This window comes from Neolamprologus brichardi, unplaced genomic scaffold, assembly GCF_056152115.1.
Source record: "Neolamprologus brichardi isolate AB-2024 unplaced genomic scaffold, ASM5615211v1 NODE_ptg000032l+_length_1147064_cov_1, whole genome shotgun sequence".
Lineage (NCBI taxonomy): Eukaryota > Metazoa > Chordata > Actinopteri > Cichliformes > Cichlidae > Neolamprologus > Neolamprologus brichardi.
Genome location: NW_028270039.1, coordinates 136,830 through 208,918, shown reverse-complemented (window position 1 = coordinate 208,918; position 72,089 = coordinate 136,830). Strand labels below are relative to the sequence as shown.

General features: G+C 42.9%; 3 protein-coding genes across 6 annotated transcripts in view; 1 reads left to right on the top strand and 2 right to left on the bottom strand.

Moving 5' to 3' along the window:
- The window catches only part of edaradd (EDAR-associated death domain), a 19,648-nt gene extending 1,359 nt beyond the window's left edge, over positions 1-18,289 (top strand). Inside the window, exons 2-6 of one of the 2 annotated variants that reach the window (XM_035914965.2) lie at positions 9,714-9,772; positions 10,129-10,171; positions 11,283-11,356; positions 14,696-14,744; positions 16,551-18,289. In XM_035914965.2, coding sequence (XP_035770858.1) covers positions 9,714-9,772; positions 10,129-10,171; positions 11,283-11,356; positions 14,696-14,744; positions 16,551-16,939 — 614 coding nt within the window. In that variant the 3' untranslated portion in view covers positions 16,940-18,289. Of the gene's footprint in view, positions 1-9,713; positions 9,773-10,128; positions 10,172-11,279; positions 11,357-14,695; positions 14,745-16,550 lie in introns of both variants that reach the window. The other variant, XM_006807070.3, reaches the window with a different exon arrangement.
- A 3,033-nt stretch (positions 18,290-21,322) lies between these two features.
- Positions 21,323-29,947, bottom strand: si:ch211-125o16.4 (uncharacterized). 3 transcript variants are annotated; one of them, XM_087836985.1, is made up of 6 exons: positions 29,874-29,947; positions 28,204-28,284; positions 27,989-28,097; positions 27,732-27,907; positions 24,622-27,148; positions 21,323-24,372 (listed from the first exon to the last, which is right to left on the bottom strand). In XM_087836985.1, the coding sequence occupies exons 2-6, from the start codon at positions 28,204-28,206 to the stop codon at positions 21,707-21,709; spliced, it is 5,481 nt and encodes a 1,826-aa protein (XP_087693111.1). In that variant the 5' UTR covers positions 28,207-28,284; positions 29,874-29,947; the 3' UTR covers positions 21,323-21,706. The 3 variants fall into 3 exon arrangements, with proteins under 3 accessions (XP_087693111.1, XP_087693110.1, XP_087693109.1); XM_087836984.1 differs by having other exon boundaries at positions 21,323-25,455; positions 25,618-27,148; XM_087836983.1 differs by having other exon boundaries at positions 21,323-27,148.
- Positions 29,948-52,670: 22,723 nt separating this feature from the next.
- On the bottom strand, positions 52,671-71,685 carry exo1 (exonuclease 1). Its single transcript, XM_087836987.1, has 14 exons — positions 71,302-71,685; positions 70,211-70,400; positions 69,902-70,021; positions 67,401-67,524; positions 65,911-66,048; positions 65,525-65,737; positions 63,987-64,174; positions 63,764-63,866; positions 63,480-63,684; positions 62,736-62,922; positions 60,157-60,652; positions 59,910-59,999; positions 53,707-53,897; positions 52,671-52,870 (listed from the first exon to the last, which is right to left on the bottom strand). The coding sequence occupies exons 2-14, from the start codon at positions 70,369-70,371 to the stop codon at positions 52,795-52,797; spliced, it is 2,292 nt and encodes a 763-aa protein (XP_087693113.1). The 5' UTR covers positions 70,372-70,400; positions 71,302-71,685; the 3' UTR covers positions 52,671-52,794.
- Between the last annotated feature and the right edge of the window lie 404 nt (positions 71,686-72,089).

Genomic DNA, 72,089 nt, shown 5'->3' with positions numbered 1-72,089 from the left:
CTGCTCTAAATTACTTCTGCTTCAATAAAAACAAAGCAGTGTGTGTACGTCTGAAGGAAGCTGCATCACGCTGGAGGAGACTAAGCTGGGCATGAGTCACACATCATTTGCTTTTGAATGGCTTGTTTGCAATATCAAGTTATGCACACTACCATAAAATATTACAATAAGACTGAGCCTTGAGAATATCCCAGATACAGGTGTAAGACTGCAGGGTGTTCAGTTCCACTAACCAGTTAGTCGTCAGTGCTTCCCAGCAGAGTTATGGAATTCATCTGGTCTCTGGAGCCTCTAATCCTGGGGTCTGATGCACTTCAATATTACTGTTGACTGAGGTCTGTTAGATGCATCTCCAAGCAGAGGGCAGGGATAGCTCAGTAGGTAGTGTTTGTCCCGTGACTCGGGGGTTCGAATCCACTGAGCGAGGTACCGTTCCTTCTCACATCATATGAGAGTTTAAGTTCAGAGGAGGTTTCACTGACTCTGGCAGAAAAGACGTCCTCCTTCACTGACTCGTGGACGCCCAGCATATTAACAGCTGAGGTACATGGTAGGCTGACAGTCTCCAGTCACTACAGCTAAATGACGTCTAAAATCTAAAATACTGGTATGCAACTGATTACGTAACAAGCTAATGAAACACCATAAACATCAGAGGAGGAGCTCCGTGGATGCTAAAGCCCTGGTGACAATAAAGACGTCATCAGCTGTTTGAGTAAAGCGATCACAAAGAGAATCCTGCTACATGGCACCAAAATGAAGATTTATCTCCAAATGACTTTGGCTTTCTCCTGTGAACAAACCACACTGCAGACCAGACGAAGCCGATCTTCTTGCGGATACTTTGATCCTCTTTGTTGTCACCCACCGTCACAGACATTTGCCCCTCTGCTGTCTCACCTCACACACCAACAGCAGCTCGTGGCGTATGCCTGCAGACGCTGCGTTCAGGCTCTGCTGTGGGATGTCCTTTAAGTGAAAACCACTTTGTTTTTCCTGCCAAACCACTTTCACACACATCCTGTGTTTGACACGGGATGATGAACACGTGGTTAATTGGGCTGTGGGTTAATGGCTGTTTGTCTACAATCCTATATGATCCAGGTATACACTGTAGGTCCCTTCACCATTACTAAACTGTAATTTAGAGCAGAGCTTGACTAACTCTGTAAGCTAAGCCAGGATGTGGAGCTTCAGTTCACGCAAAAGTGGTCATGATGTTGGAATAGGACACGAGTCAGGTTCACCTGCTTTTTAAAAACGCTATAGATTTGTATTTACACGGGGGAAAAATCCATGGACACAGCCCACTAAACATGTGAGTCATTTTAGTGCACAAGTTATGTTCTTCCCCTTTAATACCAATGCAGAGAAAAACCACAGCTGAAAACAATGTCTGATAATACGCAGTGACGCACTCACACTGTTGATGCCTGTGGGTTTGCAGATGTGTCAGCGGGGATATAACGTCTGTTGATTTTAGATTGTGACAGATTCTGTATTTAGAATTATCAAACATCAGATCTTAGACATGTTGCTAGCTCTCTTGGTTAGAAGAAGAAACGACTGCGTTTCTCGCTCTGAGTTCCTGTGTAAACCTCCACCGTTGGCCTTTGTTTTGGTAAAACTGGTCATCTGGTATTTTTGAAATTCTACATAATTAATCTCGTATTCCTATTTTCTATTCACATTACATTTACTCACATCGATTCACTCAACTGGAGTGAGTGAACATGGCGCTAATTGCTAGCTTGTTATTTTATGACGTAACTACCCATTCAGCTACCGTCGCTAGCACAGGATTGCAAATTGTCCACGTGTCTCATGGAAAGGAAAATAAAGATTACGTCAGTAAGGCAAAGACTCAAAACCTTTTCAAATTTGATGATTCTTAAAATTAGTACTTCATTGGAAGGAATAAAAGCAAATTTACTCTTGTGGGGTTTGACAAAGTGCTGGTCATCTACAATACTGCGTCTGTTTTTCATTTCTTTTTTAAATGAGAGAAGCTATATAAACCTATAAATTTAACCAACTATAAGAGAACAGACATCTGCTGAATAACTGACGATAAAAATGTTGTTGTCTTTTTTAATGGATCCAGTTTAAAGATGTGTAGCTCTAATGTGCAGCCATCGCATTAGAAATAAGCAGTGGCCCTGAGGGTGCACTAATAAAATTAACTTGAATTGAAATGTTTATTTTACCCAAGTCAACATATTAACAGTTTTCTGCAGCAGTGTTGCCTTTTACTTGTATACATTTTTGTTTTTCATACAATTTTAATCACTTTTTTAATCATGGGATAATGTAGGTGACACTAGGGGTGGGCGATAGAAACGATATAAATTTGGCCAACGATAGAGATACTGGGCCTTTCTCAATATGCGTACTTGTGCGTACTTGCGTTCTCGTGTACTCGTGATACGTCATCAGTCGGAGACCAAGTACTGTTCCAATTCGAAGTACGCGTCAAGCCGAGAACGCGAAAAAGTCCCGGATGTGTTCTCGCTCCGCCCGTTTTATCGAGCATGCATCGGTGGTGACTTGTGTGGACTTGGTACAGCTAAATATCCCAGAATGCATTTCGTCCAAAACTCAAACGCTGCAATGGCGGGCGAGCGGGGCTAAAAACTTTTAAATATTACTCTTTCTGGGTCACAAAATAAACTTTTAAGTTCTTTTCAAGCGAGAATGTAGCTGTGTAAACTTCAAATATCTGCTCGATTTACCAAGATATCATATATTTCCAAACGAGCTCCGACGTTTTCGGAGACGTCTGTGACCCGCCAGCTCCATAGCAGACAGCGAGGTCGAGGATTATTACAGCCGGCGAGAACAGCGGACTCCCGGCAGATCGTTTTCAATCCCCCCGCGGTCTTTTCGCTACTCAGGTTAAACAAACCCCAGTAGCTGTCTATTGTATTGAGTGTCCACTAAAATAAAAATAAAAGCGTTCTAACATCTCACCTGCTTGTTTTTATTAAGGTATGTACACGTATGTACATGTACACTATTTTTATTAATAGAGATTTCACTACTGAGGTTAAACATGATATAAAAGTCACTTAGATCACTTCTAAATGTTAATGTTTGGTTTATTTCAGTGTTTTATTTGTTCCTGAGTAAACCGGTTTGGCTGTGATTAAAGTTAAGCTTCATAACATATTACTCAGTTAAATTAAGAGGGGAGTAAAAGCTCCGGACCTGTGACATCATCAAGTACGCTGGTGTTCCAATTGTACAAATCGCGAGTACGTACTCGCGTACTTGAGAATTGAGAAAGGGCGCTTGACTATATCGTTCTATCGCGATAGCGCATGTTGATGATGTCATCAAGCTGCGCCTGTTTTGGTCGAAAGCATCTCAGCGGCTACAACCATTATCATCTGCAAATTATGGCGGACGACAGTCATAGCAAAGAGATGAAGCACTTTTGAAATATGAGGAAAGCCAAAAACTGCGCTTCCTCCACTTCCGTAACATTGATTCATTAATGTTGAATTCTCTGCAGCTGTTCTGTTCCCATGTTGTTGCAGTATATTAATAACTAACCTCGCATTGTGGATGAATGATCTCAGTTGTTCTGACTGAAGTTTGGCCCGTGTATAGCATCCTGCTATGATTGCATTTGTCCCTGACTACCAGAATCCCTCACGTTAACTTTTATCGAGTGGAAGAAAAGTTAGCGTTCATCCTCCAGCTTCACTGTGCTAATGTTATGCTAACATAGCTGTGTCGCTAGCAATCACGTAGCACAACATTATATAGCAGCTAGTCCAACTTCAGTAACCCTGCAAACGTCACTGCTGTTTAGTTTTCTGTCTTCATTTATGTTGGAAGTGACAGCAGAGCTGTACGTTTGAATTAGTTTCAGAAATCTCTGTCAGAACATGGTATGAAATGTTTAGGTGGAAACTAGCGAGCTAACTTCCTGTTAACTTCTAACTCAGTTAAATTTAATAAATTCTGTTTTCATGGATGTTAAACTTAATTGTTACACCCGATAAAGCAGTAACGCTGATGATTTAATTAAAGATGAAAGAATTTAGACCGTTTTTAACTGTGTTCGTTAGACTTTGGGACCTGAAGAGACGGAGTTTAGGACCCAGATTACTCCGTGAAGCTGCTCACTACAGCAGCTGTAATGCAGGAACCAGAATTCATACATAAGGCACACTTGATTTTTGAGAAAATTAAAGGATTGTAAGTCCTTATAGTGTGGAAAATACGTTATACAGAAGAAAAGAATATATTGTGATATATATCGTTACCGCACGTGCTTCAAATTATATCGCGATATGGATTTTAGGCCATATCGCCCAGCCCTAGGTGACACTCACAGGGGTCATTTTCTGTGTAATTCATATGATCCACGAAACATCCCTTTTTAGATTGGTCAGATACCTACTACACTCTTTCATGTGAACACACAGGGTTCCTGGGTTACCTGTGCACGTTATACCAGCTATGTGTGACCAAGTATCCCAGTAGTCAAGATTAGGGTAAGTGAATCCAGATAACAGAAAGACACCCTAGGTATACTAATGTCACTGTAGCACAGGTCCCTGAAAGTCTGTGTGCTGCAAACAGTGAGCAAAAAAAAAAAAGTACACACAAAGTAAAGCATGCAAATTTTACACAGCGCCAGTCTTTGCTGTTCACGTCCTGACGCCTACTCTGTATTAGAAGCACATCTCGCTTTCAGAAAAGGAAGTGAAAAGACTGTAAAGTTCAGCCCTTTTCTAAATGTTTTACGTCCTTTTTAATATATGCTTTGAAGGAGGGGTATAAACACTACGCCACCAGCTGAATCCTCTACAGTTCAGGAATATGCACACTGAATAATGAAAGAGACACACGTACCACCCAGGGCCAGGTATGTTAGGCCGAGTTTTTACAAGGTGTGTGTATTTAGCTGCCTTCAGTCTAGACATCTCTGTGGCTTGGGTCAGGTATTGGCATGCCATTCACTTCCATTCATGTGTAGAAAGCAGCACATGACAGAGCACAGGCCTTCTGCACAGGCTGCTGAGAAACTGCTTTATCCTTTCACAGCACACATGGGTGGTCAAAAGGGAAAAAAGCTAGGTTCACCTGTGTGGAATTATGACCCTTAGCGATGTATTATGATGTGGTTTATATTTCATCTCTTGAACTTTATCCCGAGCATGCAGATACATGCTCTGCATTCCCAGAGAGGGAGAAACAATGCTCCACTGATCTGGGGTTCAACTTACACTTGATAACTGGGTGACTGGTCCTATACTTAACGCTCTATGTGACTCAAAGCAACGTTATGTGCTGATAGTTTTGTCTTTTTTAACCATTAGTCACCTAATTTAATCCAATTTTAGCCAAACTACACTGTCTCCCTGTCAAATGTCGCATAGATTTAAAAATTCTGAATAATTTAGCGCCCAGCTGTCTCTCTGAACTCCTCCACTTATACAATCCCAACAGAGCACTTAGATCGTCCAATCACAGGCTCCTAGCACAACCCTGGTCTCAAATGAAGTCGAGAGGTGACCGGGCCTTTGCATCTGTGGCGCCCAGACTCTGGAATAACCTCCCTGTTCATGTTCGTACTGCCGAGTCGATCCAGTCATTTAAATCACGTCTTAAAACTTATCTTTTTACTTTGGCTTTGATTCTGACTCGTTGCTGTTCCAGCTTGTTGTGTTGTTGCCTGTTGTTTGTTGTCCTGTTTTATTGTTTGTTTTAATTGTCTCATGTTTTACTGACTGTGAAGCACTATGGTCATCACTGTTGTTTTAATACGTGCTCTATAAATACATTTTGACTTAATAATTTACAGACTGTGTGCTTCCAGGCAGCATGACTGTATATTCATATTCGTGTGCTTCTGTTTATGGAAGTAAAACTTTGGTATCCAACAAAAATAATAATAATAATAATAATGGATTGCATTTATATAGTGCTTTTCAGGACCCCTCAAAGCGCTTTACAATTCCACTATTCATTCACTCTCACATTCACACACTGGTGGAGGCAGCTACAGTTGTAGCCACAGCTGCCCTGGGACAGACTGACAGAAGCGAGGCTGCCATATCGCACCATCGGCCCCTCTGGCCAACACCAGTAGGCGGTAGGTGAAGTGTCTTGCCCAAGGACACAACGACCGAGACTATCCGAGCCGGGGCTCGAACCGGCAACCTTCCGATTACAACTCTTGAGCCACGATCGCCCTGAAAAACTCAAATAAGATAATCGAGGAGGTTTTTATTATTGTTCCACGTTATTTTTGTCTCGTGTGGTAAATCTGGCACGTTGCTTTGGACCTTTCCAAAAATCCGATCTCACGTAGTAACTTCTCTGAAGGACATTATGATTGGAGGGTCAAAAAGATTTGTGTGGACCAATGAGAAGTGTTTCCCTTAGCAACACGTGTTCTCTCCAAACTTGTCACACTCTGTCATTTGATCAGGAACCCTTTGATCACATCTGAAGCCTGTGCTGCATTAGCATCACTGCTGTCACACTGGGACACCCTTTCTTGTAACTGCTACATATACAGCAGATCCATCAAATTTATGACGAGTGCTACTGCATCATTCAGCAACCACAACACTGCTGATTATAGAAGCCAGGAACAGCTTCTCTCTTCCTCTCCACTGGCCCCTCGTTTGATCAGCTGGATAGTGCAGTGGGAATACTACACACCTTTGGAGCAGGAGTCACAAGTTCGATTCCCAACCGGTATCCAGTAAGGGTCCTGGCCAGACCCCCATGCTAAAACCAAGACCTGGAACGGCGCGGCGATGTCTGCACCCTGTCTGCAGCCTGTCTGCAGCTCAGACACAAGAACTTCACTACATGTTGTACTCTGTATAACTGTGTGACAAATAAAGGTTGTTTGTTTTTGCTCCTCTGCAGGTCATCTTCTGATTTCAGGCCATTTGTGTTGTTTTGCACCAGCAGCATTGAACGATAGTGCTAATGAGCAAAGCCTTTCTAGAAGCAGCACATCCACAGGAAGCGATTAGGAAACAGAGTGAAACGTGAGCTGTAGGGGCCATTTTTGGGTTGGTACCTCATATATGCCGCTAGAGGTCACATTGGGGTGGCTGTAGCGGATCAGCCACTAACCAGAAGGTCGGTGGTTCGATCCCAGGCTGCTCCAGTCTGCATGCCAAATATCCTCGGGCAAGATACTGACCCCATGTTGCTCCCCGATGCATCCATCGGAGTGTGAATGTGTATGAATGTTAGATACTTAGCACTTAAGCTTAGAAGTGAATGGGTGTGATTGGGTGAATGAATTAGCTGTATAAAGTGCTTTGAGTGCTCAGACAGAGTAGAAAAAGCGCTATATGAGAACCAGTCCATTTACCATTTTGAGTTTTTCGGTGTGTTTACGTGAAGGTATTTACGGTAGACGCGTGTAATTAACGCCAGGTGTTGTTGTTCAGGAGGAAGCAAACCGTTTGTGAGCGCTGCGCTGTTATGATGAATGGCGACGGCTCGAGTTATTGGATAAGTTCATTCATCCCAGTGACATCACGTCGCCCTCGCCAACGAACACCTGAGTGGGTTCAAGCGCAGGCTCAGCCTCTACATGGGTTCAGTTTAAGGAATGATTTACAAACACTGAATGTGATGTTTAAGGCGAGAGCCAGCGAGTCACTGATCGAACAACCACTGCAGTTCAGTTCTGATTGACACTAAACCACCTTCTTCACTCTTTGTCGAGTTCGTTCTGAGCTGAATGTTGAACATAGAAAGCTGCTGTATACACGTGCTGAGCGTTTTAACAGTTACGCCTCAGGTGGGTCACATGTCTGCATTTAATAAAAAAATGGCAACATTGATTGTTTTACATCAAAACTCTTTATCTTTTCAAGTTTGCTTCCTAATCTGTGACCATGAAAGGGTGAAACGTGACCCAGACTAGGATCGGTCCAACAAGTAGCTGCAGTCGCTAAACCTTAAAGAAATCTGCAAAAACAATGAAAAGACTCAAATGATAAAACCAGCGAAGCAACGGCCGTGGATGTGACATGAACTCAAGTTAGCAGGAGGAAGCTGCAGTATTAGGAGTGTTTTTCTGCAGCTATATTCATAGTTCAGGGAGTCATCGGCAAGTCCCATGACTGAAGCGCTTTCATTTAGCTATGGAGATGCATGTTAGCACATCCAGCTTCGGTGCTAGGAGTCACATCAACAGACAAACTTTACAGTAATCAGGTGACATCAGAGTTTCTGACATTAAGCAAACATTGCCCTGTTTGATTTTTCACAGCCACAATTTGTCCAACAAGAAATCACTGCAAGACCTGAGGTGTATACGTATAAGTATATATAACCATGTGACATTAAAGAGAGTGACATCCAGGAAGTGCAGCATCACACACTGAGAAATACCACTTGGAGTTGAGCCTATGCTGTGAGCTGAGCTCTCAACTTTAATAAGATAATAATGAGTATTAGGTCAAGTGTTTGAAACACTGCAGATGATTTACTGACTGACCAACTGATGGTGGAGCAAATCATCAGAAACAAGTTCTTTTTGATGAAGACAGATGATTAAATTCAAGAGAGGACTTTTCAGCAAGCGTAAAGCAAAGGTGTTGGTCTCTGTGTAGAACTGTAACACACCCATGTGATGCTTTGTTTCCCTTTATAAACCTTCATCAAAGAGCTTCATCACTGTGGGAAACGTTCATTTACACGCCTGCATCTTATCACAATCAAAGAATTCAATAAATATTTGTTAGACTTTGTTTTACTGATTTGACAACTTATTTGGTCAGTAAACAGTTCCAGTCATTTTTCATTTATTTAGTCCAAGCTTTGTAACCGTCTGCCCTGATGTCAGCCGCGATGCTTCAGTGTCTAATCAGAGCTGAGCAGGAAGAGGAAAGGACAGAGTGGGACGTCGTGAGTTTGAGTCATTTTGTGCATCTTTTCCTCTTGACATCGTTGTTTTATTTGTTTTGGTCAACCGAGCTTTTATTTTGGAAATGTTTCTCGACCACGACCTGACATCGAGAAAAAACCACCATCAGAGCATTTGCTGGAAAAATGTTTAAAGTTGTTCTAAAACATGATGATGATGATGATGATGATTATCGTTATTACCAAATACAGTTCTTTAAAAACGGTTTAAACTGCCAAGATGACTCCTGATATTTAAACAAGTCTCCCTCCTGATCCGCTGGTGTTTGACGGGAAATGTGTAACGTACATATTTCATTACGTGACTCTTGTTGTCCTGAGAGCTCCACGGATGTCTGATGAACCGAAACACACTGTAGCTCTGCATGTTTAGTTTCTGCTGTAACCCAAGAAAGACCAGCGCAGGCTTGGTTTGGCCTGAGTGCAGCGCGGTGCTGAAAGCCGTCTTTGTGCTGCTCTGAGCTGTTGTTCAGCGTCCTCCAACAATCTCCAGATTGTTTCAGACGAGTTTTGCACTGTTATCAGGTGACTTCACCTTTTGTCTTGTATGCTTAGGAAACCTACCTGTAAACTCAGACTTTTTTTACTTATAATGTAGTTACAGACTGTTCAGGACACGTTTTCTGACTCTTTCAAATGACCTTTGACCCAGTACAGCCCGGCGCGGCCCAGCAGTCTACGTCACTGTTTCTAATCTCTGTGACTGTGGCCGTCTCTGTGGTGCAGGAAGTAGATCAAATGAGTAACGTGACCACATTCACTCTGTTAAAGCCTCTTCCTTTCTTCGGACACAGACAGAAGCAGCTCTGAGCCCGTGGAGGACACGGACACCACCAGCTTTGTGGCAGAATTTGTGAGCAACCTCATTATTCTCTTCTCCAGCCGTGTGTTTAACTCATTGTCTTGACTTGTCTCATGTAGTTTGTTTTGTGCTGATTCCTCATTGTTCTTCCTCAGAGTCTTACAGTAATCTGCTAAGAAATGAACCATAACTGAACACAGTGTGCTGTGATTGCGAGCGCCCGAGGGCTCATCAGAGAACAAGTCGCAGCAGGCTGTCTCTGCACACAGAGTCATTTTCTTCCTCAGTTACAGTCTTTATCTCGTGAAGAAAGAGAATAGGAAGCTTCCAAAGCAGACGACCTTTTTCTGCTCAGGTTTCTCTCTTCAGTTCTGTTTGCTTTCATATTGTCTGTGTTTGTCCCACAGTCCTTGGAGGCCAATTATCCCGTGCAAGTAACAGATCCCCACGGTGAGTGAGGCTTTATGGATATTTATTCATCAAAATACTTACAAACTGGATTGGGTTTGATGTAAAAGTCAGTTTTAAGAAATGGAAAATTTAACTAATTTATCTTAAATTGCATTTTAATTTTTCAGGAAAATGTGAAGATTTCAGTCTTTTTGTTTGAGATGTTTTGGTTTTTCAAGAACTTGGATCTAATGTTTTACATAATAAAATACGTGATAAAGGAGAAACTTGGGTATTAGTCAGGCTTTGGCCATCTAATACATCAATTAATGCTGTTGGGTTTGTAAGAAATACTTTCACCTACTCCAGTAAAGCTCTGAACCCTGTCTGTCCACCTGCTTCAAGCATCACCGTCTGCTTGTTAACAAAGTCAACGTTTGGGTTAAATGCAGACAGAAACTCATACCTCGCTTCAAAACGAGGGAGCTCCATTGATTTATGATGTTAGATTTTTACCAACAATTCTGACATCAGTCTGGTTGGACGTCTCAGACATTCAGTTTATACATGCTACAAAGATAAACTTACAGTCAAATGATGGGAAGCACCACAGGCACATGAAGCGCCTTGAGGCGACATTTGTTGTGATTTGGCGCTATATAAATAAAATTGAATTGAATTGAATTGAGTATCAGTCGACGTGCTGGTGCCAGTGGAACCAGTTTAGTGGTGATGTGAGTGCTGAGAGGAGTTGCAGGATGAGCTCTGATGTGTACCAGTGGAAAGTGACCTAACTGCAAAAGCAGCTTAAGAAACAGGATATTGTTCAGTGTCAAAGTCAGTCGACTGATGTCAACCTGCTGTTTGGTTACACTCGAGTCAGAAGACAAACAAGCTGAAGGCAGCTGCAGCAAAAGTCTGCTAGAGCTAACATTTCAAAGCACCACTGACCTGAGATGATGCACTGACGGCATTTTGGATGCAGCTGTGATGCTGAGTAAATGAAGACGTGCTGGCCTTTCTCTCTGGCCACAGTCGGAGCTTTTGCACCTTTTTTCCTGTTACTGTGAAACTTTGATCGTGTTGTTCACTGCAAACTGCATTTGTATTGTACACATGTATGTATTCAGTTTGACTGTAACGCACTCATGTAGCGATGTGTTTCCAGCAGACGCTGTGACGCTGCACCTCAGTTCGATGCCCTCGAGATACCTGAGTCCCTCCTCAGAAGACAGAATAAGACAGGTCAGCATTACTAGCTCTGATGCACGTGACACATTTTTAATCCCAGGGTTCAGCAGATGTGGTGCGGAGGCTAACGACGACGGTAACAATTCATTATGGTCCACATGCATCTAACACATTTCACGTGGCACGACAACACTGAACACAAAACGATTCAGCGTGTCTGTTTCACCTGATAACAGGGTGACCCATGGTGTTATCAACCCACCAGGGCTGTGAGTTTACATTAGGATACTATACTACATCAGGGGTGTCAAACATAAGGCTCGGGGGCCAGAACTGTTCCGGCAAAGACTCCAATCTGGCCCACTGGATGTTTAAACTGTATATAATAAAAACCTCCCAACAGCCACTCGCAGTGCACGAATGTCTTTAAATTCTAGATTTAAGTTTAATATTTATTGTATTTACTGCAGCAGCATTTCTTCATCATGTTGAGAAACTGATGTACTGTTGAAACTAGGGATGCAACGATACCAATTTTTTCAAACCGATACAATACCGATACTTGGATCTGAGTACTTGCCGATACAGAGTACAAAAAACGATACTTCTACCACACACACACACACACACACACACACACACACACACACACACACACACACACACACACACACACAAATGCAATTAATTGGAAGACAGGTTTTATTTTATTCTCTGCCGATAAAAATTAAAATCGTAATAAAAATGACCACAAAAAAATTTCAAGTGAAAAATAAGCACTTCTGTTAAATTATTGCAGAGTCTCCACATTGTAATTTTACAAAATATCACTGAACTATTGGCACTGTCTCGAGCTTTCAGAATAATAAATAAACACTTCTGTTTGCAATAAAATAAATACAAATTAGGTTTGCGAATAAATTAAACTTTTAAATTATTGCAGAGTGTCTATATTGTAAACAAACAAACAAAATAATTATTATAAAATATATAATAAATAAAATAATAATTGCCCCCCCTAGTGGCCAATCTAAAAACTACAACAGAAATGACAAGCCACCCTCTGATTTATGAAATAAGTTGGTATCGGTTAACTTTTACGAGTATGAGTACACACACATTTTACAGTATCGGCCCCGATACCAGTATCGGTATCGGTGCATCCCTAGTTGAAACGGTGCTTCTTTGTCTTATATAAAGATGTCTGTGAGCTGTTGTGTTTCACTGGCCCACACTCAATCAAATCAAGCTGTAATATAAAACGAGTTTGCCTCGTCTACATTGTGATATTTTGTGAGCAGTAATTGAATTGCTCATGTTTCTAGTGCAGCGCTTGCTATGAAAACCACAGCTGTTTTATTCCTACATGCCTTTCACAGGTAACAAGTCCATAGTAAAGCATGACGTGCACTGTTAGACACTCTTTATTAAAAACTGATGCTTTGCTTCTTCATCCCTTACAGCATAGGTGTCAAACTCTGGCCCGCGGGCCAAATTTGGCCCGCAGCCTAATTACATTTGGCCCGCGAAGCCATACCAAATTGTTATTGTTGCTAATTGTTGTTAGCCCGCGACTTTGTTCCAGTTTTGAATTTTGGCCCACTGTGTATTTGAGTTTGACACCCCTGCCTTACAGGAAGTGATTTGTTATACTGCTTTTGCACGACTGTGTGGCCCGTGCAGTTAATAACAAACATTTCCTATGGCCACATGTTATAATAGTGAGGACGCCGTCAGCACGGCCCGCGGCTGTGGCGTCCTTCCAGCCTACAAACATGGATCTCTCCCTTTGTTCCCTGCTGTGCTTGAAGAGAACACAGAGGCAGCGTGGCAATGCGCTGGTTAGCACCAATGGGTGGGCATCCTGTGAAAATACGACCACCAACAACCAAACATTATTCACCAGATCTAAAGATGTGACACAGAGCGTAGTCTGTGGGAAGCTTTTATTTTAAGCTGTGATTATACAGGATGTGGTTTGGTCTGAAGGTGCAGCTGTGAACGCTGCTAATAACAGAGACGAGCGCTCACACGACTCCATCTCAGGGCGCTCTCTGAAACACAGCGAGCTTAAAGGACAGAAGATTTGACCCACTCCAGTCTCTCCACTGGTGAAATATCCACATCCCTCCAGCACAGCGTCTCAACTCTCTGCTCGACCTTGATGTTCTGTGCAACGTGGCTTATGTTGAGACATGTTTTATTAGCACCAGCCAGGAAAAAGCATCACACCTCTGATCTACATTTGCTGCTGAGTGAAACCTAAACCTCTAACCGAGCTGCAGCGACTGACGGCAGGAAATTTACCACAGTATCAAAACAAACGGCTCATTAGTTTTTTCGCAGTGAACAAGCGTCGTGAAGCGTTACAACCATAACGACTGTAGGGATGTAAACGTTTCACATTTTTAACTATTTAAAGCCTCAGTCCCAGGAATGGGCATGATCCTTTCTCTTATGACACCGGGACAGGGATCACAGTGAGGATTAATGGTCCATATTGTCTTCATCCACAGCATGCTGGTATCCACAGTCCAGTTGAGGAATATACCTGCTGAATATGTACATAGAGTTAGAGTTACTAGCTTTAGTGCTGCAATACAATCTACAACGTCGCTCCACACTTTACCAAAGATATGAGTGCACATCACGGCCATCAGAACCTGTTTGGTACATGCACTGCAGTATTTTTAACACCAAGAAGATCAAATGAAATCTATTAAGCTGTAATTCTGTCTTTCTTACTCACTCCACTAATGCAGTAATTAGAGTTTGCAAGTACGGGCATGTACTGCTTTCTCATGTTCACGGCTTTGACAGCACATGTATTTCAGGAACTACTGTTCAGGATGCAGCAGCAGTAAGGCCAACACAAACTCTGGATACTGACACTCACTCATGCCCGTGTGAAGCAAATGTTTTCTTTTACTGCAGTGGCTCTGCAGCAAAGTACAGCAGCTTGAATAAGCTTTATAGTTTTTAAGTATAAAGCGTTGCTTTAATAACTGTCCTCCATCAAATATATCCTCACTACTTGGCTGCGAATGTTTTCCACGACTCGTGAAAAGGTCATTGATGGTATTTGGTTGCGACCGACCGCTCCAAACAACACTCAAAAACAACGTCTCCACCTTGAGTTAATGGTAGTATTTGCTAAAAAGGTGCATATTCCTTTAGCAAATATTACACACCAGCACCTGCAAAATGACACAGAATGGGAGAACTGGGAGTACTGGGTGTACGGGCTGAGACACCCAGCAAATCCCATCATGCACAGACACACATTTGGATTTAGCAGAGTAGTGAATGTCATTTTCACACACCCTCAGCAATGTTTGTAGTTCTGTCCACAGTAGCATGAGCCCACCATTCATTCTTTGTTTCTGTGTGCAGCCAGTGGAAGATGTGGAAGAATGCACTTGCCCCACTTCTTCTTCACCAGGTAGGTCAGTTACTCGTGCTGAACCCTTTAAATGAAAATATCAGAAGGAGCTGAAATACCGCTCATCAGACTAACAGCAACTTTACTCTTTGATTTAAATGTGACAGTAATAATCATGTGATGGTCAAAGGAGCTTCAAAAGAAAAGCGTCTGGACTTCTTTAAGTTGCTTGAAGACGTTTCACCTTCATCCGAGAAGCTTCTTCAGTTCTAAGGTCAAATGGTGGAGAGTCCCAGATATAAACCTGGTGGGAGTTTCCCCCCACAGAGGGACAAAAGGACCCCCTGATGATCCTCTAATCGCCTGAGCCAAGGTGTGAAACTGGGTGTGGGTCACAATCAGCCAGAGTTTCGGATGAGTTCATTGTGAAACCTGGCTCCACCTTATCATGTGATTTCCTGAGGTCAGATGGTCCAGGGTGTGAGTGGGCGTTAAGGCGTCTGGGGAGGGAACTCAAAACTGGATTATAGATGGCAGAGAGTTGGTGTCGTAAACCACCGCCTCTGTTCAAAGATGGTCGCTCACAGTGGACATAGATGCTTCTTTCACTCCTCTTTCAAACCATCTGTCCTCTCTGTCCAAAATGTGAACATTGGCATCCTCGAAAGAGTGACCTTTGACCTTTAGATGCAGATGGACAGCTGAGTCTTGTCCTGTGGAGGTGGCTCTTCTGTGTTGTGCCATGCGCTTGCCATGTGCTGTGTGACCAACACCCAGTTTCACACCTTGGCTCATGTGATTAGAGGATCATCAGGGGGTCCTTTTGTCCCTCTGTGGGGGGAAACTCCCACTAGGGTTATATCTGGGACTCCCCACCATTTGACCTTAGAACTGAAGAAGCTTCTCGGATGAAGGTGAAACGTCTTCAAGCAACTTAAAGAAGTCCAGACGCTTTTCTTTGCAAGCTCCTTTGACTACGATGACCTGGATGACTGAGAACCTTCACAGACTAATCATGTGATGGTTACACTTTGGGAGTTTGAACACACCACACTCTTCACGATGTGTTGTACTCAACACAACTAGAAGAATACGTGACTAAGTTATTAAAGAGGACCTATTCTGCTGCTTTCAGCTTCATGCTCATTTCTTTCACTCTGCTCGAGCTTTGCATCACTGAGTTCAGAGAGCTTGGGATGACACAGTGGTGCAGGGTTTAGCCCCGTCCACTCACAGCAGGAAGGTTCTGGATTTGAGTGCTTTCATTGTGGACTCGCGTACACCAGTGGGCGCTCTCTGGTTACTCCAGCTTCCTCCCACAGTCCAAAGACATTTAACTGTGAATGGTTGTCTCTAGGCAGGTTGCACTCCTGCCTTTCACCAATGAAAACTGGGATAGTCCAGAGCCCCTTTGCAACACCCTTCGCTCTCCTTTTGTGACACTTTTATTCTGATTGGCTGTAAACAACAAAGGCATGTCGGTGGGGCTGTTGACTAAACTGTTTCAACATAGGTTTGGTTTTTTTACTCTACATAACATGCTTCATTCACCCATTCATACAAGCACTTTGTTCCATGGTTAGTATCTTGGATATCTGGCATGCAGACTGGAGCAGACCCACCTTCCAATGAGAAGGTGACCTGCTCTACCTCCTGAGCTGCAGCCACCCAGACTAAAGCAGTTTGATAAGCTTTTTGCCTTAAAGGGATTTCTTGGATGTTTTGAAACCTTTTCCATGTTACATGTGTTTGTTTTTCATCGTAACAGAAAATACTGACCAGCTAAATTGTTGTTAGCAGATAGCAAATGTTATTTGGTAATGTGCTTGAGCTAACTCAGTCTTCCTTGTCCATCTCTGAGTTCAGACTATCCCAAAGAACTACAGTTTTTAACGAACCCCTGCGAGAAGTGCTTCTGCCCGGCGCCCCCTCCCAAAATCAGCGACCTCATGAACGACAAAGATCTGCTGGACTTGCTGCGGCTCAAATTGGATCCGAACCACTGCACCATCAAAAACTGGAAAAACTTTGCGAGTCGTTGGGGGATGAGCTATGACGAACTGACCCTGCTGGAGCATCGGACCCAGGGCTCCTTGTCCCACAGCCCCACCCAGGAGTTCCTGTCACGCTACAACCAGAAGACGGTCACTGAGCTCACTGAACTGTGCCGCATCTATCAGCGCATTGATGTGCTGCGACTGCTGCAGAGCTGGATAGAGAAGGATTGGCCGTCGCGCTGGCAACACACACATTAATCAATTTGACTCTTAATCTTTCAGGGTTGTACTTGATGTCCTAATTTTCATAAGCTTTGATACATGCTACCAGTTTTATCTTTAGTAAGTGAGCTTGTGAATGGATAAAACAATGCTGTCGAACCATCTGTAGAGAATATTGCACAGTACTGACCTCACGCTGTTCTGGATATAGTGAATACAAAGTCGCAGATCTGATTGGTGCGTGCAGATCACCAGTTTATTTCTTCCTTGTGACCTGACGTTGGCACACCTGCCGCAGACTCTGAGTCTTCGTGTTAAAGATCGACATGAACTAAATCAGATGGAGTTGGATTATTCAAATTTAAGCAATGATGTTGATGTCAATGCTGCAAAATCTCATTTTCTTACTTTCTGTTTTTCAAAGGCTGTTTAGATATTTTCATAATACCTGGGCAGAGGCAGAAACATGTCACTGTGCAACTCAACAACAAGCTCAGACGTTAAAGGACGAAACACTGGAGTTGGACACTGAAATAGCTTCACCGTAATGGGACAGTTTACATAGTGATTCCACTGACTTGTTCATTAACACAGCGGTCCCCAACCTCGGACGGTTTAGTGTCAGACAATGTTTTTACGGTGTGGCAGATAAATACAACAAACTAGAATGATCCGACCGAGACACAAACGCTGGTGTTTTGTAAATATAATAAACGCGAATTCACTGTAACTGTGTAACTTTATTAGCAGCGTCCTCCTGAAATACACCAACAACATTGACAGTAACATCCTCTCTTAATCCCCTCTGGTTGCTATGGACACGCGTAAATATTTATTTCAAAAGAAGACGCAGAACTACAACACGGGAAAGACCCGGGGAAACAGAGTTCACGATAACCCTGAAAAACACAAATGTCACACCGAGCCTCAACTCTCACGGCCTGGTACCACATGAGTCAGACCGGTACCGGACCGGGGATTGGGGACCGCTGCGGTAACAGAGGTTAATTTCACACTTGTTCTGAGACAGTGTATCCATACATTCTTCTTAAGGGAAATGTTTCCCCCCCAATACAAAAGTACTCATTCCTGTCAACCTTCACCGTCTCCATTTTTCTGTTCAGCTAAATATGAAAAAGGGAAATCCTGATTTCAGAAACACTAGCATGGCTCTAGGTGCAAAGAATTACCCCCCACCCCCTGTTTGGGGGTTTTGGGGGGGAACATGAGCCCATGTTAACAGGATCCCTTCATAACTTTTTGAATACTAATCATTAGCGTAAATAAAGCTGAAAGTAGAGCCATGTTATAAACAGTTTATTGGAGTCAAACACCTTTTGTAAAATTACCCAAAGAAAATAACCTGTAAACTAAAAAGCATGCATTCAAAGTATTTTAAGAGCTTTTGTTCTATCAGTATGAAATAAACATGTAAAAAAAACTTGTCAATGTTTTTGTCGTTTTAAAATATTGAATTGTAATATCAGAACAATCTCAAAGGTATAAACGATACAAGAGCCTCAAATGATATTCATTAATGAGTATCACATAATTTAGTAATCATTGTATTTACCTATAAGTAATGAGGTTGTTAGAATTTTATATTCATCATATCAGGTGGTTTGGCAGGACCGTGGGTTAAATCACTTGTATGGATGTTTCAACAATTAGACCATCCAAACCTTGTTGTCCTTGGGTCATTTTTGTCCTCTAAAGAAATCTTTTGCTATCAAAAATGTGTTTTTGATTCATCAAATGGTCTGAAAATAACAGAAGTTATTCATTACTATACTATGCATGATTGGAATAAGTTTTAAGTAATTTGATTTATTTATGGGGGTTTTATTGGATTTTATAACACCCGTGGTCCTCGTGGACAAAAATGACCCCAAAGTACAAAGTGTTGCAAAGGGTCATATTGTCACAACATACTGCTTTCAAACATCTTTGATCTTGGATCACTGATGTGTGGGGTCAAGCAAAGGTCATAACAACCACAACAACAGAGGTAGCACAATGAGGAGGCAGGTGCTCTATATTCAATGAAATTTTATTTATACAGCGCCGAATCACAACAACAGTCACATCAAAGTGCTTCGTATTGTAAGGTCGACCCTACAATAATACATACACAGAAAGTAGCTCACAAGCCTCCACTGCACTAGAGATTTGCATACTTTGATGAGCATACTTTTTTTTTACCATGTTGTGCAAAGCAATGACCAGTAGGACAAAGCACATATTGTCCTCTAGTATAATGAGGAGGGAGAATCAATGTTCAGGAAGATCCAGGGTTAGAAGATAATGAAAATATAGCCAATATTTAGAGCACATGTTAACCTTTCTCTGAAAAAGCACATCACCCACCTGCAGAAGTGGAAGAAGGCTATGAAGTGAAGGAAAGTGATGAAAAATCTGAACTATGTTCAAGTAGGTTCTCAGGCCTCCAGGACATGGTAGTCTGAGGAGAAAAGAAAGTGACTGGGCTTCTTGAAGTTTCTTGAATTTTCAGAATGTGAAACTGAAATAGAAGATGTGTCAGCGGACTACACATCTTCTATTTCAATTATGATGAAGACAAAGAATCAAGCAGGAAAGAGGAGTCAGCTGAGACAGAGGAATATCTGCAGTAATGTGAGGAAACATTGATCTGGTCTTCTATCTTCCCAGTGACAGACGATGCATGACTCTCTCATGTGCCTCAGAGAAAGACGATCTACCACAGTCCAAGCACATGTGCCAGGTCCCATACTCCTTCAGTTACTTTTCTACTCGAGTACTGAAAGCATTACACACAGTGTATTCTGCTTGTTTTATGCTTTTTAACGTTCACATGCGAACGGATGCATCAGAGACCAAGTTGGGGTTCAGTAACTTGCCCAAGGACACCTTGGTAAGAACTCCAGACTAGATCACACAGAGATTGAACCAACATCCAATCAGCAGATGAGCTGCTCTGCAGCCAACTCAATGACGAACAAGGAGGGACAACGAGAGAGGAAGACAAATGGATCAAATGCAGCTGTAGGCGTATGTGGGTGTGTTGATTCTTACTGCCGTGCATCCAGTAGAGTCGCTACAGCCAGTTCATGACATCCTGAGTCTGGTAGAGAAGTTTTAAAGGTGACACAAGATTAATCACAGAAGCACAAAAAGGATATAATTTCTTGATAAAGACACAATAGATGATCATCGTTCATGACACAAACGTGCTCCCATTTGAGGTGTATGAAACAAGTGGGTGTGTCTCCTGCTGTGATGTGAGATCCTGGTACTGATGTGACTGTATGTGCACCAAGTCCCCTTCAGAGGACTCTGTCCAACAGAACATCCAAGTAAACCAGGAGCTATGAGATACAAACATGGGCAGCATGTGATGCAGGTCCAGCTGTACATGGAACATGCTAGTGCACGATGGCAAACCGTCTGTCCTGCAGTCAGGACACAGTTGTCCCTAACATTGCAGGTTTCCAAAGAAAACAATCACCTGTAACAACGTGTTTACTGTATATGACCCTTGGCCTGCAACTGCAGAAAGAAAGCTGTCCATGATGGGACCAGTGCAGAGGAATAAACCTGAGCTTCCTCCTGCACTTGTGTCAAATATGGACACGTCTTTGTCCTCATGAAAGTTTGCCTTCACTCAGACCCATGCCCTGGTGTTCCCACCATGCCAAAATATAGAAAACTGTCAGGTAATGAGTTGGAATAAAGTTGAATAAAACCTTGAAACACAGAGATGGATGATATTTTATACTTATTGTTTATAAACAGTCAAAGCAAACGGGGTCATTTTTGAGCCCAGAGGACAACAGATGTGATTATTTGCTGCCAGTAAAAAACTGATCATTTAATTTATTTTTTACCCAAAAACAAAGAAAAACTTCTTTTTTATGAGGTTTTTATCAGACTTAAATTTGAAATGGAATAAAAAAATGTTTAAAAATGTTTGAATTAAGTTTTAATTAAAAGTGGGGAAAAATCCACTTCATAGTAATTAAGTATCAATCAAACCAGATGGGGACATTTTTGACCCCTGAGGACCACAGCTGTGATTATGTGCTGCCATATAAAATTTATAAATGCTTCAAAAAAACAATTTCTCACTAAAGTTCAACATACAGCACTCTGTAGTTAGTCAGATAGTCAAAATTATCTAAACAATTAAATATTTAATTTTCTTGTTTTATTTCCACTCAAAAACACAGTGTATTTTTTATAAACAAGGTCTGGTGGCCCTAAAATGTAAAATGTTGGGTAAATTTTGTGTTAATGTGTTGGTCTTAAGTAAAACTAAGATGTAACACTGAATTGATTGACAATTTATACTTTAAAAAACACTCAAATGAAGTGGGGACATTTTTGACCCCGGAGGACCACAGGTGTAAATCGGGAGGACATTATGAGGGTTAATTACTGGACCTTCTTATTTTGGACATTGTACTGATTTATTGAACAAAGAGTAACACATTCACACAATTCATTTATCCTTTAAAATATTTAGTAAAGCACTTAGACAAAGATTATGGTGATCACAAGCAATACTGAAAGTAAAGTAATTTCAAATTAACATTTAGAAAAAGCTTATAAATAACAGGAAAATATGCATAGATTGTATCAACAACTGAACTCTATTACGCTAAATTATTATTAAAATTACAACAAGATGGACAATTTAGCATGGATTAGTTACAGCTAGTCTCTCTTTTTATGTCACAAACTAAAACATGAACATCAGTTAAGCTGCATGTATTCATACATTTATGGACTGGAGCTTCATTTACCAGGCCAACCTTTGAACGATCAGTTGGCATCAGAATCCTTGACATTAAGGCAAAGCATATTAGAAAGGCTCAGTGAATATTTGTCACTTTCATCTGATGTAGAAATATCAGGTACGGTCAGCCCCAGCGTAGACTCTGGTTTGTCTACTTTGAAAGTGCCTCCTCTGACCAAAGACGAATCTCCTGCACCTGTATTAGCATCAAGACCTGCGCCAGTGTGTTGTAGGTCAATATCAGTTTTCTCTTCTGTTGGTGACACATTCACTGAGGACGCCTTTTCTCTTGCAATTTTCAATCTCTCCAAAATGTCAATCTTTTCTCCTCCGTTTGCTGTTGCATTCACTACTGGCAAGCGGATTCCTTTACTGAAAACATAATCCTTCTCCTCCGAGTCAGATTTTATTGATCTCAGCGCATCAGTAATTCCTTCGATGCCATCAATGTTGGTTTGGGGCAGTCTGTGGAACTTGAATACAGGAACCTCCACCACATCAGAGTCAGAGCCACTCCCCTCAAGATCTGCACGGGCATTAGTCTCAGGAGATTTTGTTTTAGATCCAAAGAGACTAAACTTTGGCATCTTGAAATGTGGCATCTTGGGCTTTTCAAGACTTGCATCTACATCTGGAGCTTTCACATCTACATTGGGTCCTTTAATATCACCTACATTTGGTGCATTCAAATCTACTGCAGGAACAGAGATGTGTGCATCTGTTGTAGGCATATCTGTGCTGACTCCAGGTACCTTAATTCCAGCCTCAACTGTGGGATTAATACTGGGAGCTTCTACTTCAGGACTTGAAAGATCAAGTTTTGGATGATTGTAATGTGGCATTTTAAAGTCACCAAGGTGGGAATTCAAATCCAGATCTGGAGTTTTCAACTGGATATTGGAATCTTTGAGATCTGCTTTTGGCAGGTTGACATCCAAATCTGGAGATTTCACATTGGCATCGGGTGCTTCCAGTTCAATTTTTGGCATACTCGTGTCTATGTTTGGTGCTGAGAGACTACCACCAATTTTTGGTGGATAAAGGTTGACATTTGGTGTTTTCAAGCTGAGATCAGATGACTGGAGGTCAGCTTTTGGCAGATGTAGACTGGGTGCCTTGATATCAGTTCCAGGCAAACCAACATTCACGTTGGGACCTTCAATCTTTGGGGTAGAAAGGCCTTGGTCTGGTATGTTAATGTTAGTTTTTGGTGCAGAAAGATCAATGCCAGTTTTGAGACCAGCATCAATGCCTGGAGTACCAATGTCTCCCTCAATTTTGGGGGCTGAGAGACTCAAGTCTGATGCTTTTAGTTCAACATTGGGTGCTGTCAAGTCTGCATTGGGTAACTTTGCATTTACATCAGGAACAGACAGACCTAGATCTGGATGTTGTAGATCAGCATCAACATCAAGATTTGGTCCTTTCACTTTTGGCGCCGATGTGCCAAACTTTGGCCATTTTATATGGGGAAGCTTGATTTTTCCTGCATGGGCATCAACCTCTGGAGCTTGAATGTCTACACTGGGGCCTTTTAGATCAGCTTTCGGTAAATTTACATCAAGATCCGGTGCATCAAGACCACCATTAATTTTTGGTGCAGAAAGATTAAGACCAGCATCAATGCCTGGAGTACCAATGTCTCCCTCAATTTTGGGGGCTGAGAGACTCAAGTCTGATGCTTTTAGTTCAACATTGGGTGCTGTCAAGTCTGCATTGGGTAACTTTGCATTTACATCAGGAACAGACAGACCTAGATCTGGACGTTGTAGATCAGCATCAACATCAAGATTTGGTCCTTTCATTTTTGGTGCCGATGTGCCAAACTTTGGCCATTTTATTTGGGGAAGCTTGATTTTTCCTGCATGGGCATCAACCTCTGGAGCTACACTGGGGCCTTTTAGATCAGCTTTTGGTAAATTTACATCAAGATCTGGTGCATCAAGACCACCATTAACTTTTGGTGCAGACAAGGAGAGAGGTTCCGCTCTAAAGTTGGCATTAGGTGCATTCACTTCAGCTTTTGGTGTATCAAGACTTGCATCAATATTAGGTGTTTTTAAATCAGCATCCACACTGGGACCCTGGACTTGTGATCCTTTGAATTTGGGAAATTTTAATTTGGGAAACTTCACCTTTGCATCAGGTGCATCAAGATCAAGATCTGGACCACCGAGGTTAAGGTCTGGGCCACTGATATTGGCGTCAATATTTGATGCAGAAAGATTAACATCTGGTGCACTTATTTCTGCATCAGGCTTTTTGAGGTCCACCTCTGGTATCGTCACATTAGAGTCAATATCAGCCTTTGGACCTTTCACTGTGCCAAATTTGGGTTTCTTGAATTGGAACCATTTGAATTTTCCAGATGGGGCTTCAATGTCAACATCTGGAGATTCTACATCAATTTTGGCGGCTTCCAGTTCAGCTTTTGGTAACTTTAGATCCACATCTGGTGTATTTATCTCACCATCCATATTTGGAGCTGAGAGATTCAAGTCAGGGGTTGAAACACCAGCATCTAAATCAACATCTGGACCATTAACCTTAGGACCCGAGATTGACCATTTTGGCTTTTTCATAGTGGGCAACTTGATCTTTGGAGATCCAATGTCTACATTTGGTGCTTCAACATCGGCTTTTGGTAAATTCAGATCAGCATCAGGTGCTTCAGCAGACAGACTGAGGTCAGGTGCTTTGGCAGACAGACTGAGGTCAGGTGCTTTCACATCAGCATCAACATCTGGGGTTTTCACCTTTGGCCCAGAAACCAAGAATTTAGGTTTTTTCAGTGTTGGGAACTTGATTTTGCCAGAAGGTGGGTTTATATCAGCATCTGGTGCTTTGATATCAAGGTCAGCTTTTGGTAAATTCAGATCAGCATCAGGTGCTTCAGCAGACAGACTGAGGTCAGGTGCTTCGGCAGACAGACTGAGGTTAGGTGCTTTCACATCAGCATCAACATCAACATCTGGGGTTTTCACCTTTGGCCCAGAAACCAAGAATTTAGGTTTTTTCAGTGTTGGGAACTTGATTTTGCCAGAAGGTGGGTTTATATCAGCATCTGGTGCTTTGATATCAACGTCAGCATTTGGTAAGTTCAGATCAGCATCAGGTGCTTCAGCAGACAGACTGAGGTCAGGTGCCTTCACATCAGCATCTAAATCAACATCTGGACCATTAACCTTAGGACCCGAGATTGACCATTTTGGCTTTTTCATAGTGGGCAACTTGATCTTTGGAGATCCAATGTCTACATTTGGTGCTTCAACATCGGCTTTTGGTAAATTCAGATCAGCATCAGGTGCTTCAGCAGACAGACTGAGGTCAGGTGCTTTGGCAGACAGACTGAGGTCAGGTGCTTTCACATCAGCATCAACATCTGGGGTTTTCACCTTTGGCCCAGAAACCAAGAATTTAGGATGTTTCAGTGTTGGGAACTTGATTTTGCCAGAAGGTGGGTTTATGTCAGCATCTGGTGCTTTGATATCAAGGTCAGCTTTTGGTAAATTCAGATCAGCATCAGGTGCTTCAGCAGACAGACTGAGGTCAGGTGCTTCAGCAGACAGACTGAGGTCAGGTGCTTTCACATCAACATCAACATCTGGGGTTTTCACCTTTGGCCCAGAAACCAAGAATTTAGGTTTTTTCAGTGTTGGGAACTTGATTTTGCCAGAAGGTGGGTTTATATCAGCATCTGGTGCTTTGATATCAAGGTCAGCATTTGGTAAGTTCAGATCAGCATCAGGTGCTTCAGCAGACAGACTGAGGTCAGGTGCCTTCACATCAGCATCTAAATCAACATCTGGACCATTAACCTTAGGACCCGAGATTGACCATTTTGGCTTTTTCATAGTGGGCAACTTGATCTTTGGAGATCCAATGTCTACATTTGGTGCTTCAACATCGGCTTTTGGTAAGTTCAGATCAGCATCAGGTGCTTCAGCAGACAGACTGAGGTCAGGTGCTTTCACATCAGCATCAACATCAACATCTGGGGTTTTCACCTTTGGCCCAGAAACCAAGAATTTAGGTTTTTTCAGTGTTGGGAACTTGATTTTGCCAGAAGGTGGGTTTATGTCAGCATCTGGTGCTTTGATATCAAGGTCAGCTTTTGGTAAGTTCAGATCAGCATCAGGTGCTTCAGCAGACAGACTGAGGTCAGGTGCTTTCACATCAGCATCAACATCAACATCTGGGGTTTTCACCTTTGGCCCAGAAACCAAGAATTTAGGTTTTTTCAGTGTTGGGAACTTGATTTTGCCAGAAGGTGGGTTTATATCAGCATCTGGTGCTTTGATATCAACGTCAGCTTTGGGTAAATTGAGGCTCACGTCAGGTGTACTAATCTCCCCATCAATTTCTGGAACTGAAGCATCTGGTGGGCTTAAATCTGCATTGAGGTCCATATCAGCTTTTGGCCCATTAAGTTTGGATTTTTTCCACTTTAGATGAGGCCAGTTAATTTTTCCTGAAGGAGCATCAATGTCAGCGTCTGGGCCATGAACATCTACACCTGGGGCCTTTAGCTCTGTTTCCGGAAGACTCAGCTCAGCATTTGGTACATTAATGTCACCCTCAATCTTTGGAGCTGAAAGACTTAAATCAGGTTTCTTTAGGTCTGCATCCACGTCCAAGTCTGCTTTTGATCCTTCAAGTTTGGGCTTCTTCCATTTCAGGTGAGGCCAGTTGATCTTACCAGAAGGGGCATCAACGTTAAGATCTGGGGTTTGAACATCTAGATCAGGGCCTTTAATATCAGCTTGAGCTGAGCCAACATTCACATGTGGGGTACTTAGATCACCATCAATCTTTGGTGTGGAAATGCTGGCATTAGGTGTGGACAGGTCAGCATTTAAGTTGGCATCTGGTCCTTTGAGTTTTTGACCTTTCCATTTTAGATGGGGCCACTTGATTTTCCCTGAGGGTGCTTCAATATTAGCATCTGGGGCCTTTACATTTACATCAGGACTATTCAAATCTAACTTTGGAGCTGACAGGTTGAGGTCTGGTCTCTCCATACTTCCACTGACTGAAGGAAGACCTGGATCACCAGAGACATCAATGTCTGCTTTTGGTGCATCAAGATGAGGTAGACTGAAGCGTGGCATTGTGAATTTCGGGGCCTCGCGTTTCATTTTGCCTTCGACTTCTGGTTTGTTGATGTCTAGTGTTGCAATGGGAGCGTTAAGATTGGGAGCTGAGACATTGATATCAGGTACTTTTAGGGTTCCACTTGAATCTGATTTTATGTCTGGCATCGTAAGCCCTGCTGAGGGCATTTTAAATGTGGCACCAGCATCAGTTGATGGCTTATTTAGGCTAAGACTGGGAAGGTCTCCATTAAGAGTCGGTTCACTTATTTTTACCCCCAACCCTTGTGCACCATTAAGCTTTCCATTCAGGCCATCAAGGGAAATGGTTGGTCCCTGAGCTGATGCATCCAGCGACAGATCCTTCTGTAATATCTGTTGGTAATTAAAAAAACAAATTAAACCACTAACTTTATGACACTACTATTAACCAAAATTGTATTCTGAGCAGCACAAATCATGTCCAGTTCATCTGCACTGCAGCAAGGTGGGGGTAGAAGTGGGAAATAGAAGATGTCATGGACGAATAGGATGGACTAGATTTTAAGTAAATCACCACCACCTCACAAAACGTCCCCATACATTAGGTCACTTGCATCAGTAAAATTATTCTCTGAGCTACAAGTTTGCATATATTGTATGTTGAAATAAGCAAACTGACCTGTCTTCTTAGAAAGCACTGATATGCTTACGATTGCTTAATTTTGATAACAGATTCGAGAAAAAGACTTTTATGTGATTTTGGGCTTCACATATGCAGTTTTTAGAAAAAGGATTTAATGTCTAACTGGATATCTTTTCAGATATATTGTGATTTGACAGGTTATTGAAATACTGAAAGTCAATATTTCAACAGTTCTCATACACAAAAAGGTTTAAAAATGTATAAATAAAAACATATTTTATGGTCTTTCCTATAATAACATAAACTAAATGTTCCCCACAGCTTGATGCTTACCTCTGCCGAATCTTTGAGACCTACTCCCAAAGAGCCAAGGTCAACACCGGGGCTCAAGTCCTTCTTTGTCAGAAGATTGATGTTGCTTTCGTATGGCTCCAGCACCTTCAAGATTTTCATCACATCGTTTTTCTCAAGTTTATCAAGTTGTATTGTTGCTGCAACAAACTTTTCTCCTGAAACAAGTAGAAATAATGTCACAACCTTTTTTTCTATTAGTGCTCAAAAATGTCAACTAACAAAAATGTTTATCTTACCACTTTTTGGAGAGATTGTGTTGTCTTTGATTCCTGCAACAACAACTCCTTCCTCAGCGTGATCCAGCACGAGGCTTTCTGAGAAGCTTGCACTCTTGCTGTCCTGGTCCTTTGACAGTGGTTGGAATACACAGTATGAGATTTTTACATCAAGCACTGTTTACATTTTTGCGTATGATTGTTAGCCACTGTATGTCTAACATTGTTATACTTACCATTATTTCTATTACATGCACATCCACATCACAGAATTCATATGACAATTCAGGTGAATGTGGGAACTGCAGCAATATTATCTGTGAAACAAAAGAAAGCAGAGGGAGCTTTTACTTAAAGCTGACACGACTAAGTAAGATGCAGGGAAGCTGAATGTCGTTTTTGTAGGTAAAAGTAAAATCAGAACACTTTATTTTTTCTAAAAGCTGTACTCTTTCTGATCTCTCATCACAAACAATGCAGCAACATGCAGCTTTCAGCTTATTAATAAAAACACTGATTTAGGTGCAGCTAAAAATAGTGTTTGTCACTGTTTCTACCTGTGCAATAAAATCTTTGTAATACCTGATAATACGATCCACATGGACACAAGTGAAACGCGTTTTGTTTCTTTAAAGAAGAGCTGGTACTTTTATTCATTTTTTCCTGACTCTGAACTGACAGAGAAACTCCAACACCCACAAACCACATTGTCTCACACTTCAGGAATCTGAAGCCTTTGCCAGGCTTGTTAAGGTGAATGTGCATCTAAACCAGTTGGTTTGGATGCATTCTGGCTGACACACACTGGACCACACCTCAACACATATGCATATAAACACTAACGTAATTCACTTGCAGCAGTGTCGAATAGACAATGAGGGAGCAGGTTTTAGACATGCTGTGATAAAAAACCTAAACTGAAGAGCGTCTGCTTCATCAGGTTTATGCTGTCCAGCAGAGCTAAGAGTCAGACGATCGTCAACACCCTGCTTTTAAATTCAACTCAAAAAAGAAATCAGATGGTGTAAAAACAGTCACTCAAACTGAAATACAAGCAGGACTTGTGGAAAAAACAAAACAATATTTACAAAACTAACTGCTAATTGATTATTATTGGCCAACACCCACTGGTGATAACACAGTCCATCCCAGGAGTTGTCTTTCTTTAAATATAGAAAAACAACTACTAACCAGTTAATAACCAGACGACAGTAGATAAATCTAATTCTTCAGTGAGAGCTCAGAAAACTGTAGTCATATGCTCAATGATGCTGTTTCAGGAAAGTGGGCAGTGGTTTTAGGCTCCACCTGATGGTTCCCCAAACCAGAGATGAGCAACAAACAGGAAAGGCAGTGAAGTCACAAGACACGTCTTAAAAAACAAGTTGCATTGCCGTTAATAGGTGTATCCAGGGTGGCAACGTTTGAGAAACAACTTCAATCAAACAGGGTGTGAGTCCAGTGACAGCAGAGTGTGGCGTGCCCACAGTCGTGGTCAACCTGTTTTAAAAACTGTACACCAGACAAACTCTGCAGTTTGGTGCTGACATACAAGTACAACAATTTAATACGTTTAAAAAGATCAATGACACCAGAGGCAAAACATGAGCAAACGCCTCATCCTTAAATGGCTTCAGTATTCATTCAGACTTTCCACCCAAGTCTGTGAGGACTGGGGTCAGTCTGTGTACTCGAATGAAAACTTTTTACTCTCCAGAACATAAATGTAACTGATGTTAAGTACAGAGATGAATTTATACCAACTACAATGCACATTTTACTGAAATGCAATTTTTAGATTATGAAATGAATAAACATTAAGGTATGTTTTTAAATCAAATCTCCTCCAGTTTATTCCAATCATAGATTGTGCCGTAGCAACCAAACTGAGATTTGATGGACTCACCGTGCCAAAGACAGCGTCTCCTTAGGAAAGCCTGGGGCCAGATGTCTCCTCTTCAGTGTGTCACTGCTGCTCTGTGGGCAGGACGAGATGAAGCTGCCAGTTGAATACCTATAATGCAGGCAAACAGGTTAGGCAGCATCAGGACCGCCTCTTTTGGAGCCCCCTTGCAACAAATCCGCACACACAGACACACACCCCCACACACACCCACACACCTTAACTTCACACTAGGCCTTTAGGCAGCCGAAACCTGACTAGAAAGCACAAGAGAAAGATGTATGAGTGAGAGACACCACTCCTTATCAACAGGACTAACCAGGTCCACAAAGGTACAAACAAGCAGCAACACTTACACTTCATTTTGCCTCAGTGTCTGTTTTCTTTTTTAACAGTTGTTTGGTAGTTAAAGACTCCTGATTATCTACATTCCTTAAAAACTGCCATATTTAATGCTGCACTCATTTTGGTATATTTGTACATATTTAGTGCACTGAAATTTAACAAGAATAATAAGTAAACGTGATTATATTATGATTATGATTATGTTTCAAGCTTGTAATCCAATTTTCACAGCACAATGACCTGATGAGGTGCTAGGTAAAAAGATGTTCTTGTGTTTAAAAACATCCATTTTCCCCCAGTTGCACCAACCTCTCAAAGTGCTTTAGTCTTCGACCACATTTGACCAGTCCTTCATAAAGAGCTGTATTTTGTATACTTCCAAGCACTTTGTCTACTCCACATCCATGGTCAATTTAGAATCAAAAACCTAGCGTGTATGTGTTTGGTGTGCAGGAGGAAGGCCCAGCGCCCAGAGGAAACCCCCACAGGCACAGGAAAGCATCCCAGCTCCACAAAGAAACACTCGTTAATGGTTTCACAGGCTTAAAAGTCACAATTTACAGCTAATGATTGTCAAATGGGCTGCAAGTAAACTTCTAACAGCAAGAGTGCACACGCTTCAGTGTCAGTGAACTCAACAGTAAAAACTAAGCAAACCATGAGTCCAAATATTTCCAGTGTTTGTGCTAAGCTAACTGATAGCTAGCTTGCTAAATAGTTTGTAAAGCACTTTGAGTGGTCTGTTAGGCTAAAAGCTGCACACTCAGTTTGCAGCATCCAAAGAAGTATGTCAGACACAGTTTCTTAAACATGAAATTAGGTTCAACGCAGGACTTTTCATAATTTAAACATATTCTGAGAGCATGTAGACATCATAAACCTCCAACAAATACAACATTGAAATAATGTTTAGTCTTGACCATTCACTACTTTATAATGAGAATGTCATTTTTGCATTACAACATAACACAATGGACAAACATAATATAAATTATTTGCAATTAAATTTAACAAAAGTCTGCAACAAGCCCTGGGACCAGTATGACACTGCTCCTTTGATAGCAACACCCCCACACTTCCACTGCTGATTTTACTGCCTCAATAACTTGTCGGCTGGCCGGCTGTGAGTCTGCCTTGTGTGTCATGGGCCTGCCATACTAATAAGGTGCCACTTTGTTTAGGTGTTAAAATAATTCTGTCAGACATTTTCGGAGAACACCTTATAATGATGACGAACTGGAGTGGCATTTTCCCATAAAGCATTTCAGCTATTCTGCAGAGAATGTCACCTGAAAAGCCGACTGTGCAACAAGTCACTACCCAACCCATGTGACCAATAATACAATGTGATGACTGTGTAGAAGAGACACTCAGAAGGGTGTTGTCAATGTAAAACGATAGCAAAACACAGATCAACAGAAACTTGAATTCCCAAGAAACAGGAGGAGTCACTTCATGTATTACAGTTTTACTGTGTCTATTTCTTTAAGTGAGAGATCATTGATCACACAAGGGCCAAGCAGAGCTCCATCTTCAGCTCTTCAGCTCCATCTGAGAGAAACACCTGATAAACCAACCTTACGTTTCTAACAGTGAAATAAAGATCAACCAGACGTGGGGGACAATTCCTGAGTATAAAAATGAGGATTACCCCCAACTTAGACTTCAGCAGTGTGACAACATGCCACAGAGCATTATTGGAGCATTAAAATCTCTAGTGGCTGCCACTGTAACTGGTGGATATCTGGATAGTGGATGTAAATTTCCTTCAGGGTAAATAAAGAGTCTATGTATACCAAAACTTGCTGTTTCATGTGCAGTCATCAATATGTTTCTCTTGCTGTCCACAAAGACCGTTTAGAGTCATTCAGACATTACTGATCAGCAAAACTTTTACTACAAATGCACTACAGGAAGCAAGAAGCATCTGGTTTCACCCATTAATACAGATTACAGTTGATTCAATGCAGACATTCAGAAGATCTGTCCTTTCTCCTGGTTTATAATAATTACTATAGGGCTCAGTGGCCAAACAGCATGTCGAATACTGCGAAACAGTATGTCAAACTGAGGCACTCGCACAAGGGGCAAACTTCAAAACAGCGGTTGTGGTAAATGTGGCTGTGGCACCTTCGCTGAACACATTACTCAAAAATCATCCTCCTCTTACATCTGTGTGGGCGTGTTCGTCTGTGTGAGTCCTATTTTCATTTGTATGACCACACCAACCTTAAATGGAAACCAATGTGTAGGCAGTGTTGGGAAGGTTACTTTTAAAATGTATTCCATTACAGATTACAGATTACATGCCCCAAAATGTATTCTGTAACGTATTCCGTTACGTTACTCGATGACAGTAACGTATTCTGAATACTTTGGATTACTTAATATATTATCATGCTGTTTACAACTACATGAATGTACTATTGCTGTGATTTATTACTGTTACTGAAGGTCCGCGGCTCCGAACCGTAGTAAAGGGACCTCTGGCTAATACGGTGGGTTCTGTGTCGGCTGGTAGCCGAAAACTAGCTTTACTTTGTTGTCTGGGTCAACTTTGCTAGCAGAGACAGAGAGAGGCGTTGAAAGGCTGCTCCAACAGAACTTATTGTTTCAGAGGAAAACACGAACACGGTGTACAGTCGAGTCTTAATAGCTTACTTACAGCTGGGCTCGTCAGGCTCTCTTCTTGGCTGCAGTGGTTATTATTATATTTACATGCTTCCAGCTCCCGTTTCTGCTCGATGACAGCTCGTACTTTTCCTTTTTCTCCCTCCCTCGCTCACAGACACATAACGTGTATGGCAGTCCATTCTCCCTGCAGCACGGACTACACTGCCCATGATGCTACATTCTTTAGAGCTATACCTGTAGCATTCTGCCTGTTAGCTTAGCACAACAACAACAAAAAGGCCTCTCTCACCCAGGAAACACGCAGAGAGAGTGTCACCCTGTAACCATGGCAACCGTAACGCTGCCTGGAACAACAGAACGTAGCTGTCAAACAAAACCCAAACAGTCCTGACCCGCCACAATATGAAACAGGGAAGTACCATTTAATCCATTTATTTTAACAAAGTAACTGTATTCTAAATACCACCTTTTTAAACTGTAACTGTAACGGAATACAGTTACTCATATTTTGTATTTTAAATACGTAACGGCGGTACATGTATTCTGTTACTCCCCAACACTGTGTGTAGGTTCAGTTTTCGTCCAGCCCTTGAGGCTCTTGACTCTCAGGTGAATCACTTCATCACTTCTCTGTATTTACGTTTTGAGGAACTAAATCCACACTGTATACAACAGGGGTAGGCAACTCAAGGCCTCGAGTGCTGTGTCCTGAACCGCTGATTTAAATGGCTAAATGACCTTTAGTTCTCCAGAGGCCTGCTAATGAGCTAATCATGTGATTCAGGTGTGCTGACCCAGGTGAGATCTAAAACCTGCAGGACAGCGGCGCTCGAGACCTGGAGTTGGACATCCCTGATATACAGTCACTAATCAAAAATCTCTGGGCTAGTTTCCAGGACTTAAGATACGTTTTATGACTTTCCATTTGTGGCTGTTGATATCTAAAATATCCTGTTACAGAGCATGACGAGTCGTTTTTAATGAAATAACTTTAAATGTTTGCCATATGCACGAGAAAGGATACGTAGCCAGGACTGTCACCAAAAGGTTTGGGTATGCACTTCATAATGTACACAGGGCTCGCAAAATCGCTAGCCCGACGTCCCAGAGCTAGCGATGTCTCCGGTCGGGCGACCAAAATCTATCTCAGCCCTGCCCGACGGCTTATCATATAGCCCGACGGCTTATCAGATAGCCCGAAGGCTTATCATATAGCCCGACGGCTTATCATATAGCCCGACGGGCGGGGCTGAGATAGATTTTGGTTACCCGAACAGAGATATCGCTAGCTCCGGGACGTCGGGCTAGCGATTTTGCGAGCCCTGGTACATATTATTTTTACATCCATCAGTCATTGTAATGGTCTACCTTTTAATTACACACTCATGTAGACCTTGTTAATACTGCGTTGGAACCCTTTTTCCTTTAGAAATCTCTACACTCTTTGCTTGCCCGTCTCATGGCATAGATCTGACAAAGTACTAGAAATATTCCTTTGAGATTTTGGTTCGTACTGCCACCATAGCAGCACAGTTGCAGCTGCACGTCCACCGTCAAGTTCAGGAAGCCAATTTGAGATGATTCGAGTTTTGTGACATGGTTATGCTTCTGGAAGACTGTGGTCTCACAGGGATAAATGTGGTCAATAACCATGTAGGCTGTGACATCTAAACAGTGTTCAGTTGGTATTCAGAGGCCAAAATGTGCCAAGCAAACATCCCCTACATTGTGACAGCACCAGTCTGAACCACTCATACAAGACAGGACGGATCTTTTCATGTTGTTTTCGCTAAATTCTGATCCAAAAATCAAAACTCATCAGACCAGGCAACGTTTTCCTATATACTGTCCAATGTTGGTGAGCCAGCGCCAACTGGAGCCTCGGTTTACTGTCGTTAACTGCTGCAACAGCGCATCTACTTCAAGTTTCAATGTTTTGGACATTCAGAGATGCTCGTCTGCATACCTTTGTTGTAACGAGGGGTTATTGAGTTACTGTAGCTCAAAGCAGTCTGCACATTCTCCCAGACATCAACAACATATGATTGCTCGCCACTGCCATAGACTATATATGTTTTTTTGACAATTCCCTGAAAAACCTGGAGATGGCTGTTTTGAGTTGATCCGTAAAATACTCAGATCAGCTCACCTGACCTACTTAAGGAAAGGACGGTCATTTGGACTAACAAAACCTGTCTGTTACATCAAAGTATCACTTATAAAAGACAATCTTAGCATCCTATGTATTTCAAAAGAAAGGTGGCCACTGACTCAAAATATGTTTGTTTGGTTTGTTTTTTAAGAGGAGTTCAGAATAAGGCACCAGGCTGTAAGCCATATGTGTTCAAACTTGTATTTTCATTTGTTTTGGCTTTGAATATATAATTAAAGGAGAAAATTACTGACAGCTAAATCAACACCAGTTTGATAAACAGAAAAAACTATTTTGACTTACACTTGCGACGTGCACTGTGCAGCACAACAGGAAACTCCAACACCATCAAACAATGATTTGGAACAGCTGAATTCAGTCAGACTAATGGGCATGGGAAGTAAAAACAAAGGAAACAACACCGGGAATCAAAATGTCAAAATAAAACAGGAAGTACACAAAAAAGGGTTAAAAAAAAAAAAAGAAAGAATAAAGAGTAAAACATTTACAAGAACAGGAACTGAGGGATGTATAAAAGACAAAAATCAAAACTTCAAATAGCCATTTTTAAATATTGGATCACTCAATTGTAACAAATCAGTAACATTCACACACATTTCAAGAGACGGCTGTGAGAAAATTCTCCCTTTTTATTTGTTCTGCAGCTATTTCTACACGTTATCTGGATAATGTCTGATTCATGAATGTACTACATTCACCTTATCACAACTGCGCCCCTGTCAAGTCAGCCCTGTGCCAAAATAATGTTATTGCTACTTCCTGTAGCTGGAGTTAGCAATAAGCGGATGAAGTTGACCTCTTACTTATGGCTTTTCTTCATAATAAGGCCAACATGCTATAACCTGGCCCCTTCTTGCAATTAGCACATTATTTACAGATCATTTTATGTCTTTTGTATGTTTATTTCATAAATTTGTACTTTAATCAGAATAGTTTTTTCTTTTCTTTTTTTGCATTAAACCCCTATCTCTCGGTGAGGCTGGCTGCAGTAATCGCTGCCAGTCTGCCGTAGCCATACGAGAGGTGAGTTGTGTTGTTCCGCACACAATGTAGCGAAGTGGTACAGACACATGAAACATGTTTGATCAACTGATGGGCACCAAGTGTAACAAGTGCTTAGCGGACACATGCCCAACACCAGTTTATGTACTTTTCATTTGTTTATTATTGTGTACAACTGTATGCTAAAGCGGAATGCTAATGGGATGTTCTGCCGTAGTGTGCAGTGCAGAGTGGTGTGTGGCGAACCCTGCACTGATACAACACCGTTGTTTCCATTCAGGAAATAAAGTGGCAACGATCAATCAGAGACTCGTTGCCTTCTTAAAAAACACAACACAGAGGCGTTGTTTGTCTGAGTCTGTTTGGGCCAAACTGTTGCAGCAGGTGAAGCACAAACCGGTTACATATATGTTGTCCTCTTCTGTGGAACCAGCTTCCAGTTTGGATTCGGGAGACAGACACTATCTCTACTTTTAAGATTAGGCTTAAAACTTTCCTTTTTGCTAAAGCATATAGTTAGGGCTGGACCAGGTGACCCTGAATCCTCCCTTAGTTATGCTGCAATAGATGTAGGCTGCCGGGGGATTCCCATGATGCATTGAGTTTTTCCTTTCCAGTCACCTTTCTCACTCACTATGTGTTAACAGACCTCTCTGCATTGAATCATATCTGTTATTAACCTCTGTCTCTCTTCCACAGCATGTCTTTATCCTGTCTTCCTTCTCTCACCCCAACCAATCACAGCAGATGGCCCCGCCCCTCCCTGAGCCTGGTTCTGCTGGAGGTTTCTTCCTGTTAAAAGGGAGTTTTTCCTTCCCACTGTCGCCAAAGTGCTTGCTCATAGGGGGTCATATGATTGTTGGGTTTTTCTCTGTATCTATGAAGCGCCTTGAGGCGACATTTGTTGTGATTTGGCGCTATATAAATAAAATTGAATTGAATTGAATTGAATTGCAAAGCTCAGCGTAGAGCAAAAACTATGGGGGTGTCCAAATTCATGGGCTGCATCCTCCTGAGGCCGCATTTGTAGGCCGATTACGTCACAGCGACGCGATGAAGGCTGTCCAAATTCGTAGACTCCTCCGAACGCAGCCGACAAATGCGTCCTCCTTTTCCCCGAATTGAAGGATGGGTCGGGTGTGTCCTTCGTGGCCCACCATATCCCAGAATTCATAGTGCGGCCCAGCCAAACTCCAGTTTTCAACAATGGCGGCAGTTACTAAATTTTTAATGTTACTCTTATTATTCTTTCTGGGTCACAAAATAAACGTTTAACATATTTTCAGGCGAGAATGTAGCTGTGTAAACCTCAAATATCTGCTCAGTTTATCAAGACACCACATATTTTCAAAAGCGCTCCGACGTTTTCGGAGACGTCTGTTACCCACTAGCTCGATAGCTAGCCGGGAGCTCGAGGGTCACTGAAGCCGCTGAGAACGGCACAACTCCCGGCACATCATTTTGAAACCCCGCGGTCTTTCGCTGCTCAGGTTAAATGTAATATATAAGTCACTTAGATAACTTAAAAGTTTTATTGTTGGGCTTTTTTTCAGTGTTTTAGTTGTTTGTGAGTAAATCAGTTTGGCTGAGATTAAAGTTATTAGATTATTAGAATAAATAAAACTTTATTAATCCCCCGGGTGGGTTCCTCCGGGGTTTTCACACAGCTGACTAAACGTCTAACAGAAAACTGATTAAACAGAAGTGTGAGACGGTCGAGAATTTACTCCGGTGTCCTGTTATATTTTAGATAGCAAGGAGCAGACGGCGAGTTTATTAAACTCCACGAGACAGCAGTGACGCTGATCAGAAGGCTCAATCGTCCCATTCCACAGTCATTTACTTCCGGCCTACCCGACCTTCTGAGGACCCGGCCCACGTAGACCGCGAAGGCCGGGTCCTCAGGAGGATGCAGCCCATGAATTTGGACATGACTTATGTGTATTATGTTGTATGTTGCTTAAATTATAAAGGCAGCATATAATTGGTGGAGCACATGTAGACAAGGCCATCACCTTTTGTTGACTCCATTCTACTGATAGAAAACTGTGTAAGGTTTAAGGAGTCACAGTTTAACAAAGGTCAGTTATTGGGGTTAAAATAGACAGGTGCTTACAGTAATAACATGGCACAACAGCTAACTTTGTTCCATCCTCATTATTACCAGCAGACGAGTAAAACTGGATTTCTAGGTTCTAATAAGCTCGTTGAGCATGTCTAACCACACATATGGGAGACATTGTTTTCTTACATCAGTTAATACCACCGCTTCTACCAACAATAATAATAACAATTATTACTATTATCGTCACCATGAGAGCTCAAACCAAGGTAATGAACACAAATGAGAGTGGTGAGAGAGATGGGGTGGGACCATCCCAGCATTGAGCTGCTGCAGAGGTATCGTGGCAGAAATACTGGCTCTGGTGACTAGAAGATCCTGTCCTCCTCAGAAGACCAAGAAACCAGAGCAGGCTAAAGCTGCTGGCTACAAAATATTCACAAATGTACAAGGAAATACTCATTTGGATTTTGAGTTAAAGTCATGGTTTTCATTGATGTGAGGGGCTGGTGTCCTCTGTGTTTCATCTTTTTCATTCACGTTTAATTTAATCACAAAGAAAGTTTAAAGATAAGGTTCAGAGAAGAATATAAAGGAATTAAAATGTCATTAAATCATCTTTACTTCAATCTCTAAAATCTTTTACACAATGTGTCACAATGATCAGTTGAGCTCCATATGAAGCACTGATGTAGCAGTCCCATATCTGCCACTGGCATTAATATCCGTCCATATGCATGATGGAGGCTTCTGAAGGAGCAGCGGTTTTGTGGTTTTTAGAAATGAAAGAAATACATAGTCAGTAATGGATTTCCCAAAAAACAAGAACATATTTGTTTGGATTTCCAGTCAAACGAGCAAAAGGTGACAGTATATAGCAAGTATGCAGGTGTTGAGGGTGCAGGCGCGCAGATGAGGGGGGTGTTGTTTATACATGTCTGTTAGCTGGGGGATGATTTTTCTAGAATCTGGGAAATGGAGGAAGAACACACACTGGTCTTCGATTCATGTTACATTCACTGCCTTTACTTCAGGTTGGAACTTGTAGCGTTTAATGAATACCTGTGGAGCGTTGTTGAGCATGATGGGCTATGTGTGTGCGCGCGTACACACACACACACACACACACACACACACACACACACACACACACACACACACCTCCTGCACTGTTATAGCAGTACTGGTATTACGTCGGGTGATGTATTGTAGGTTTTGCAGCACGGGATTGCTTTGTGCATGTGGATAGGTACATAGACACTGTAATTCTGGTTACTGCCCAACTATGTTATCTGCTAAGCTGTAGCCATAGTGAGGAAGGCATGTGGAGTATGTGGAAGAAACTGAGCATTAGACATTAGCTAGTACTGAAAGGAACACAAACATAGCCTCATTCATTCAAATTACAAAAGTGTGTCAAGGGTTACATATTTCATGTTAAGCAGAGCCCAACCTCATCGGAGCCTACGTAAACTATGCTGTTGTACTTGAATATAGAACAAATCTAGAGGATTGTTCAGGATGTCTACTTAACTGGGAGTCAAAGTACTAGTCTGGGTTTGGTATTATCCAAAAGACCTCAAGTTAAATCAGAATTAGAATACGGTACGCTGAAATAACTGCTACAGGAGTCAGACTAAACTGACACCTCTGAAAAACTTGGGCAGTTATTAGTAAAGATGTGTGAAACCCCCCCAAAAAGCTATGCATCAGAATTCCACTATAGACGCGAAAAAACTGTAGCTACATGAACGCCTCACAACACGAGGACCTTTGGCAAAACTACACACACGCAGGAGGAAAACTGAAGTACATCATTCACAGTTATACGCTCAAACAAACACAGGAGCAGAAAGAAAAGGTGACGAGTGGTTCTTGGAAATGGCACGACCCCTGTGCATTTCGAATTTATCATACGTCCGATTTGAATGCACACAGTGGAAATATAACACCAGGTGAAATTAAAGTGACTGATATTGGACCCCCCCCTCCCCCGGCTGTGAGGATGTGGTGACTCGGTGGTGACTTCCTTCCAGACTAAGTGTCACTACAAGTTGGAAACAGTGTTGCGTCTTTAACTCTTACATTAGAAGCACGCTTTTCAGAATTTCCCAGTCAGGTGTAACAATGGTAATAAAGCTCTCCACCAAGGCTACATCTGCTCCAGGACCCAGACTCCAGTATGGCATGACCAAAATATGCTAGGAATGTCTAACAGAGGCCTAAACACCAAGAGTTTTATGTGGTTATTACTGGATATGCGAGCACATCCATGATATACAGTAGAAGTCGTGTATTGGAAAATATGCAGCATCGCCAATAAATGGAACGTGTGACTGGACACCTAAAAGAAGCATTAAAGTGGGCTATATAGTAGCCTGTATCATTGTTAGTGTGTGCCATTACCAGTGTGGGATTCACAGATTTGCATGATAGTGATCAAAGTGTAGGTGTGCAGAGAGGAGCTGTGAAATGTTCCATTAGGCTCATGTGGTATGATATGAATGCTGTATACTAATAATATAGAGGATAAATGTGGTCAATGTAGCTGTCTTTTCTTGTAAATCAGTTCTAGCTTTTTGTGACTGTTGGTAATGAGTCCACATTTGATCTGCTCTGTGCTTTTTGCCTGTTTGCCAAACAGCTGAAACGTCACAACATGCCCAGGACACGTGTATATAGCATGTAACCAGTAAAGATAATATAATGGTGCATTTATTCTTCTGTGATTGATCAGGAATCGACTTTGTAGTGCTGATAGTTTCTGCACATGTCATGTGTTTGGAGGAGAATGTGGTGGCACTGCATTCTCAGCATACTTTTGTTCAGAGCGGACACATTTTAGTTCTTACTGTTTCAGATTTACACGTGTGACACACAGGATACACAAAAAAGCTACAGTGGATACTTTTATGCAATGCAAGAGCCAGTGACATCAGTTATAATGAATGTTAAAAAGGACAAAAACATTCCATATCCTTTACTCAGCAGGCTTCACTGTCACAACACAACTAGCTAATGTCTTGAATGCAACAGCATACCCAGAAAAGGTCATGTTAGAGGTTTCCAAATGTTTCAATATGGACATTAATCCAGAAAGATCTCTGGACTGTAAATGTTTTCTCAGGTTTGACCATCAAAACTTGATGTTGGCAGTAAGCTTCACAGCTTTGCACATTCATGTTAGCACGTTTTCTAGGATCAGAGGTCAAATAATGTTGCATTTCAATGACACTGCAGCAGGGGTGGGCAACTCCAGGCCTCGAGGGCCGGTGTCCAGCAGGTTTTAGACGTGTCCTTGATCCAACACAGCTGATTCAAATGGTTACATGACCTCCTCAACATGTCGTGAAGTTCTCCAAAGGCCTGGTAATGAACTCATCATGTGATTCAGATGTGTTGACCCAGTGTGAGATTAGGGGTGGGCGGTATAAACGGTGTACGGTGGAATATGGAGAAAGACAAAAACTGTGCTTCCTCCACTTCCGTAACATTGATTCATTAATGCTGAATCCTCTCACAGCTGCTCTGTTCCCATGTTGTTGCAGTATATGAATGACTAACCTCGTATTGTGGATGGATTATCTCAGTTGTTCTCCTGACTGAAGTTTGGTCTGTTTACAGCATCCTGCCATGCGATTGCATTTGTCTCTAACCATCAGGAACCTTCACGTTAACTTTTATCGAGTGGAAAAAAGTTAGCGTTCATCCTCCAGCTTCACTGTTTATGTTATGCTAACATAGCTGTGTCGCTAGCGATCACATAGCACATCATTATATAGCAGCTAGCCCAACTTCAGTAACCCTGCAAATGTCACTGCTGTTTAGTTTTCTGTCTTCATTCATGTTGAAGTGATAGCAGAGCTGTACGTTTGAATTTGTTTCAGAAATCTCTCAGTCAGAACATGCTATATCATGTTTGGGTGGAAGCTAGCGAGCTAACTTCCTGCTAACCTCTAACTCTGTTAAATGTAATAATAGCATATGAGCGACTTTGGTCTTTGCGATGCATGGCGCTCCCTTCACCCTACCAGTAAGGAATATACCTTTTTCTCACATGTTCATCACTCCTACTCTCGTCTGGATTACTTTTTGGTCAGCAGCTCACTGCTGAGTGACATCTCAGACACTGAGATTCACCCTATAGCTGTCAGCGATCATGCCCCTGCATCTTTAACACTGATACATAAGAAGAACATTACGCAAAGTAAAAACTGGAGATTTAATACATCACTGCTTAAAGATGAAGACTTTATTAAATATTTTTAAAAAAGAGTGGACTTCATATTTAGACTATAATGACACTCCTGGAACATCAGCTTCTGTTCTATGGGAAGCAGGGAAAGCTGTGATGAGAGCTAAAATGATTTCTTTCTCATCCCATAACAAGCTGATTGGGTGAATGAGGCATGTTGTATAGAGCGCTTTGAGTACTCCGTGAGAGTAGAAAAGCGCTATATAAGAATCAGTCCATTTACCATTTACCATCACATAAAAAGAAAAAAGAAAACAAAAATATTCAGGAATTTGAAAAAACCATCAAATCACTAGAAGAAGCCTACGTGTCCCACCAAGATCAGGAAACATTGAACAAAATACGCAAAACAAAACTAGAATTAAATGAGATAATTAAAAAAAAACAAAATTCTTAGTACAGAGACTACGCTTACAAAATTATGATTATGGTAATAAATCCGGTCAATTTCTAGCAAACCAGCTAAAATTAAATAAAGAAAAAGCAACTATATGTGCTGTTCAAGATTCATCTGGGAACAGAGTATATGACCCGAAACAAATAAACAACATTTTCAGGGATTTCTATAAAACGTTGTATTCACCACAAATAAACCATCTAAAAAGGAAATTGATCAGTTTTTGGACAACATAACTCTTCCAAAATTATTAGACACTCAAGCAAAGGCACTGGATTCTCCACTGACGCCAGGTGAACTCCAGGAAGCCCTGATAAGTATGCCCAATAATAAGGCTCCAGGTCCAGACGGCTTTCCTGCAGAATTCTACAAAGAATTCTGGACGATTCTAGCACCAGTTTTCTACAGAACGTTGTTGGAAATCAAAGAAAAGGGCAGACTTCCATCAAATATGAATTCTGCAAACATTAATCTCCTGCTAAAACCAGGCAAAGAGCCTGTATATCCCTCAAGCTATCGTCCAATATCCCTTATAAATGTAGACCTTAAAATAATCTGCAAAGCTCTCTCGAAGAGACTGGAGAAAATAACCCCTCTCTTTTCATCCTGACCAAACTGGTTTCATAAAAGGTAGGCACTCATCAACAAACACTCGTAGATTACTTAATTTAATAGACTACTCATACAATAAAAACATTGAAACCATAATATTATCTCTAGATGCAGAAAAAGCGTTTGACAGAGTTAACTGGAAATTTCTATTTGCAACTTTACACAAATTTGGTTTTGGATCCTCTTTCATTAACTGGTTAAAAAGCGTCAACATCAGCTCTTCTCTGACACCATGGTGGGAGTTTCTAAAATTGACGGAGTCTTCATTAATCCCATGCAAATGTACACCTATCTGGAACAACCCTGACATATTACAAAACAATAATATGATAAACTTTTCAGATTGGAGTGGTAAAGGAATCAAATACTTAGAACATATATTAGAAGGAACAGAATTTATTCCATTTGACAGACTAGTTAGACAATATGGGATCAACAAGAAAAGATTTTTAGAATATCAACAAATTAAATCCATAGTAAAAAATAAATTTAATTTTTTTTTTTTTTTTTTGCCTGTCCCGTTTGGCTCTTTTGCCATCAGAATTATTGTCTAAAGGCGAAGAAAGATGCCCAACGGATTTTCTTTACCAAATTGACCATCCCAGCTTTGCCGTAATGGTCCATTTGATTCACCTTTTATTCTTTATTTTATTTTCACTTGCTGAATACGGGACAGACTTGACTGGGGGAAAGAAAAGGGAGAAAGAAAGAGGGAAAGAAAAACAGTTGAGAAGAGGGACGGGGGAGAAGGGCAAAAAACAGAATAAGCAAAAAAAAAAAAAAAAAAGAAAAAAAAATACATGTATCGATCACCTGGATCACCTGTTGAGAAAGAAAAAAGAAAACAAGCAGAAGAAAACGAGAGTAATACAATAAACAACATCACAATGATATATGGAAATATGACAGTAAATACTAAATATTAAACATTATTGTGCAGCACGTAAGATCGACAGCACAGTGTGCATTGAGGTAGGAGCCAAAAAGGGTGTAGTTTGTGTGTGTGATCACCCGTGTGTACACCTGTGAGCATGGACGCGCTTGTTTTCTTAAAAGGTTCCCTCATGTAATGATCTGCTAGAGGGTGTGGGGGGCCACTGCCCCGTCCTCCAGGGCATGAAGCAGGTATGGAGGAGATCAAAACCCCAGACATCCAGAGGCCCCCAGAACACAAGAGACCAAGGAAGACCAACAGAGGGGCAGCCGTGCCACTGTCCCAGAAAGAGCTGAGGAGAGTCCCAGATGAGGGGTCACCCAGCAGCCACGGAGCAGAAGCCAGGGGGGGTTGCAGCGACGTGCCCGTGAGCTCCGCCGGCAGCCAGCTGTGCCTGAGTGACCGAGCCCCAGGCCGAGAGGCCGGGGGCACCCCACCTCCGAAGTGGCCCAAGCGAGCCCCAGGCTCCAGGCCCCGATAAGCAGCCGCCAAGGAGTGAGCCGGTGTGCACCCGGACACCCACCCCCGGACACAAAGAACCACCAACGCACCGATGTCTGAGGGAGTCCGCCCCCGGCAGGGGAAGTGGTGGGGGGAGATAGGCCTCCAAACCCTGGAGGGCCTGAGCTGTCCTCAGAGAGGTGGCGTCTGATACCCAACCTGACATATGGACACAGACATACAGGCACACACAGATACAAACATCCATTCCCACCCTCATGCTCTCATATGCACTTACTCCACACTTAACCAACGTGGAGACAGACATAAAGAGACGCTGTACACACAATCACACTCCCCAAGCGTACTCTACAAACCGGGTCTAGGTACCCTTGCCCCTGGGGGGGGGAACTGCACCCAGACCCAGGTTGTGTTACCCTTTTTCCCTGCGGTGGGGAGAAGCAGACCGCCCCGACTCCGCAGCAGCAGGGAGGCCCCACATTCCGGACCCCAGTCGGACGGCCAACTCCTCCTCCTAGCCCCCCTGCTCCAGCAGACCGCAGAGAACGAGGGTGAGAGAAGACTCCTAACCTCCCTCCACCCGCTCATTGTAGTGTTGATGTATGTGTGTTCTAAGGTGCATTTAAAACCCAGGAGGGCATGGAGCTACCTGCCAGAGAGCAGCAGGTAAGCGCATAGTCCCTCCTGCTAGCCCTCAATGTCTACGTGTATTTAAAATTGAGAGGTGGGCAACGACGCCAGGGGTGAGGTGTACATCCTGATGGTAATTGAGATTCCGTGTAGCGTGCCCACCCCCAAGATCCTATATGTATGTGTAATGAGAGTGTGAGTAATGTGAATGTCTAAGTTGCGGGATAAAATTGAGGCAGAGGCAGCCAGAAGGGGACAGAGGGGGGGGTTACCCCCTCTGCACCCTGGTGACACACCCCCACTCCAAGGCCCTGCATGTGTGGGTGGTTGTGGTGGAGCGGGAAGAGGGAGGCAGCTGGAGATGGGGAGGGAAGGAAGGGAGGGGCAATTGACCCCTCCCTGGGGCCAGCTCCCCCGCTGACCCCAGTAGGCACCCCCATACTCCGCGACCCGCCAGGGAAGGGGGGCCCAGGCCCATCCGAACCGGGGCCCAGCGCAGCGGCGCCGCCCGGCCCCACAGAGCCCGGGGCAGTCCACCCAACCCCACCACAGAGAAAACTGCACCCACCCCATCATCCACTCATCTTCCAGACTACATAAGACAATAGACGCCCAGGCTGAGATCTTCCTCCACCTCTCCTGTATCTCCCCCTCTTGCAGAGAGAGTTCCTGAGAGAGGAAAGCCCCTGCAAGATGTGACAACCCCCCCCCCCCCACCAGTTGAAGAGCCCCCCAGGTGGCTCGGCGTACCGGCGGCACCCCGCGCCAGTGGCGGGCCCCCATATACCCACCGGCCCACAACCCCGGCAACACACCAACCAGGACCCAGGCCCCCGAGGCCCGGCCAGGGCCCCATGCCAGAGCCGGAGCGCCCCCAGAACCTCACGCCCGTCCCGGACCCACCCAGGGGCAGCCAGGCTACCAGGTCAGTAACCCCCGTCCGTCAGCACAGACCCTCCCCTAGCCCCGCTGCACGTAGCTACGAGGAAACCGTCACCCAAGAGCCAACAGAGCCCCTAATTGGCCATGACCGCTACCCCGGGTTGAGCCCCCCAAGGAAGATGCTCCCGAGGAACCCCCCGACGCCCTAAGCCTGACCCTACCCCCACACCAATCACAACAGTGAAGGCGAGACCAAAATATGACCCCCCCACCCCCACTAGGTGATGGAGCTGATCAGAGGAGCCCAGAGCGATTGATCTGATGTGGTGGCAGAGGCTGTATCAAGACTAATGTAATCTAATAGATAATTTCTATATTGGTTAGAATTAAGATTGTTTTTATTTTTCCAGTTCATGAGGACTGTTTTCTTGGCGATGCATAGGGCAGTGAAAACCATATGGGCTATATTCTTTTCTGAAGTGACATTATCTAAGCTGCCCAACAAACACACTAAGGGGGAAGTTGGACTGTTACATTTCAGACACTTTGATAAGTCTTCACATATCTCGCGCCAAAACTTCTGAACTGGTGGACAGAACCAAAGAGCATGGATATAATTGTCCGGTGAATTGGTTTGGCAGTGTGAGCAGTTGTTGGTAGATGCAAAGCCCATCTTGAACATCCGATGACCTGTATAGTGCACTCTATGTAGTATTTTGTATTGAATTAATTGAAGACTGGGATTTTTGATTAGATGAAAGGTTTTTAAGCAAATCTGAGACCAGAAGTTTTGGTCTAAGTTAACTGATAAATCCGCTTCCCATTTTGCAATAGGAAGTGATATTGATTCATCTATTTTAGAAAGCATTCTGTATATTTTGGATAGTAATTTGGGGGTTTTAAGAGTAAAAAATTGAACCACACTTGGTGGTGTTTGTAGTTCAACTTGACCCGGTTTAAATTTCTTTTTTATTATGGATTTAATTTGTTGATATTCTAAAAATATATAAAAAAGAAATTTAAACCGGGTCAAGTTCAACTACAAACACCACCAAGTGTGGTTCAATTTCTTACTCTTAAAACCCGCAAATTACTTTCCAAAATATACAGAATGCTTTCTAAAACAGATGAATCAATATCACCTCCTATTGCAAAATGGGAAGCGGATTTATCAGTTAACTTAGACCAAAACTTCTGGTCTCAGATTTGCTTAAAAACCTTTCATCTAATTAGAAATCCCAGTCTTCAATTAATTCAATACAAAATACTACATAGAGTGCACTATACAGGTCATCGGATGTTCAAGATGGGCTTTACGTCTACCAACAACTGCTCACACTGCCAAACCAATTCACCGGACAATTATATCCACGCTCTTTGGTTCTGTCCACCAGTTCAGAAGTTTTGGTGCGAGATATGTGAGGACTTATCAAAGTGTCTGAAATGTAACAGTCCAACTTCCCCTTTAGTGTGTTTGTTGGGCAGCTTAGATAATGTCACTACAGAGAAGAATACAGCCCATATGGTTTTCACTGCATCGCCAAGAAAACAGTCCTCATGAACTGGAAAAATAAAAACAATCTTAATTCTAACCAATATAGAAATTATCTATTAGATTACATTAGTCTTGATACAGCCTCTGCCACCACATCAGATCAATCGCTCTGGGCTCCTTTGATCAGCTCCATCACCTAGTGCGGGTGGGGGGTGCTCTGTCTCCAGGCAGGGGCCCTGGCTGGGCCTCGGGGGCTTGGGTCCTTGTTGGTGTGTGGGCGGGTGGGTGTATGGGGGCTCAGTCCTGGCGCAGGGTGCCACCAGTGCATAGAGCCACCTGGGGGGCTCTTCAACTGGTGGGGGAGGTTGTTACACCTTGCAGGAGGTCTCCTCTCTTCAGGAACTCTCTCTGCAGGAGGGGGAGATACAGGAGAGGTGGAGGAAGATCTCAGCCTGGGCGTCTATTGTCTTGTGTAGTCTGGGAGATGAGTGGATGATGGGGTGGGTGCAGTTTTCTCTGTGGTGGGGTCGGGTGGACTGTCCCGGGCTCTGGGGGGCCGGGCGGTGCTGCTGAACTGGGCCCCGGTCCGGATGGGCCTGGGCCCCCTTGCCCTGGTGGGTTGCAGAGTATGGGGGTGCCTACTGGGGTCAGCGGGGGAGCTGGCCCCAGGGAGGGGCCACTTGCCCCTCCCTTCCTTCCCTCCCCATCTCCAGCTGCTCCCTCTTCCCGTTCCGCCACAATCACCCACACATGCAGGGCCTTGGGGTAAAGGTGTGTCACCAGGGTGCAGGGGAGGCATCCCCCCCCTCTGTCCTCTTCTGGCTGCCTGTGCCTCAATTTTATCTCACAACTTAGACATTCACATTACTCACACTCTCATAACACATACATATAGGACCTTGGGGGTGGGCACGCTACACGGACTCCAAAAGACCATCAGGGTGTACACCTCACCCCTGGCGTCGTTGCCCACCTCTCAATTTTAAACACACGTAGACATTGAGGGCTATCAGGAGGGGCTATGCGCTTACCTGCTGCTCTCTGGCAGGTAGCTCCATGTCCTCCTGGGTTTTAAATGCACCTTAGAACACACATGCATCAACACTACATATGAGCGGGCGGAGAGGGGTTTGGAGTCTTCTCACACCCCCGTTCTCTGCAGCCTGTTGGGGCGGGGGGGGGCCGGGAGGAGGAGTTGGCCATCCGACTGGGGTCTGGAATGTGGGGCCTCCCTGCTGCTGCGGAGTCGGGGCGGTCTGCTTCTCCCCACCGCAGGGAAAAGGGTAACACCACCTGGGTCTGGGTGCAGTTTCCCCCTCCAGGGGCAAGGGTACCTAGACCCGGTTTGTAGAGTACAATTGGGGAGTGTGATTGTGTGTAGAGCGTCTCTTTATGTCTGTCTCTACATATTTGCATATGAGAGCATGAGGGTGGGAATGGATGTTTGTATCTGTGTGTGCCTGTATGTCTGTGTCTGTATGTCAGGTTGGGTATCAGACGCCACCTCTCTGGGGACATCTCAGGCCCTCCAAGGTATGGAGGCCTATCTCCCCCACCACTCCCCCTGCCAGTGGCAGACGCCTTCAGACATCGGTGTATTGGTGGTTCTTTTTGTCCGGGGGTTGGGCATCCAGGTACACACCGGCTCACTCCTGGTGGCTGCTTGTCGGGGCCTGGAGCCTGGGGCTCGCTCGGGCCCCTTTGGGGGTGGGGTGCCCCCGGCCTCTCGGCCTGGGGCTCGGTCACTCTGGCACATCTGGCTGCTGGCGGAGCTCATGGGCACGTCACTGCAACCCCCCCTGGCTTCTGCTCCGTGGCTGCTGAGTGACCCCTCATCTGGGACTCTCCTCAGCTCTTTCTGGGACAGTGGCTCAGCTGCCCCTCTGTTGGTCTTCCTTGGTCTCTTGTGTTCTGGGGGCCTCTGGATGTCTGGAGCCTTGATCTCCTCCATACCTGCTTCATGCCCTGGAGGACGGGGCTGTGGCCCCCCCACACCCTCTAGCAGATCATTACATGAAGGAACCTTTTAAAAAACAAGCGTCCATGCTCACAGGTGTACACACGGGTGATCACACACACAAACTACACCCTTTTTGGCTCCTACCTCAAAGCACACTGTGCTGTCGATCTTACGTGCTGCACAATAATGTTTAATATTTAGTATTTACTGTTATAGTCACGATAACGATGTTTATTATATTGCTCTCTTCTTTTTGCTTGTTTTCTCTTTCTTTTTTCTCAACAGGTGATTGATATGGTTTTTTTGTCTGTTTGTTTTTGTTTTTTGCCCTTTATCACCGTCCCTCTTCCCCGCTGCTTTTCTTCCCTTTCTTTCTCCCTTTTCTTTCCCCCAGTCATGTCTGTGTAGCAAGAGAAAATAAAATAAAATAAACAATAAAAGCAAAGGTGAATCAAATAGACCAATACAGCCGTACTGGTCTATTTGCCTTTGACAACAGTCTTTGCCTTTAGACAATAATTCTGATGGCAAAAGAACCAAACGGGACAGGCGGAAATGTTTTTTTTTAATAAATCCTGTTTTCATGGATGCCTGGATGTTAAACTTAATTGTTACACCTGGTAAAGCAGCAATGCTGATCATTTTATTAAAGATGAAAGAATTTAGACAGTTTTTAACTCTCAGTGATGCTGCAGTGTTTGTTTGACTTTGGGACCTGAAGCGACAGAGTTTAGGACCCAGATTCCTCCGTGAGGCTCCTGACTACAGTAGCTGTAATGCTCCAACAGTCCATGAAGCGGTGCGGCTTCGTAGCTTAGCAAAGTCGTACTAAAAAGGTCAGTAAGCACAACCAGAATTCATACATGAGGCACACTGTCGATTTTTGAGAAAATTAAAGGATTTTAAATGCGCCTTATAGTGCGAAAATATGTTATACAGAAGAAAAGAATATATTGCGCTATATATCGCTACCGCACATGCTTCAAATTATACCACGATATGGATTTTAGGCCATTTCACCCAGCTCTGGGTGAGATCTAAAACCTGCAGGTCACCGGCCCTCGAGGCCTGGAGTTGCCATCCCTGCACTGCAGCCTCGGGGCTATCACAGGCATGTCAGACTCAAGTCTCACAGAGCAGTGTTCTCTGATCTGGTTGGAAGAGAAGAAGTCCTTTTAACTATAGTTTAACTTCATTTTCTGACATTTTTCTAACCGAATGAACATAAACCTGTTTCGACAGCAAAAGCTCCGTTTTCTGGTTGGCATACATCAGGGGTGTCGAACTCCAGGCCTTGAGGGCCAGTGTCCTGCAAGTTTTAGATATCACTGTTTAAACACACCTGATTCAAATGATCAGTTCATTAGCAGGGCTCTGGAGAACTTCATGACATGTTGACGAGGTCGTTTAGCCATTCAAATCAGCTGTGTTGGATCAAGGACATCTAAAACCTGCAGGACACCGGCCCTCGAGGCCTGGAGTTGGACACCTGTGCAATAATGTCGTGAACTAATATACCAAGAAAAAATGTGCACACCTTTTATAATTGTAGCAATCAACTGCAGGTGCAAAGCAAACAATAAAGGAAACTTAATTAAGCTGTAACTTTAATCTCCACAATGAGGACAATGGGCCTTTTGCAATAATGAGTCAGGCTGCTTAAGAGGCCACTGAAGCATGTGTGGTATCTGGATCTGCTCAGGCATTCTGCCCTGCAGCAACACCGTTGGAGTGACTAATGTAATAAAATTCACTATGTGCCCATCGATCTTCTTTGACAAACATGTACAGTGTGGTAAACATTGCTGTGATTAGAGATAAAGTTCATGAGGAAGAATGTCGACCTGCTCTGCAGCTTTGTCCTCGTCATTAAAAGCATTCCAAGTGTCAGCGCAACACTTTTGTTTTTTTAAAAAAAAAATGGTACTGTGTTTTCCACCTTAAAGGGTTTGCATATAATAATAATAATAAAAAATCCTAGTTACTAATAACATTTGTAATGTAGAGAAAACCTCAGTAGGCACATTAAAAATCACCTAAATGCATTTCTGGCTGTTTTAAAAGCCACATGTACTGCAGTGTTGCTTTACTGCAGTGAAGACATCATGCAGTATGCACGCGCAAGAGTCAGTGCTACAAGCTGTGCAGTCTGTTAATGGAAGAACACGCCAAAACACTGTCAACAGCATAATCCAAGGATCTCTACAATAAAACTAAACATTTCAAAGATCTGTGTGATGACATGATTAAATCCGTATACATGTAAGATGTAAACTGAAATGTGAAAAGATGGACAAACACAACAAAGTCGTTGTGAGTGGAGTGCTAAGCTAATTTTTCAGTCCCGAGAGTTGGTGAAAAGTGGCATATATGTTTTTATTGTACTGCAAGGAGAAAAAAAGTAAATCATAAATATACTGCTTTCACACAGACAAATGAAAACCGCCGGCAAAATCACCAACAATGGGCTAAGGCAGGGGCGTACAACTCCAGGCCTCGAGGGCCCGTGCCCTGCAGGTTTTAGATCTCACCTGGGTCAGCACACCTGAATCACATCAGGCCTCTGGAGAACTGCAGGACATGTTGAGGAGGTCATTTAGCCGTTTAAATCAGCTGGACACGTCTAAAACCTGCAGGACAGCGGCCCTCGAAGCCTGGAGTTGGACACCCCTGAGCTAGAGACATGGTTCAAGGGTTCCTCTATACAAAAAGACACACTTAAGACAAAGTTTGACCATTCACAGCTAATGTCACACTGCTAACCTGTGCAGTGAGTGTACCTGAGAAGCCAGCAGTTTGAATGCCACATTCCTCAGCTTGCGTGCTGTGCATTTCAGCACATACACAACTACACTTGCCACAATTTTTAAAAGCATGTCACCTTAATATGTGACGTGCGTGTAGTGCTGAAGGCAGATAAGAGTAAAGAAGGGGAGGCATGTTAGAAAACTCCAGACTACAGAGGGAGACGGTTTCTTTATTTCAAACTACAGTAAATACAGGTACATACACGGTATGTTTAAAAGCCTCGCTCCACCGAGCACTCAGCACCGAGTGAAACATGCAGGCGTGTGCCGACGTTCAGCTGGTCAGCACATTGTCTTTAACTGGAGACATGGGCTCTTTTTTCTGACAGCCAGTCATCTTCTGGGCTTCTCTGAAAACACAAGAGTAGAAGAGTTTAGGGCTCTTCAATTAAATAATACTTTACTCATCACAGGCATACCTTTTCCTTTTGACAGCATCTTTTAACAATGTGAACAATGTGATCTCAGCAACATGTTTCTGAGTAACAACAGGAGGACAAGCTGGAATAGTTACTGGTGCTGCTCGACACCTGAAAAACCTTGGATGGCTTTGATTGAATCATTTCTGACAAACTGACATTAACTTTTGATTTGACAGAAGATAAACCTGGTAACAATGGAGGCAGATAACACGCTCAAAGTGTACTGAAAGCAGTGTTTGGTTAAAAGGAGCCTACAGTTTACATTTCTTTGAGTAGTCAGTGAGGCCAGGAAAGGTCTACAAAGACAGAAGCGTCTGTTTGGATTCATTTGTAACACTAACCACACTGGTTGGCTGTTTCTGGCTCACTGCAGCACTGGTTCAACTCCAGTTCACACTTTTACCTGACTTACATTTTTTATTTGATTTATTGATTTTATTATATCGTTTGTGGTATGCTGCTCTTATTGCATTGCGTTTCCTCATTTTTGCTGCTGTGACTTGTCACCGTTCACTTCCTGCTGTCCCACGTGTGGGACTAATTAAGGTGTATCTTACATCATGGCTCCTGTGCTGATTTCAGGCTTCTCTGAGTTAATAACCACCGCTCAGTACAAAAGATAAAATAACAGTTTTATATATTGAATCTTTAAAGCTAACGTGGATTTTCAGTCAGTACTACCAGCTCGTGTATTACATGCTTAAACTCAGAAGCGTTGATGGCCGTGGTGATGGACTATGTTTGTTGTGACTTCTCCTAATTACTTTTTAAAGCTGAAGTTCCTCCAGAGGCTGCTGATGGTGGCCTGGACACCAGGGTTGTTTTCGTTATTCACTGAGGGGAATTTCTTGCCCAGGTTCAAAGACCTTTTCCTCAGTCCGCTGACCCGCGCTGGACCCAGTGTTTGCACTCTTGCCGTTTGGCTGCTGGACTTTGGTTTTGGCAGACCTGAAACCTGGAAAGAGACAGAGCATGTGCATGAAGAGACACAGACAACAAAGGTGAAGAGGTCGGGGCTTCTTTTTGGTTTAAAACATGGCGTCCTAATACGTAAGGAAACTGCAGTTATACATTTCATGGTAACACTGCCTTTGTTTCCCCATCTGTGAGATTCATGCCGTCCATGTTTTCACAGACAATATGAAAGACTGATGACAACAAGAACAGCGTTGGAGCAAACCAGTCATTGGACTGCAACGTAGTTCAGAGCCGTTTCAGGTGACAACACCTGGTGACTGACATAATGAATCAGTCGATGTCAAGCTCAGAGCAGTTTAAGTTTAGGTTTCATGCACACTGAAATCCCAGTTAGAGTCGTGAGCATTTTTACAGTCATTCATTCATTATGTGAGAGCAAAGACCGTGGTAATGTCTTGGATCAGTACAATTTAGAAACAGTAAAGAGTAGAATAAAATCTATACACTGTGCGTGTGGACATGGATGCAGCTGTCAGTCCAGAAACATTTATTGTACATTACTGTATCGACCACTGTTGAAATCATAACTCTCATCAGCTTTAGACACATTGACACTGATTGATGATCAATCCTTTGGGGCGCTCTCACCCACTCCATGAAGCTCTCCATGTCCTTGAGCCAATCTGAAGGCCACATGTTTGGAGGTCTGTAGTGATTGGCTCTGCAGGAAATTGGCCACCTTTGTGCACTGTGAGCCTCCACAAACCCGCTCGGTGTTTCTACGTGGCCTGGCTCACTTCAGAGCGACCCAGTCGTTCACAAATCCAGTATGCACACATAGGTGCTTGACCTGTGGCCATGGAAGTAACTGGAACACCTGGATTAAATGATTTGGATGGGTCGGTGAATACTTTTGGTAATATTGTGTATATTCAATATGGAGTCAACTCTGTTCCACTTCTATGAAACTACACCATACTACAACCAGTATTAGAGTAACAGAAAAGTAGTGTATTTTTCGGACCATAAGGCGCACCAGATTATAAAGTGCATAAAGCAAAAAAAACCAAAACAAAAAACAGTCAGATAAATCAAATTTTACTCAACTTATTCTTCTTGCTTCCTCCACTTCTGTACCATTGAGTCATTAATGTTGAATCCTCCCCCTGCTGCTTCTATTCTATTGTTGCAGTATATTAATGACTAACCTGGTATTGTGGATGGATTATCTCAGTTGTTCTCCTGACTGAAGTTTGGTCCGTTTACAGCATCCTGCCATGAGATTGCATTTGTCTCTAACCATCAGGAACCCTCACGTTAACTTTTATCGAGTGCAAAAAAGTTAGCTTCACTGTATTTATGTTATGCTAACATAGCTGTGTCGCTAGCAATCACGTAGCACATCATTATATAGCAGCTAGCCCAACTTCAGTAACCCTACAAACGTCACTGCTGTTTAGTTTTCTGTCTTCATTTATGTTGGAAGTGATAGCAGAGCTGTACGTTTGAATTTATTCAGAAACCTTTCAGTCAGAACATGCTATATCATGCTTAGGTGGAAGCTAGCGAGCTAACTTCCTGCTAACTTCTAACTCTGTTAAATGTAATAAATTCTGTTTTCATGGATGCCTGGATGTTAAACTCAATTGTTACACCTGGTAAAGCAGCAACGCTTTATGAAGATGAAAGAATTTAGACAGTTTTTAACTCTCAGTGATGCTGCAGTGTTCGTTTGACTTTGGGACCTGAAGCGACAGAGTTTAGGACCCAGATTCCTCCGCGAGGCTCCTGACTACGGTAGACGTAACGCTCCGACAGTCCATGAAGCGGTGCGGCTTCGTAGCTCAGCAAAGTCGTACTAAAAAGGTCAGTAAGCACAACCAGAATTCATACACTGCGCTTTGGGTGCCTTGAAAAGCGCTATATAAAATCCAATCCATTATTATTATTATTATTATTATTATTATTATTATTATACATAGGGCGCACTGTCGATTATGCCGCCGTTAACAGAGATTTGCCGCTAACGTCATTTTAACGAGATTACCGCTACCAGTGCTAAAATAGTAATCTCCAGATGTTTTGTTTTTACCAAGCAGCTCCTCTGTGATAGCTGCTGTATCCACCTTGTCGCTGCCTACAGGTGAAGCGATGGGGAAGTTGTGTTCAGTGAAGGAGAGAGGTGAGGCAGAGTAACACTGCGTAGAGACAAAAGTGGACAAAAGAGAGGCAAACTTGTGGCTCCACAACCTCCATAATGTAACATAGACTATAATGATATAAATGTCACATTTCATATCTCGTATAGAAATATATCGATATATTTAGAAACTCGATATATCGTCTTATTCTGTACCCAGTTTAGCAGACAAACAGCCTGAACCTCTAGGGATGGTGTTCTTTGAACCATACTCAGCACGTTTCTTTCTCCAAACACAGATGGAGATGATGTCAATAGAGATTGAAAATGTGACGTCATTCAGGGGCAAAACCGCAAAGGATTCTGGGAACGAGAGGCAAGAGGTACTAGCGCACGCAGGCTTTCACATGAAAACAGTCACACAGCGATAAAAAGAAACAAAAAAAATGGCAAGAAGCTGTTGTGTTATTAACTGCAATAGCCGGTAACATGACAGCCACGGGAAGCCGACGGGTAAAGAGATCGGTTGTTATCAGATTACGTCGTGGAAGAGAAATTGTTTAAACCGTGTTTCCGAGGTAACAAAGAGGCGATGGATGTCCTGGATTGCAGCCAGTCGAAGACCAAATATTACGTCCCAGCACAGACCAGCTCACAGGTTAGTCTGCTCCAAGCATTCCCACAAAGGTCAGTCTTCTGTTGTAGTTATTACATAATTTATCATAACTGTTGATGTAGGTTACAAATAAGTCTTCTATTGATTTGAATTCGTTGTGCTTTGCTCACTGTGGCTTTGCCAATTTTTTGTTGTGTTTTGTAGGAAAACCAGCCAACAAAATGCAGGAATGTGATCCAGACTGCCCCCCTCTATCAACCTGGGTCATACCGAGTTTAAAGCTGCTACCACAGCCAGATCTGATCGGTTAAGAGAGAGAGAGCGATATCCAAACAGCCACGAAATGTCCCGCATATATGTGCCCAAGTGTTGTATTGAAGCAAGTGATGAATAACTGTTTTCCAGTATGTTGGGTTTTTTCATTGTTGATTTGTTTTTCACCGAAGCAGCTAATAAAGCAGGATGGATTTTTACAATGTTGCCTGTTTATTGTAAGATTCTATAACAGAATGAAACAATGACGCCAGTTATAAATAAAGAAAAATTACAAAACACTCTTTTTTTTCCTATTAGATCTGAAAATGTTGTGTAACACTACAACCTGAAACAGCAAATAGATGCTTTTTCCTGTACAGGAGATAAAGGGAAAAACAGCTGTGAGATGGAATCGTCCAAATCACCAAAGTAAACTGGAGCTGGGCTCGTTGCAGGATCTGAAGTTACTAAACATGTTGTGAGTGTATGCACTCACACTCAGGATCATATAATAATAAATATGTGCGTGATGACAGTTGGGCAGCACGCTAACGTCTATGGTCTGACCCTTTCACTCCTTTGATTTCTTCCTCGTCCTTTTGTTGACGTCACGTCTGTCTTCGTGCGGACCTGCCGAGTTCTCTGTCGTTTCTACAGAACTGTTTTGGGGGTAAATAAAATGCAAGTAGGGATTAAAACCACAGAATTAATGATTACCGGTGCTGGATATACGTGTTTGATTTAGTGTCTTGATGTTGTTGCCACTCATACCCGGCATGCAATGCGTGAAAGTCACGTGTTCTGTCGATCTCTATTACGGTTTCATCTGACTGCAGCAGTTTCCTTCAAGCCTTCTCTGAATCATTTAGATATTCACTGTGTGCCAACAACTGTGTTGTGTCCCAGCTCCCTTCAGGTTAACAAGCTCCTTAATAACATTGTAGTCTAGGTTTTGATTGGCCCGTCACTGTTCTCATGATCATCCTCAGCCTGTGAGGAAAGACGTTGCACGGACTTCCACACTGAGGCCACTAATGGTGAGATTGTTTGTGTGGACAGTTGTGCTGTATATACATGCCACAAGCTGAGGTCATGTGTGTGAGCCAGACTTCCTGCTGGGTTGTAATCAAACGCTTATTTCACTCAATGATATGCAACTTATTTCCCCTTCTGTAACTGACCAGTCAAAAGCTCCAGGTGTTACAGGAGAATGCAAACCAAATGGAAGACCAATTCCTCGGTCCAAATAAATAATGTAGGTATTAATACAAAATAAAACCAAGAAGAAAAATCGATACCTTATCACTTTTTTGTTGTTGCATGTAGGGCTGGGCCATATCACACCTTTTATGGTAATACCGCCTTTGTTTTCATGCGCACATGGCAGAAAAAGCACAGCGGAGAACGAGAAGAGCGAAAGTGGATGTTGAGTGAAACGGATGAACCTGAACTGGTTTGTAAAAATGCTGCAACTTCACTGGTGTGGAACTGGTTTAGCTTTTGTCCGTCAGACACACAACAAAGCACTATTTTTGGTAGCGCATGCTAGCGGGCCGTCGTTATTACCGTGTTGTTTGGAAAATACGGCGCACTTAAAATCAATCCTTTGATTTTTCTGAAAGTCGACAGAGCCCCTTATAATCCCGTGTGCCTTATGTATGAACTCTGGTTGTGTTTACTGACCTCGAGACGATTTTATGTGCACGGCGCTCGAAAATCTGTCAGATGTTTCAGTACGACTTTGCTAAGCTACGAAGCCGCACCGCTTGATGGATTGTTGGAGCATTACGGCTATCGTAGGCGGAGCCTCGCGGAGTGATACGTACTGTGCTTCAACATAATATTACCGTATTGTGTGTGTATAACCTCTTTTTAAGCTTTGTGGATATTATACATGGTTATGCTGAGGATATGTCGGCCAGTTTCCACTGGAAATGCCTTTTGGTTAAACTGTCAGCAACGAATTTGCATTTGCACTGTTAAATTTTTAAATAACTTTAATGCAGATAAAAAACAGCTGCTTGTTTAAGTGCAAAATACATTGATGGTTTTCTTTTTGCATTAATAAAGTTGTGGAGTTGTAAAGTATTTTGTCTCGTGTCAATTATATCGTCAGTTATATCGTTATCGCAAATTTTCAAATGTATATGGTGATAAATATTTTTGGTCATATCGCTCTGCTCTTGCATGGATTCATTTGAATTCTCGGGGAGCAATCCCACAAACAGATGAACAAAAAATGAAACAGTGCTGCCCCTCACCCTCCTAGTAGATGTAAGTATGGTACGAATCCTTCGCCACCTCGGTCTCAATGCAGTCACGTTTTCAGAAAACCTGATTTTGACCTGAGGTCACGGTCAGTGGGATTCAAACTCGATCAAGATTTTGCGCAGATGCACCTTTGGTATGAAAGTCCGACATTAGGTTCTTGTCGAGTTGTTGCATTCACAAGATTTTCAGAAAAAATGGATTTGTCTGTGACCTTTGGGCTGTTGCATCTTTGGTATCACTGTGTCTTGTTGCTATGGGACAAGCTGTATGGGACAATGCAACGCACGCACATTGCATTGTGCAGATGAACCGTCAACTGTGCAAGAACGGCACAGTTTCAGATTATAGAGATTTGTGGTGGTAACTTCCTCTGTGGAAACATGAGGCAGTTCAGTGTAGTACTCTGCCTGTGTTTGACTTTAAATAGCCAAAATCTCCACAAATCCTTCAGACGTGTGTTTAACGGTGTTCTTTTCAGCAGTTAGCTTTGGGCTGTCCTATTTCGTAAGACGTTTGTTTTCATCTTCTCTTGTATCTCACACACACACTCCTAATGTACTGCTGTGTGTGGCTGACTCTCATTGTTATTGGCCTTTTGTGCCATCTGTGAAAACATTGACTTCAATCAACACTTTGTTGTCACCAACAAACAACAATTTAAACATTTTATCGCCCAGTTTATAACAAACCAATCGACACATAAGAAAAACCCTGTGTTGGACAGTGTTGAACAAACTGAGAGTACATTCAGCTGTGATCAAACTCACCTTAGTTCTCGGCATGCCAGGTTTCAGCTCTGCTTCTGCTGAGTGTGTGGGACTGTGCTCTATCTCTGAATCTTTGCTTGAATTAATTTCCTAAGGAAGCAGACAAAGTCAGACACAAAAAAACAAAGTTGTGAAACCAGGAAACCTTTCTATGCAACTACTCAACAGAAATGAAACTGTGATGACGCTGACCCAACCACAAGGGACAAACAGCATTTGTAAAACAGGGAGATTTACACCAACTTACAGAAGCAGCATCCTCCTGGTAGGAGGAGGAGAAGCTGTAGGTGGGGGCTTCCTCGTTATGGTAGGAAGTGAGGTAGGGCTGTGACTGGGAGAAATAAGCGCTGTCCTGGGAGGGAGGGGAGTCTGAGAGCTCATCCTTCTCTGATGTTCTGTCCTGGGAGAAGGGCTCTGGTAGAACCGAATCTCCAGAGGGTCTGGTGACCTTTGGTGGAGATGAACAGCTTTCCTTTTTATACTGGAACTGCTGCAGCGCAGACAAGCTTGAGGTGGACAATGGCGTGCTAGATTGTTCAGTTGACGGGCCATCTGACCAGCGAAAGAGGCTGAGGCCACGACTGGCTGAACTGGTGGTACTGGGTGATGGAGATGGCTTGGTGGTTTCCAGAGGCAGGCCATCTGAACTCTCAGTGTCACAGTTCTGAATGGTGGGTGAGGACTTCTGAGTGGGACTGGCGGCTGTGGCGTCCTCCGGGGAGGAATCCTGAATGCTGAAGAATCTACACGTGGAAGATGGTCAGGTTTAAATAACTGCACATTAAAAGTGAGGGGGGTGGTAAACAAATATTATTGGAGCATTTTTCTGGTTGAGTTACAGTGCTTGGTTTAAAGCAATATGTAAAAGCTTTAGGACATACAGGATGCCAATTTCATTTGTCTCAAATTTCAAAAAGACCAAAATGACTCAAACATCATTCAGTATCACCTTCATCACACTGAATGTGTGTCAAGCACATATTTTATTCAGTTTATTTCTGAGCTTCAGAAAAGGTTCTTTCCACTAATGTGAGGCATTAATCAGAAGCAAGAGCTGCAGCATCATATTAATATTCTACTTCCTTTTTGTTGTCTTGAATAATAACATGTCCTTCATTAGGGCTGCCACAAACGATTATTTTGATAGTCGACTAGTCACCGATTATTTTTGCGATTAGTCGACTAATCAGATCATCATCCATTGGACGTAAAACATACAGCTTATTGCACCAGCAGCATCTGCTCTTATATAACTATCATTAGCTTACAGCTTTAAGTGTTTCAGGTATGTGCTAACTAAAAATAAAGACAAGATGATAGTTTATTAAATTTTAATGAAGTTTGCAGATTGTTTCGGTGAAGTTTAATAAACTCCTTGCTATCTAAAATATAACAGGACACCGGAGTAAATTCTTGAGCATCTCACACTTCTGATGATCAGCTGTCTGCTTGACGTTTATTCAGCTGTGTAAAAACTATAACTTTAATCTCAGCCAAACCGATTTACTCTGGAACAAATAAAATACTGAAAAAAGCCAAACAATAACATTTTTAAGTTATCTAAGTGACTTATATATCATGTTTAACCTGAGTAGCGAAAGACTGCGGTGGGTTTGAAAACGATTAGCGGGAGTCCGGTGTTCTCACGGCTCTAGTTAGCCTAGCCCCCGGCTAGCTATCGAGCTAGTGGGTAACAGACGTCTCCGAAAACGTCGGAGCGCTTTTGAAAATATGTGGTGTCTTGATAAACTGAGCAGATATTTGAGGTTTACACAGCTACATTCTCGCCTGAAAATATGTTAAACGTTTATTTTGTGACCCAGAAAGAATAATAAGAGTAATATTAAAACTAACTAGCTGCCGCCATTGTTGGAAACTGAGCTGGGCCGCGCTATGAATTCTGGGACAGAGCTTCTTCTTCTTCGCGGTTTAACGGCAGCTGGCATCCTTGTACATGCAGTGCTGCCATCTTCTGTTTCAGTCCGTTATTACACTCTTAAATCCTACTACTTATTCCTGCGTCTTTTGTGATCTTACAAAGCTTCAAACGACGCGTCGACTATTAAATCAGTCGTCGACGATTTTGATAGTCGACGTAATCGTGGCAGCACTCTCCTTCATTGATGAATTTCAGTATCTCACAGAACTTTCAGCCTACCCTGATATGAACCAAGTCTTTACCTTACCGATTCAGTCACTGACAAAGAGAGCAATTATTTGCCACACATCTGTGTTCAATAAGGGTCCAATGTTGTGCTTCTACCTTCATTTATCTACAACTAAAATCCATGTCAGCCGAGTCCCTCCACTGGCCTGTGTGATTAAACTCACAGCCTACATCTCACTTGTGCAAAAGTCTAATAATATCCTATTTTGTAACTGAAAAGAAACACACTGCTGACATAGCATCATCACATTTGGTTATGACTTCATAACCTGTTAGGATGAAGATCTGCAGAGGCACAAGTGTTATCAGCAGTGCTGCCCTGGTGTTGTGTCAAGACCAACTCTAAATACAACAGAATATACATTGCAATCAATGCACACGTGTGTGTGTGTGTGTGTGTGTGTGTGTGTGTGTGTGTGTGTGTGTGTGTATAGCATTTCTAGCTGGACTTCAGGAGGCTCCTGCCAGGACCAAGCATCAGGCAGTGTCTTAATGCCTCCACGACCTGACCAGAGAGCTGTGTGGTGTGTGCTGGGCAGCAGGAAGCAGCTGGAAAACTACGTGTATTAAGAATGTCGGACAACACTGCAAATAAACGTTGTTCAGTCTGTGCATCGAGTCCTTTCAGTTACACAGTGTTAGAATCATGGTTTTGTTACCTGCTGCGTGTGACCTGACCATCCTCCTCAGCTTCCTGGTTCCTCCTCTGCAGGACAGTAGCAAATATGTTGCGTGACCGGGGCAGGCTTGTCACTGTGGGCTTGTCTGCTGGCTGGTCTGACCTGGAGCGCTTCGGGCTGGATGAAGAGTACTCCTGCAGCACATCCTGGTCCGATATACTTGAGTCTACAAGAGAGTACAGATAACAAAATAAAATAAATAAATAAAATCCTGTGAAGCTACAAGCATTAAATGATGACCCATTGTTTCATTTCCTCTTTTGTATTTTTTTGTCCTTCTCTGAATCTAAATTCCAAGAAGTCACAACTACTCTGAATTCAACATGCACCGGCTCATTTTCCTGATTTGCATTTTTCTTGTTAAGCCACACATCTAGCTTCCCACCTCTCTGAAAGCCATTGTTAATTCTACCTCTACCTAGAAAGGGCAGATGATATTTTATCAAGGTCTTTGTACTTATTTCCTAGTGGATGTTGAAATCTGCCAAACTCAACCAAACTTCAGGCTTTGTGTCAACAAAACTGTCCAAACAAATGAATGTACAACATTAACATGGATATCAGCAAAGCTGCACCAACAGTGTAATGTTTAGTATTTCTACATGAAAATATCTTCGTGCTAATTGTTTCAGCTTCACATACTGACACACGGTACATAAACAGATACAGATTTGTACTTTGTTACATTCACTACACAACATAAGCACAGCAGGAAGATCTCACCCTCTCCGGGCCTCTTCACCTGCAGCTCTCTGCAGGGCATCCTTAGGCCGTCCAGGGTGATGACTCTCTTCTTCCCCCTGGTGGAGGGAGGCCTGTCTGGAGAGGTTGGGGGCTGGGTGGGTGCTGGCGTAAAGCCTCTGCTCCATATACTGGGCCCTGTGGAGGCCGGTGAGTAGTTCCAGCTGTGACTGCGGCCTTTGCTTTGCTGAAATTAGGTTTGGAAAGTTGTTCTATATTAAAAATAACACTTTATTTTAACACCTTTGACTGACCATGATCAGTACCTGTGGAAGAGGTTTGTCTGGGCTGAAGTCATCGATCCTCTCCATGCTGTTGATGTCAAGGTTTCCCAAGGCCATTTGCAAGCCCTTATCATCTCCTAAATGACTGAATTTAACATCAAGGACAAAATACTGGACAGGCCAAGGCAGGCAACACAAGTCAGCTTGCTAAATCAAACGAGTCGAGATAAGAGCAGATCAGATGTGCTACAGGACACGAGGATACAGTCCAGCATAGCTCAGCGTGGCTGGGTCAACGTGCTCTGGGTATGGGTTGAGGGGCACCACCTTCCTCCTGACGGGATCAAAAACCAGCTGATAGAGAAAAGTGTTATTGGCTCTGACAAACCCCTCGATGTACTGCTCGGGAACCACGAGGCTCATCTTCAGGTACTGGCCCATCTTTCTGATCACCTGACAGGAAGATGAGCAGTCTATCAGACGTGATCAAAAACAACTGTCATTGTCACTAATTAAGAGCGTGTAGAATAACAACTACAGCATCTCAGGGGTGGACAGGGTTCATTTCATTTTCAATTTTGTTTATATACTTTATTTCTAATTCACAAGAGTCAGAACAATTGTCTCGAGGCACTTTATAAGCTAAAGACGAAAAATGAAACCCCGACAATCACACAGCCTCCTTAAAGAGTAGGGATGGGTACCGGTGCCCTGATGGCACCGGTTCTGACATAAACGGTAGTAACCAGACTGAAAAGCAGCGCACATTTCGGTGCTTTTTTTCCCTGAGATGTCACACACTTTAGATTCTAGCCAATCATTTTACGTTTCCGAGGATAGTAGGCGGGCCCAGGTACGTACGTTCTTTTAGAGCAGAGCTACAGATTAAAAATGCCCAAGGCGAAGCGGTCAAAGTCTGGCTGTACTTCACAACAAAAGATGCAAACTCAGCAGCTGCAACAAGTGCTTTAAGCTGATACTGTGATACTGTCAAAGGAGGTAACACCTCAAATCTGATGAAACACCTGGTGACGCACAGCGGTTTTTTAAAGCCGAGAAATGCGCCGTATTTGATAGCTTGCTGCGAGACCTCACACCGAGCACATCTACTGCGGGTGTGGTGCCTGTTATCGACCCGGAGTTAGCAACATCCCCCAAAAACCCGAAGAGGAGAGTCCTGGCCCCTAGCCCTGCCAGTGTAGCAGAAATGATGAGGATGATGATGCAGCAGCAGCCGTTCTTCTCTGCGTGAGTAGCTTCATGTTGTTCGTGTGTAATTTACGTTGAGTAGGCTAACCACGTTATTACATTAATGCATGTAAGGTGAACTAGCAAACACCATCATAGCTACATGCGGCTGTCTTCTTGTTTGATGGCAGATACTCCCTTCACCCTGGACAAAAAGGCTAAAATGACCAAAGAAAAAGTGGAAAACAGTTAAACATGAGAGGTTTTTGGACAAAGTTTGTGTTCTTCATTCTTTAAGCACCGGTTTGAGCACCGTTTAAGCACCGGCACCGTTTCAAAAGTACCGGTTTGGCACCGGTATCAGATAAAACCTAAACGATACCCATCCCTATTAAAGAGGCAAGCACTTAGCAGGAAGCAAAGACTTCCTTCTAACAGGAAGAAAGCTCTGCATGTGCCACAGCTACTTGGCTGTGAGGGACAAGAAAAGACAGCCGACATTTAACACATGATTTTCTTATAAGTAGGATTATTGTATTACTGTAAATGACCAAGCAGACACCATGATCAATAAAATATCTAAATTGATGACTTCATGGTTGCGGCCTGTCCTACCCTCAGTATATCAGGGTCTTTGGCAAGCTGCAGCAGCTTGCAGGCTTTGCCCAGACCGATGCCATGCAGAGAGGCGAGATAGTCACAGCCGGAGAGGATGCACATGTAGCGGAACTTTTCCTCAGTGAAAACATTCCCCAAGGATCGGCAGCGGCCGAGGTTGCTTTGGTCTATCTCCAGGCCGTTGCCCTGCTTGTCCATCTTTAGAATAACCTGTGAATGAAAAGAAAGAGAGACAGATTCATCTTAAACACAGTCCTGTTTGCTCCTGCTAATTAGAGAGATTACAGTGGGTTTAAAATAAATTTCTTCTTCACTGATATATGGGGTTGCATACAGAGTGGAGGCAGCATGCAGCTGGAACTGCACCTCCTGAGTTTAGATACCTTTTTGCACCCAAATGCCAGCAAGTCAGAGTCCTCTGTGATGACCGCCTGGGCCAAACCAGATTTACTGAGGTAAGCCAGCTGAGCATCGGCTTCATACGGAGCCACGACACAGTCCACGCCTCTCGCCCTTGCAGCCTGGTCCAGGAACAAAAATAAGCCGTTCTTCACCTTTACGTGACAATTTTTGCAAATGCATTTTAGTATTTTCTGCACATGCAAACAGTTTTAGACCACTAAAGTTTTTCTGGAGTGTTTATGCATAAACAAGCAAAGATGGAGACTTTTTGTGAGAGGATGACTCGTACACACGTTCACTTGGTGATTGGGTGAGAGAGCTAACTCTCTCCACAGAAAGTAGAGATTTTATTGCTAATTAAGCAACAAACCATTTGTTTCCCATTTACAGAAGCACGTGCAGCACATAAGAGAAGAACTTTATTTATCCCGAGGGATGCACATGCTCAGTGCAGCAAGACAAACACAGGAAAAAAGACAACAACATACAATAAGAACTGTAGGATACAGCAAGATAGTGCAAATACAATATCAAAATAACGCAAAGCAACAATGTAACTATATCAGGTAAAAAATAAGTAGTAGGGTTGTTTGATATAACGATATATATCAGATGATGAGATGAAAACATCGTTTGTTTCATGGTGTTTACGGTCATGTTTTCATGGTTATATTCATTTCTTAAAGTTCGGTCTTTCTCTAGTTAAAATAACCACACTGCTGTTTTTAGCTTTGTCGTTAGCAACAACGGCGGTAACCCCAGCCTGGGGCTTCGCCGTCTGTTTTTTTCCCCCCACATAAACCTTTCACAATAAAGCTGAAGATCCTGTTGAGGTTTTTCAAAATAAACTGAAATGATGACAAACAGAAGGACCAGTCAAAACACATGGAGGACCTTATTCCTAAACGAGGGGCTGCCTCATGGACGTGTTTGGTTATGAAAAGTCTGACACGGACCAGAAAACTGCACTACGCAGATTAAGGCACAAACTTACAAACACCTCAGACTCAAACACAACCTCTTCTACCACCTACGCAAGAATCACGTGACGGAGGATGGATGAGTTCACAGATGAGAAGCAAAAAGACGCCCAGCTGAAAACACTTCACACAAGCCAAGATTCACAGAAAATGTGAATTTGTTGTGATATATATTATAATGATATTGTTGTCAGGACGATAAATATCAAGATTTAAAATCTTGGTCATATCGCACAGCCCCAGTAAGTAGAAACATAGAAATAAATAAGAAGCACAAGAAAGAAAGAGGAGAGTAGCTTAAAACGCAGAGAGCATGGGATCAAATGCTGATCCACACAAAGACGCGTCAAGTGAAAATGCATTTGTGTGGATGTGGGTTTAAGATTGAAAGCCTGCTTCAAACACCCCCCCCCCCCCGTCACAGAATAAGCTAACACAATACGTCGCGTGTGAGCGCTCATAGGTAGATGGAATAAGGAGGAGAGCCCCACCTTAATCAGGTTATGAGCCATAGCTGGGCTGATGTTAACACAGCGGTTGAAACACTCTCTGGCCTCGGACAGTTTGCCCTCACGCAGCAGCTGTCTCCCTTTGTGCAGGTTGGTTTCTCTGCGTCTGAAAAGTACAGAAGTGAAATCAAACTGAGGACAACGTGAGGTGGAAAGAAGTGACAGTTGTGATTTGAAACCACACGATACGATGCTGTGGTGTCACTGTTAGCAGTAAAGAAAAGGTACAGCTCAGCTCCCTTGTCAAGGATGTGGTTTTGGACATCTTTGGCTTCATGAAGTTAAAGTATTTGTTTGTGATGGGGGTGTGTGCTCATTGCTCGGGAACCTTCACAACCTTTCTTTTTATTTCATATATCTTGAGATGTTTTAAGTTTACATTTCAACTCAGTGAAGCACTTCCAGCACAAGTAAAACTGCAGTGTTTGTATGCACCCAAGAGAAACAAAAACAAAAACAGGCGCACCAGTGTAACCATGGCAAAAAGTTAGTCCAGAGCCCTGTGCCACATTATACACACTCAAATCTGTCTCTGTGTTACTTCAGTCACACATTGTAACATTCAGGCATTATTACACTGACACCGTTTCACTAATGGTTGTTTTTACTTTAGTTCTTTACAGACTCAATAGAGAGGAGTCACTCGCTGTATGCACACAGCTGAGAGAAACAAAAAAAAAAAAAGTCAATTTCTGAGTTTTTTGTTTTTCAGAAAATCCCAGGATTACTTTTTTTTTTTGTGTGTCCCGTTTGGATCTCTAGCCGTCAGAATTGTTGTCTGAAGGCCAAGAAAGATGCCAAATGGATCATTATGGCCTTGCCATATTGGTCCATTTGATTGACCTTTATTATTATTATTATTATGTATTTATTTCATTTTATTTTCGGTTGCTACAAACGGGACAGACATGACTGGGGGATAGGACAGGGAGAAAGAATGAAAGAAAGAGAGGGAGAGAAAGAAAACCAGAGGGGAGAAGAGACGGTGAGAAAGGGGGGAAGAAAGAAAGAAATCACCTGATCACCTGTCAAGAGAAGAAAAAAACAGAAGAGAAAACAAACAAAAAAAGAGCAACATAATAAAAACAGCACCATCACAATAAACTAGCTACAGTAGATAACAGTAGATACTAAATATTACAAGTTATTGTGCAGCACGCAAGATCAACAGCGCACAGTGTGCTTTGAGGCAGCAACCAAGAAAGGTGTAGTTTGTGTCTGTGCACACCTGTGTGTACACCTGTGTGAACACCTGTGTGGATCAGCACGCTTGTATTCCAAAGGTTTCTCCATGTACCAACCTGCTAGGCCAGGAGTGTGGGGAGCCATAGCCCCGCCCCCCAGGGCATGAAGCTGGTATGGAGGAGATCCAGGCCCCAGACATCCAGAGGCCCAAGAGTGCGAGAACCCAAGGAGGACCACCGTGGGGGCAACCGTGCCACCCTCCTGGGAAGAGCTGAGGAGAGCCCCAGATGAGGGGTCACCCAGCAGCCACGGAGCAGAGGCCAGAGGGGGTTGCAGTAACGTGTCCGCGGGCTCTGCCGACAGCCAGCTGTGCCAGAGAGGACCGAGCCTCAGGCCCAGAGGCCTGAGAGCACCCCACCCCCAGAAGGAGCCCAGCTGGGCCACAGGCGCCAGGCCCCACCAAGCGGCCACCAGGAGTGAGCCGGTACATACATGAGCGCCCAGCCCCAGACACCAAGAACCACCAACACACCAACGTCTGAGGGCATCAGCCACCGGCAGGGAGTGTGGTGAGGGGAGACAGGCCTCCATACCTCGGAGAGCCTGAGATGTTCCCACAGAGGCGGAGTCTAAGACCCAACCTGACATATAGACACAGACGTACAGACACAAACGTGCATTCCCACCCCCATATACACATAAACAAATACTCGGCACAATCCCAGATCTCAAGATAAGAAGGGCTCTAAACAGCCGACATGACGACTAAAGGCCGAGTGTTAGGAAAGAACCACGGTGTTGGTGTTGTGCCCACAGCTTTGAGCCACTCACTCACACTGTCAATCACGCAGTACTCCAGTCTAAATAATCATTCCTAGAAGCAATTATCACAAACGCATCAGGCATGCTTTCTTAGTGCAATCTGCTATAAATACCACACTACACCCCAGAAATCAGGTTTGCATGATATATTTTGAACACATCCTTCTGTAAGAGGAACTCCTACATATGACTTAAGATCAGACGCAGAAATATCTCATGCAGTCACAAAACTGACTCTGTCGAGTGGCTTAAACATGAAAACATGATTTTGTGTTGCTCTCAGTAAGACTGCTTCTTTAAAAGTCCAGCCTTTGTAATGAAGTGTACTGTATTGGTTTCTTTCTATCTGGATGCATCGCAAATCGATTCTACTGTAGAAACTATCAGGATCCCAAGAGTTGTGATTGTTCTCACTTTAGGTTAAACTTGTTCAAATGTATGTTTACAGCGAGAAGCAAATAAAAGTAAATACTCACTCTCTGCGAGCCTTTTCCACCTCCTGTTTTGAAGGCAGATTGCGTCCATCAAACACCAGTATGGGCTTCACACTGAAGGTCAAGAGCATGTCCACTAATTTCATGCAGTACCACACATACCTGGATGGGGCAAATTCAACACCACTGTCAGTTCTAGACTTTCGGCCATTCCTAATCAGAAAACAGCCTCATTCAGAACACCTTTAGTTCACTTCGGTTTTATTTGCATTGTGCCAAATCATAACAACAGATAAAGACCCTACAGCAACAGGGTCGTTTTAATTGACTGAAAATAACACAACTGCTTACTGGTCAGTCGGTTCTCCTTTAGCAAGTTTCTCAGCACACGAGAAAGCTCCTTTATGCAGCCAACAGTAGGTGTCCACAGCTACCGTCTGGCCTTTGTATTTCTTCACGTTGATGGGCTCGGCTGCAGCTTTGATGAACTGCAGCAGTCCAGAGATTCCCATTTTCAGCAGTGATCGGTGCCACGCCGATTCTGAACATGAGAAATCATCATCAGTAAGAGATAAAGAACACCAGAGAGGGTGCATCTAGCTTGGACACCTTAGACTAAAATGGACTTTGTGGACTAAATGAAGGTTTAACAGCACTATGTCACAAGTGGAGGTTTCTTCTGATGCATCAATTATACGGATTTGCTTGTTGATAATTCTGCTTGCTTTCTTTACAGCTCTTCATTTTTCCATGACATTTTGACAGTGTAAGACTGACGGGACACCACAGATTAAATAAATAAATAAAACAAAATCAGCCATCTGTCAGTGTCAGTCAACAGGCCCATTATTTCTACCCACACTCAGCAGATATATCAGTGCATCCAAAAATATCCTCCAAACCTACAGTGACTAATATTTTGCTACCTGCTATTTCACTTGAGAATTGTTTGAAGGCTTCAGATTTAATGTTAAAGCCACATGCACAGTAAACCGGATTTAGATTTAAATGCCACACGTTGTTTTATTATTTTTAAACTAGCTTTAGCTATAAAGTTGTCACACTTCGTGTAAATATAACCGTATGTGGTAAACAGCGTTATCACATTCCTATATTTACCTATCAGTTCATTCATGAGCACGTGTGAATTACTTCATGTTTGTCTGATAATTTGCACGTGAGCTGCTCCGCTCCGTAACAATGACAACAATAAGTCAGCGCAGACGTTTCTGTTTGAATGCGCTCAACAGATTAACAGTGGTGAAAATCACACTGGAAACGCCTTGTTATCGTATGTCGATTAAAAGGTAGCTGGTCGGGAAAAGGACAAAACTGGACAGTTTCTGGGCCCTACAACTGATGTCAGTGTACATGTCTCCTCAGACGACAACACGCAAAAGCAGTTTAACGTAATTCGACTAAAGGTTAAAAGTTAAACTTACCTTTTTCTCGAAATTAGCGACACCAACAGAGCCCTCGACGACAGAAAACTAGAGGGAGTTTGATTTTAGCGGCAAAAGAAGTATTTCAGTAAGAGATGTTGCTATTGGCTAGATTCACTAAGAGGCAGGGAACGTCATAGAAAAGGGAGTGTGCTTCAAAACATCACCGGCGTGACGCTACGGCGTGTCCATAGGGCTGCTGTAACGACCCGTGTCTTGTTGATGTGGGTGCAACTCAAATCTTCCACATTAGTCGCAGCTGTGGGAACACCACCAGAGATTCGACGACATGCCATTGGCTCCATGTTTCTGTCCCGTTACACTGTTTACCCGCCTCTTTGCGAAACGAAGTACGCCGGTACAGAGTGCTAACCTCCTGTAATACTGCAGTTCCTCCAAAGGGCCACTAGAGGCTGGATCCAAAAGTCCAACTGTAGAAAACAGTCATTGGCAAAAGCGAAGAAGTCATGTTCAAATGCATCTGTGAATTTTGCTTTCTTTCTTAAACCAAAATGTATGTGTAAATTCATTTGAATAATAATAATAATAATAATAATAATAATAATAATAATAATAATAATAATAATAATAATAATAATAATAATAATATATCTGGTAGCAAAATATCTCCCATACCAAGCTGAAAAAGAATCACGTAAAAATGTGCACTGCAGGCAAGTGTGAGCAGATCACACTCAGCTGGATGTAGATGAGAGCCTATGATCTATGACCTGCCTGTAGATACCCTGTGATCAAAACACACTGAACTCTACTTTGCACAAAATACA

Bases quoted from the DNA above. Each gene is read 5' to 3' on its own strand.
- si:ch211-125o16.4 (XM_087836983.1), bottom strand. The intron at 27,908-27,988 runs GTAAGATAAACA...TACTTGTTTCAG, and splicing joins CACAATCTCTCCAAAAAGTG to GAGAAAAGTTTGTTGCAGCA. The intron at 27,149-27,731 runs GTAAGCATCAAG...AATTACCAACAG, and splicing joins GTCTCAAAGATTCGGCAGAG to ATATTACAGAAGGATCTGTC.
- exo1 (XM_087836987.1), bottom strand. From the start codon at position 70,371: ATGGGAATCTCTGGACTGCTGCAGTTCATCAAAGCTGCAGCCGAGCCC. The intron at 62,923-63,479 runs GTGAGATCTTCC...ACTCTCTTGTAG, and splicing joins GGTGAAGAGGCCCGGAGAGG to ACTCAAGTATATCGGACCAG. The intron at 52,871-53,706 runs GTAATTAGGAGA...TTGTGTTTTCAG, and splicing joins AGGAACTTCAGCTTTAAAAA to AGAAGCCCAGAAGATGACTG.